Source organism: Nannobrachium achirus (genome assembly GCF_963921795.1).
Source record: "Nannobrachium achirus genome assembly, chromosome: 23".
Lineage (NCBI taxonomy): Eukaryota > Metazoa > Chordata > Actinopteri > Myctophiformes > Myctophidae > Nannobrachium > Nannobrachium achirus.
The window spans coordinates 41652384-41724472 of NC_137830.1; the positions used below are offsets into that span (position 1 = coordinate 41652384).

Genomic DNA, 72089 nt, shown 5'->3' on the forward strand with positions numbered 1-72089 from the left:
TACCGACACTGGTGAGTAGCTAACCTGCCGACGCTGGTGAGTAGCTAACCTGCCAACGCTGGTGAGTAGCTAACCTGCCAACGCTGGTGAGTAGCTAACCTGCCAACGCTGGTGAGTAGCTAACCTGCCGACACTGGTGAGTAGCTAACCTGCCGACACTGGTGAGTAGCTAACCTGCCAACGCTGGTGAGTAGCTAACCTGCCAACGGTGTTCGACCCAACGGGAGTTCGACTTATGGGGCAGTCCCCCGTTTATACCTGTTGTTACCGATACGTATTTTTACATATTAGATTATTATTATTTTTTAAATCTATAGCGGAACACTTAAAAGGGTATTTATCAGTATCATATATACGTGCAAGATGTTCATACAAGAGCAGCTAATCTCAGTATCAGGTGACCTGGAGGAAGATCTTTTGAAGGAAATTGATAAAATTCAGAGAATGTATTTAATAAAACAAGGGCACAGCTAGGTCACTGCTGCAACCAGAGCAAGGACCAGTCACTCACTGTCCAAATATTGAAATAGCACTCCAACTATTTGTGAATTGCCTACAGTACAGTATGTAACTAATGCCTGTAGAGTGGGGAGCGTTCTTTTTCAAAACTGGGACTACAGACTGCTATACTGTAGTTATAAATAGTCTGAGATCCACAATGGTCCAACACAGGAATAGGAATGTTTATTTATGATTGTGCTGTTGTTGCATTATTGCTGTTATGTGCTGCTGCTGCTGTGTTTATTATATTTTCATGGCTTTGTTTTCCAAGTATTGCACAGCAGTTCAAGGATGGTTAAAACAAGTTTTTTTCTGTACTGCTGCAGCTGTTGTACTTGTTGCATTAGAGAGCTAAACGCTGTTGCAAGCTTGTGAATGCGGATGCGTTGTGATTGTGAATGCTTTTGGTCAGTAGTTGTTTATAGTGAAATGGATTTCTCATAGTGTATATGCATATTTTACTGTATAAGCACAGTATGTTCATCATTGTCTAGACCAGGGTTTTTTAAAGTGGGTGACAGGGCACCCTGGGGTGCCGTGATAGCAGTCCAGGGGTGCCGCTAGATAATTTGATTATATTTGTCATTTGTTTGTAAACAACAAAGTTGTTTCCATAGGCAGTTCTTTCTAACCAAAATAGCTATTATCTCAATGTTTCCCTCATAATCATAATCTCAGGGAAATAATGAAGATTATGAATATAATGTAGGGGTGCCTTGGATGAAAAATATATTTATAGGGGTGCCCTGAGCCAAAAACGTTTGGTAAACCCTGGTCTAGACCTTACTCTTTTGCATGAAGCGCTAGGGTACTCTTTGTGTGCTCATAATACTCATAATATTTTACCAGAAAAAAAGGAATTTTGTGGCATGTCTAAAAGCATGCTTGAGGTCGACATTACAGATCCCCACATGGCATTCCAGTCCAAGCAATTCACAACTAATCCGGTGTTGCAAGTGCAGTTGGCCTTCGACGAAACAAAAAGTCCTCCTGAATTAGTGCTCGGAAGTCTATGGGTTTGAATCCACTCCAGTGCTCCTGGCTTGGCCGACTGTCTATAAATTACTGACACAATTGTCCGTGTTCAGGGGACGGCCATCTCTGTTGACTAGATTTGTTGCCCTTCCTACGTTGATTGGGCGACAGGGGACAGGGCTAGCAAGACGACCTTGGGGAAGATATGGTGACCACATCATAATTTACGATGTAACTGTAAATAGCTTAGGTAACAGCCAAAGCAAGACATTACAAAAACCAAACCCATCAATCCTATAGCAGATGTGTACACTAAGTAAGTGTGTACTCGACTTGCATTCCCAATTTAATTTGCAGTTCAGTTGTGTGTGGATTAGTTCCGAAGCTGTAGAGCTGCTGCCCACAGATGCCTCCAATGCATTTCCAACGAGCAGAGGGCATGCACTCACTGTGGAGAAAACACTTGAAACCTGAGAGTTAATGAGAGGATGAAGTGTACTTACTGAGGATATCTGACTATCCACAGCTTCTCCCAGACAGACAGCTAATACTTCTGAGGACATTTATGGCAAAGCCACTACCTATCAACTGTAGTGTACACAGTACACTGTTCATTTATCCTCTGACTTAATTTGTAACTCGGAGGATGTACAGATTGAAACCTTTACACATTTGTACACTCTCAGAGTTAAATGACCTCAAGATTTTCACTCAGTGGTGTAAAGTAACTAGTACTGTACTTATATATATATATATATATATATATATATATATATATATATATATATAGATATAGATATATACTTAAGGTATTTGTACTTTTCTTGAGTATTTCCAATTTCCAGTACTTTTACTTCTACTCCACTACATCTCGGATCCAAATATTGTACTTTTACTCCACTACGTTTATTTGAAAACTTTAGTTACTAATTACTTTGTAAATTTGGAATATTATTACAAAACATACATTGACCACTTCAACCCCATTTTCAAACAATTTTTATACATTTGAAAACTTCAAATAGAACATTCTGCATAACGAGTACTTTCATTTTTAACGGCAATACTTTGGTACTTTTACTCAAGTCAAACATTTGAGTACTTTTTCCAATAAAGGTTTTACTGTGTAAGCTATCGAACGGCCACTGAGCATCCTGCGTGCCAGCAGCAACATCAGCCTCTAGCTCTAGCCTGTGTCTTTGTTGCAATCACGACTTTTTTCCCCCTCATTGGGCCTGGCTGCCTGCCACCACACCAGCACCAGACCCCGGGAATGATGCCTTGTATTGGGCCGGCCCAAACGAGCAGACACAGGCCATTTCATCAGTGCAGGCATTAGAACAGGCATTGATTCAATCAAGTCGCCGTGTTGGGAAGGGTTTGGGGGGCTGGTCCAATAAAATGTCAAAATTCATTTTTAATCTTGGGTAAATGTCAATCTGTGTGTGTGTGTGTATGTTGAGTCAAGTGCTCTAGCCATTGTGCACTATTATTCCATAGTCCTAGCCTTTTCTAAGTGTTTTTCCTGAATTAAGTAGGTTTTCTTTTTGTGGTTTTCTCCTCCCTTCATGAAAATTAAGTGCTTTGGGTATACCACTCCATGAGACGAGAGCGTTGTTGTATAAATTCCGTTGCTCGTGTGTGTGTGTGTGTGTGTGTGTGTGTGTGTGTGTGTGTGTGTGTGTGTGTGTGTGTGTGTGTGTGTGTGTGTGTGTGTGTGTGTGTGTGTGTGTGTGTGTGTGTGTGTGTGTGTGTGTGTGTGTGTGTGTGTGTGTGTGTGTGTGTGTGAGAGTGAGAGTGAGAGAGAGCGCGAGAGGCAGAGAGATGGGGAACGATGGTGTAAGGAAAGAGTCAACAATGTCCCCACTTCACTGGAATAAGTGTGTGCATGCCGTTCACACATTCAACCTTAAATGACTCATCTTATTTTTCACTGATTGATTGAATACTTTACGGTTTCTACGATAAAAAAAAAAAAAAAAAGGATAACACAAAAAGCCCCCGGGGTGCTTGTTTCCATTGTGGTAAATGTTTGTACTCATGTCAAGAGCCCTCATCCATGTTGAGCATTGATTCTGAAAGCATAGCAGAATTTCAGCTGCGTGTGGTTTAGTTATTGTATACAGAATCACAGAGCTCGACATGGAGCATCATAAAACAACTACCTGCCACACAAACACCCACGCACAAGCTAATTGTGTGAAGTGTGTGTGAATCTGTGAGATGAATATATTAATCTGATTTGCGTAGTTGTTGGCTACCTCAAGCACAGTGAAGGTCATAGTTGCAACATTGAATATTCAGGATTTGAATTAAGTGCACCTTTGCCGAACAGAGGTGACAGACGGTTGAGCCCTCAGCCATCATGACAAGTTGCATAAAGTTCCTCCGTACTTTTTGTCATATATTATTCCCTTTTAATTTGTTTATTGAGTTGACAGTTCTTAAACTGTAAGATGCTTATTCTTAATTAACCTCTCAAGACTGTAAAAATCAAACCTCGGTTCGAAGTGGAGCGGTGAATCTGAGCGTGCGTGCGTGCGTGCGTGCGTGCGTGCGTGCGTGCGTGCGTGTGTGTGTGTCTGTGTGAGTGAGTGGTGAGTGTGCCTGGCCTGCACAAAACAGCGCACCTCCTTTAACTAGTGTGTTGTGTGTGGCCACTCAAGGTATTGCCAGGCTACGGACACGGCCAGCCACCCACCCACCCAGGGACATACCCATGGACATACCTGTCTATTGGGAGCGCTTTCACCGCTCCAAAAATCAACACTTGAGGCACTTGAGGTTACAGTGTGCAGTCATCTTCCGCCTCATCTCTTTTCTCCACAGAGACCATCTGGTGAATGCTAGGACCAGCACAAGCTAAGCAAGACAGACTGGACCAAGCCAACAGTGGTGGGGGCATCGCGGGCAGTAGGATGACGTCCATAGCAGACTACTATGCCGGGAAGAACGTGCTGATCACGGGGGCCACAGGCTTCATGGGAAAAGTGCTGGTTGAGAAGCTGCTCCGCTGTTGCCCAGAGGTCAAAGTAATCTACATCCTGGTGCGGCCCAAAGTCGGACAGTCCGTGCAGGAGAGAGTCAGCGACATGATGAAGTGCAAGGTAAGAGACAATATTTTGTGCGTATTTACATTTAGCACAGACGTTCAATAGTTAGTTAGAATAAGTGTTGGTTAACATCATTACATGGTTAACTAGAAAAAGTGCTCCTCGGTCTCTGCCAGGTTAGGTAGGTTATTGTGGGCGAGCAATGTTCGGAAGTCGGCAATCAGGATGGACTATAAAGAATCGAACAGATCCGTCCAGATCACTTGATCAATTTGTGGCAGTAATGAAAAAAATTGGCCTCCTGGTGGCGCTATAATAGGGCAATTGTAAAAGGGTGGCATTTGTTCCTCAACATAGTGCGAATGTGCATGTAAAGGTTTCTCCGCAATCGGACGCTGCGTTCATGGTTTGCGTGATTTTCTTCAAAGCCACTCCTGCAAACTTTAGATTTCAATGTTAGCCAATCAGGATGGAATATGAAAAAGCAAAAAGATCTGTCTTGATCACATTTGCGTGAAATTCGGATACAATCTGAAGGAGTAATGTAAAAACATGTTTTACACAAGTCCTTGGCCTCTAGGGAGTGTGCATACAATTTTCAGTTGTAGTTTTACACTGATCAGTGGAGTTATAGGTAAAAACACTAATCGGCCTGTTATAGCGCCACCATGAGACTGAAGAAAAAAACATCTAGTGGCTAGTGCCTAGTGGGAATGTGTGTGCAAAATTTCACGGAAATGGCACACTGTGTTCATGATGTGAGGCATGTTGTTCAAAACAGAGCACTCCTGCAAACAGCCAATCAGAATGGAATATGAATAGTCTTTAATGACTATAGAGACACTGTGTATCGATTTGTGTGACTTTTTGGACAAAACCTGTAGGACGGACGGACGGACGGACGGACGGACGGACGGACGGACAGACAGACAGACAGGGTGCAAAACATATCTCGGCCATGCCTGTCGGTTTGGCGGAGACAATGAGCCTAAAGCAATCTCTTCCACAGGGATTGTTATTGACTGGATTTAGTATTAATGGTTTAAAATTACTCAAGTACCGTAAGTCTCTGCATGTTAATATTCATTATTTATTTTTGAAAATAAATTAAACTACTTTACTTGATGCTTTGATTGTCAGTAATGTCAATGGCATGCCTGACCGCTGCTGCTGTTTTATAAATCAATCACTGACACACTCTCTTAAAGAGCCTATAGTTGACTTGTAGGATTTGACACAGTTAACTCACCCACCGCTATTTTTAAGACCCTTCTGAGGGTCCACACCGCCAGAATTTTGCCTACCTTTAACGTGGGCGTGCGCGCGAATCCATTGCGCGATGGTTCACCGATTCCATTCACAATAAGATCCAGGCACGGTAAGCTAAAAAACCCCGCAGCCTGCCATTTCCCAAAGCGAAACCAAACGAGTCCAGCGTGGTTGTTGTGTAACATTGAACCGGATGGGATTTCGGCAGACAGGATACAGGCGTCGTTGTCCCGCCCCCCCAGTTCCGTTCTGGAACATCCAGATCCGTTTTTTGTGAATAGGGCGGGTCCACAGAGCGCTATGGACGGCGAATCGGCGATCATACTTTTTTGTTTTATAGTTATTAAAGCTAATTGATAGCTCGTCATATTCGTCATAAGCAGAGTGGACCCATAACTATAGCTCGTCAAACTCGTCCAATGTAGTGGATGAGTTAATGAAGCTTTGTGAAGCTGTCAGTGATAGTCTTATTATTATCAACAAGAAGCTGTGGTTTGCAGAATTGTCAAATCACAGCAACAACGGCATGGTCTTATGCACTGCATACATTTGTTTAGTGAGTCATACATTAAGATTATCTTTCAGAAGAGGCATTCCTTGGATGTCATTTATATTACCAGAGCATATAGCCCTGAATACAGGACGGTCATATACATGACCGTCCTGGTGCCGCCTCAACCTGAGGAGTAGTGGGCAATCGAGCCCTTATAGTCGGGGACCCAGTCCCCAAAATGGGAGGGGACCTGTGATTTTCTGCCGTACTTTTTATTTCTGTTTTATCTATTAGTTTGGTCATTAAGGTCCACAGAATGAGAGGCCTGCTCTGCCGGAAACATTGCGAAAAAAAGTTATGGCCATTTGTATATTCACTGTCCCATTGACTCCACTAGAAATATTAAAAAAATAAAAAACATCTGCTTTAATTAGCATGTGAGGGGTCAGATTAGGGGTTCTTCATGATTCTGAATCCATTGCAAGCATTTGTTTTGCATAAAAAACATTGCTTGGGTTACTTTTCGGCAGCCCAAAACTGTGAAAAGTGGAAAAAAAGTGATGACTCATCACTTTTGACTGTTTTGGGGGGTTGATATATTGCCCAAGGAATGTTTTTCATGCAAAACAAATTCTTGCAATGGATTCAGAATCACGAAGAATCCCTAATTTGACCCCTCACATGCTAATTAAAGCAGACTTTTTTTCTTTTTTTAATATTTCTAGTGGAGTCAATGGGACAGTGAATATACAAATGGCCATAACTTTTTTTCGCAATGTTTCCGGCAGAGCAGGCCTCTCATTCTGTGGACCTTAATGACCAACCTAATAGATAAAACTGAAATAAAAAGTACGGCAGAAAATCACAGGTTTTTGGCCATGTGGGTCCTCGACTATTAACGGTTTGAGCTAGGAACGTCAGATTTCTCTAGTGGACAGTCGCGTCATCGCATCATCTCCGTTCACTACAATGATCAACCGGAGATTACGTGACTGTCCACTAGAGGCGGAAGTCCTATGTTAAGCAAAATAATTTCGGACAAAAATGCTTTTTATTCAACAATCCGGTAGCGGCGTGTAATGAACGTTGTGCGGCGTCAAATTGTTATCAAAGTTGGCTTAGGTAAGCACTTTATTTTTGAAATCTGACGTTCCTATCTCAAACCGTTAAGGGCTCGATTGCCCACTACTCCTCAGGTTGAGGCGGCACCAGGACGGTCATGTATATGACCGTCCTGTATTCAGGGCTACCAGAGCATATAACAACCAAAATGTACTTGTGAGGGTAACAGTATACCATAGTGAAATGATCTTAGTAGTAGTAGCTCCACACTTTGGGAAGCTCCAAAGTGTGGTGTCAGCTATATCAGGCTCAGCAAGAGCAATAGAGCAAGATAAAACAATAATAATAATAACAATACCACATTAAGACTGTTTTGGGCTTAATGAGGGCTGAACGATTGACTTGTCACTACCAGCATTGATGTGCTCAATGATGCGCGCTGCTGTTTCTGAGCTTCCTATTCTGTTATTGGCGTCAACTGTTAGTATGCTGGGAAAAAGAAAACACGCATTGTTCTGTTCTCTCTCTGGGTGAGTCTGTCTGTCTGTCTGTCTGTCTGTCTGTCTGTCTGTCTGTCTGTCTGCCTGTCTGTCTCTCATCTGAGACAATGATTCTTGTTCCCTCATTCCCTTTATTAGACCCCCATTACCAATCCAAAAGTCAGGTCATCTCAAATGTATACTGCACATTTCAATTAATGTGAAATATGATGAGATTCCATTTAAAATGTGATTTAGTGTTTCAATTTACTTAAGCCCCTATTGGTACTCTTGCCAGCGCTTCTATCAATACAATTCCATTCAGAATCGGGTTAGCGTGGCTAACTAGCACGATGGAACATAATTTGTATTTTGTAACAAGCTGGCTCTTCCAATCCCCCCTAACCCCCAATACATTATAGTAAAGCCAGAGATAAACAGCACGTGTTGTTTGCTTGTTTCTTTGTTTCTTTATTTGTTTTGATTCTACAAGCAGAGCTTTTTCTTAGGATGCAAATTGCGAAACGCTTCTCTTGTTTTATGAGAACAAACCTGGAGCAAACACCTCTTATGAGAATAGATCAGGTTCCAGCCAGGCCACCTCATCCTTTTTAGCTGATTACAGTAGTATGGATAATGGCTTAAACATCTTCATAATTCTTGGCTTAATACATTAGGCTTAAAAGCCTATTAACATATACATTACAAGATATAATATAATAAAAGTTTATGGTGCCTATGTTTGCGATTAAAGTTTTATTTTAAGGTAAACTTAGCAATTTAATCATGTCAGCCCTGTCAAGTTTGTTTAAAGGAAAGTATTTCCTCCTCTGTCCATTTAGGGGGGGGGGGGGGTAGCCTCTCTTCTTGTCCTTTTGGCCACAATGCTGTCATTCAGAAGAATCCCTGTTGCTAGGTAACAGGCAACAACCTGTTCCCATCACATTTTCTTTTTATTTTTTTCTTCTTAAGGGTTTTATCAGGGGAGGTGCCCCAAGCTTGGAAAAGACAAGACGGATAGCAATCTGATTGTTCCCATGCATCTCCAATGCAATGACTTTGACATTTAATCCCTGTGTGAGCATTCAAAGGTTTGCCGATTACTTCCGAGTCCAGTGGAATGCTGAAATAGCTGCAGCTCTCTCTCTTGCTGCTGGGCAGTGAATGGCATGCCAAGCATTTGATTGATGCCGGCCTGTGGGCATACAGAGCCTGTCGCCCGCTCTGTGGCGTGCTTCTCCATCCCACCACCTCCGTGCAGTTCTGTTGCAGCAGCTTTTGGTTTAGCCATCAGTTTGTCTGTGCACTTTCTTCCGTTTTATAACAGCGGGTGGTTGTTTATCTTCCTAGGGGGCCAGGTGAGGGCAAATGTTTTTTCTAAGCCATTAGACGGTGGACAGGGTCAATGGCTGATTTAGGACCTGGAACTTGAAACGAACAACCTTATATATGTTGTTATAACAGTTAACCCATTTAGGCCTAGAATTATTGAATGCTTTAACCAGTGAAAAATAGCAGATATACAAGCTCACAGCACGGCACCGAGTGCCGTGCTTACGGTAGAACGATTGATAGAAATGCACGAGGAATTGATAGAAATGCACAAGGAATAAATCAAATGTAACGGCTGCACAAAGACATGCTTGTGTAATTCTTTTTGTGCAGGCCCCATCCTTGAATGTGGCACTTGGAGGATATTTAGTTCAAAAGAACCTTTTTATCTGGAGACAGAGTCATACATTGAGAAACAATGCATAATTTAAGGCATGTTGTGAAACACAGCTTTGTTTTAGTTTTGAGAGAAGTTTTTAATCTAAAAGTCTCAGTGAAAAGTTAACACTCAAAGAATGTAAAAAAAAAAAAGAAATCTACCTGACAACTTTTTCCGGGCCAGATATTATCGCTGACAGACAAGTTCTGGCCCACGGGCCGCCTGTTGCTTACAACTGTGCTATAGCATGATCAGCTCGGATCAAACAATGCACTGGTCTAACAAATACTCTATCGTTGCTTGCCAAAAGTGGAATGTGTATGGAATATGGATGTTTGCTTACAGTGTTTGTTCAAACATGTCATCTAATGGGATCGAGGGGAGCATGCTGAGCATGCTGCCAAGCAGGCCGCCAGTTAAACACATGCCAAGTTGTTCTTGTCTTCGCAAAATGTTCTATTTATGACTGTAATCCCTGTTTTTGTCCCCTTTTCTCTTTGGCCCCTGTTTTCACAGTCAACACTAGAGATAAAGGGGTACTTTGTGTGAGAACTAGTTCAGTGGAGCAAGTGCTCCATGGTCAGTCTTCATATTGTGTGTGTGTGTGCGCGCGAGAGAGAATGCTTGCACACAGAGCGTGTCGAGAAAGTGCTGCTATGATTTTCGATAATCTCTCTCTGTTGGTCCTCAAAGGAGCTGCGTGTCTTCCATTGACTGAGCATGGGCTTAGTCAGCAGCGGACTGAATGAGACCTGCATCATTGTATTTGTGCTGAAGCTTTTCTTTTCTTTTAACCCTTTTATTTATCCATGATACAGTATGTTAGCTAAAACGGGACCGTACCTATGTTCCCCAGGTTCTATGTTCCCCAGGTTCTATGTTCCCCATTTACCCCCCAAAAAAAGGTTCTATGTTCCCCGCTTATCCAAAAAAGGTCCTATGTTCCCCAGGTTCTATGTTGCCCACTTACCCCCACAAAAAAGGTTCTATGTTCCCCGCTCAACTTACAATAGGTTCTATGTTCCCCACTTATCCAAAAATGCAGAAAACATTCCATCATAATTATTAATAACTTATAATAACTCAAAACACCCAATAATGGGGAGAGATTACGAATACTAGTGTGACAGGGGGCACTAGGGACATCTGGACACCATACTTTTGTTATGTCTGGGCATCTGGACGAGTAGGCACCTGGACATCTGGGCAATAGGGACATGTGGGCATTTGGACGAGTGGGCACATAGACGAGTGGGCACTTAAGGGTGGAGACATCTGGGCACTTGGGCAAGATGTCCCACCATTTCCTACATTTGAGTGGGGAACATACATTTTTTTGGTGGGGAACATACAGTAGATCCTGTTTTTGGTTGAGAGGGGAATATCCCTGCAAGGCCCGAATTAATTTCTACTGGCCAATTTTTTTTTTTTTTTAAATCAGATGGTGTTGTAGGAGTCCTAATCACAGGAAAATGTAATGTTAAAAAATTAATAATGTTTTTGTAAGGTTTTATAGCCATAAATCATAAATCATGCTCTAATTTGCATTTTGGGGATATTTTTCACAATATTAACTCTTATACTGCCAGATTATTTATTTATTTATTGGGTCTGGTGCCATCAAAAAGCGGCTTACCTTTGCAACGTTATAGTAGATTGATTTTTTTTTTTTTTTTTGCCTTTCATGCCTGCCTGGTCTGCACTTTCACAGACCAGGCAGCAGAGGGCGGCGTAATGCCATTAATGTGAATTTGGCCGTTCCGTCTTGCCATAGATTGGGAACACACATTGGCCACAAAGCCCCAGGGCCAGAGAAAATCAACACGGAAGAGAATTGGTCTCCGTTGATGTTAACGCATAATGGATTTTTAAGACCATCACTGCTCGCCATGTGATTACAGTACACGGCGGCGCGACCCCTCATCAGCTTAAGGACATCAACAAGGTAAACGAACGAACGGCCGTATTGGCGCGGCTCACTCTCTAGAATTGGGGCGAACAGGAACGTCCAAAGCAGTATAAGAGTTAACATATGCACGTGTTCTAGACATTCTAATGATCACGAAAAAAAATATTACAGGCATTTTACTTATGTTTTAGTGAGGAATAGCTTCAGTTAAAAAGTGAGATGTTGTTCGTCCAGACGCTGGAATTTCAACTTCTCTGGGAAGTGTGAATGTCAGTCTCTGGGGGGGGTATTTATATGCAAATATCATGGCCAATGGCATTGTAATACTAAACAATAGGATTTAATGGTGATGTTAACTCATTTGCTGCCAAGCCCGAAAATCCCGAAAAAATCCCATTGTACCTCCCTGCCAAGCCCGTAAATCCCGGAAAAAAAAAAAAAAAAAAATCAATTAAAAAAAAAAAAAAAAAAGAATTTTGACCCCAAAAAATGTTGTAGGCATGATAGCAATCGTGAAATCGCATGTTTAACCCCTATAGCAACCCCATCTTTCAAGCATGGCAGCCATCTTTGTTTACATTTTAGGAAAACATAATGGCTGTTATCTCATGAATGCCTGAACGGATTTCCATTCGGATTTTTTTGTTTGAAAGCTGTGAGCAATGTGGACATACGTGGTGCATGATCTAGGCATGGGTGTGCATGATCCGTGATTTAAAAAACGTTGCCAAAAATCAACGCTGGGCCTTGCAGGGATATAGAACCTTTTTGTGGGGAGGGTGGGTGGGGAACATAGAACCTGGGGAACATAGAACCTTTTTGGGGGCTAAGTGGGGAACATAGAACCTGGGGAACATAAAACCTGGGGAACATAGGGTGGACCCCGCTAAAACACCCTGCTACACACCAGTACAGTCACAGTCCTACACGCGAGTGCGGGTTTCCCAACTTTTCTGAGCAGCGTGTATCTATTCTGCATCTAGCTTAAGATTTTTTACCCAAATCTTTGCTTCTGGGGGTTCCTGGAACAAAATATTTTGAGATCGGAGTCTTGCTCAAGGACTCTTTGACACTAATTTTGGGGGAGCCCGGGATCGAACTGGGAACCCTTCGGGAACCCCCCGTGTTCTAATGGCAGTTTCTCTACCCCTGAGCCACTGTTGTCCCTAATATGTTGCTGTTTTCTAGTTGCAGATTTTTGCTGGGGACTCGTGATTTGAGGGAGAAATTGACGGAAATTGAATTCAGGCAGAATTAGCATTCTGCCTGAATAGCTTTCATGTACAATACAACAAATGCCAAGCAATCCATTTTGATTATATAATATTCTCACTTCCTTGTGAATGTCAATCGAAACTTTATTTATACTCCACTTTTATTCAACAGATATATAATAGAACATAATGTAAAATAATCAATCAAATCAAGAACGCTGAGATCCAACCAAGGCAAGGACAATGAGGAAACGCCACAGACAGCATAGACAATGCACAGCATAATGTACACAACAAGAAACGACACACACACACACACACACACACACACACACACACACACACACACACACACACACACACACACACACACACACACAAAGGCAAAAGTCATATAAAATTGTATTGAATACGTCTGCAGTTCAGAACAAAAATATATCCAGTGGAATACAATTTAGATAATAGATCAAATAAAATAAAACAAATAAAAAAGAAAGACAAGGTTAAGATAGGCCGAAGATAGACCAAAACAACCTATTCAAATCCAGGCTAAAAAGCTATGTGCTTTAGTTTGTATTTAAAAAAAAGTACATTGTCAGCTACCTGGTCAGCAGAATGTTAAATTGGAAGTTGCTCTGTTAGTTAATTCACTTACTGTGTGGATTTTTTTAGAAGGGTTGCCTTGTTAATTTAACTCAGAGCTAACACTGAGGATATTACTGTGCACCAGCCTCATTTCAGGAGTGAATTATTGATGCTGCTTGGTGGTGACTATTAGATCCTCTGCTAGACACACACACACACACACACACACACACACACACACACACACACACACACACACACACACACACAGTAACAGTATATCACTGTTGTGTCTTTGCAAGGGTCTCTTTCGTATACGATGCACAGTCTCTGCTGTATAAACACAAGTAGAGATGTATGTCCTGTCGTGGAGATATCCGCTGGTGTGAGCCTAGCGTAGCGAGAGGGTGTTGTGACGTATGTTCTCTGTGCGGTGCATTTCAACCCCTCCTCTGCCCGTTGTTTGTGGTTGGCAGTCTTTCTCGGGCCTTCACCGATCCAACATGGCTGTGCACTTGCCGTTCCTGTGCATCGGAGGTTGGTTGGCATGCAGTGTAGGATAGGGCATTCACGAATAGTGATTTTTAGTATTCGAATTATTCAACCTCAAAGTATTCGAATAGTCGAATATTCGACAGGACTGGCCAAACTGTCAAATATTAAGTAAGCAAGAGGCGAACATTGTGAAAATAGCCGAGCATGTAGATCGGCTATTTTCACAATATTTACCTGCGGAACCGAGTCACATTAAATGTAATACCTACAATTCCAAATGCTTGTCAGGGTGGGGGTCCCCAGTTCAAATATGTTTATTTTGGGGGTCAAGGCCTTAAAAGGTTTGAGAAGCCCCGGTATAGAGCATTAACAAATTCATCCACCAGGGACATTGGCAAGTCATTCTTATGACTTCCTATCTAGCCAAGCTTTATAAACTATATATTTTTTAAAGAAAAATAAATACAAAATAAGCGAATATTCGACTTCGGTGAACAACGTCGAATAGTGACTTTGATATTCGAATATTCGAATATTTGGTGAATGCCCTAGTGTAGGACCTGAGCAGGCTGCGAGGCAACTCATACTGTAGGCTCGACACATACAGCAATGTTGATTTCGTAGACGAAAACTATGGCGGAAAATGTTCGTCGACTCCTTTTTTCACTGACGAAAACGGAATAAAAACAAAATAAAAACTAAGCTACGATGACTAAAACTACAAATTATATTGGCAATTTTGACAACAAATAAAAACTAGACTAGAATGTTATGGAGGGACAAGTGGAGAAGAGATCCAGTAGAACTAAAAGACAAGTCGTTTTATGTTTGGTTGTGGTTGTGCTCTGAAAATAGCAGATCTACAACCTCACAACGTGTCGCAGCGGGGCGCGGCAAGTTGTGAGCTTGTAGATCGGCTATTTCCGGCATGTAGCTAAGTGAATATCTGCCATTTCGATGCCATCACGGCCTGCCAAAAATAACTTTTAGTCGACGAGTCAAATGTAGATTTAGTCGACTAAAATCATATTTTATTTAGTCGACCAAAACTAAAACATTTTAGATGACTAAAATACGGCTAAAACTAAATTGTATTCAAAAGAATATGACTAAAAAAAAAATCTAAATTAAATTGACGTCAAAATTGGCATGCAGCCTCCGATGCGGTGTTGATTATGCAGCATAGGATTAGGACCCAAGCAGGCTGCGAGCTGCGAACTCACACCACATACTCACACAGGCCCTCTCTGGAGAGACGGGGAAAGTGTGGATGAGATGCTATTCCATGTAATTAGGCTGCAAATGAACTCCAATTTGTGAGACAAATTAGCACATGCATGGTGAAGGGCTATGTCTTCTTGGCTGCTGTCATTGGCCAGCTCTGTATCCCCACTGAGTGTAGTCCAGGCGGGCCAAATGCGGCCCGACTCGCCCGAGGACAAAATGTATACGGCCCGAGGCTTCATTCCTAAATTGTATTATTAATGGCCCGCCAGCACCGTGAAACAAGAATATTTTATAGTATAATTTGTCAGGATTCCTTGTTTCTCTCATTCTAAAGCAATTTTGTTGATATTTCTTTTACCTTGCACGTCTGGTTATATTTGGTAATGTGAGCTATTTGTGTTGTGTTCAGAGCACACACCTAAAAAAAGACCATAGATATTAAATATTGATGATGATAGTTAGATAAAATATTGTAATTGCGATGCATATCGTCGTTGTCGGGTGGAAACCTCGTATCTCCAAGTTTCAGATGTGTACGTTCTTTCGCAAAGTAAAGCCCTGCTTCATCATACAAGGCCGCCGCACAAAAGTAGTGAAAACAGCTGATCTATAAGCACACAACGCCTCGCATCACGAGGTGTTGTGTGCTTGTAGATCTAGTTTAAATCGTTTTTTAAATGATAAATACAAAACGAACGGTCTTGGACACCCGACAACGACGATATGTGACTTTGTTACGGTCTGACCGAAAGTGCATTTTGTCAGGCGATAATAGTCGGCCCTCGGGTGTTTTAATATTTTCTAAGGTGGCCCCATTGGAAAAAAGTTTGGACACCCCTGCTTTAGACAGTCTGCACAACAGCCTTTTCCCCTTTCCATGTCCATTATTGTGGACGAAGCCTCAGATTTGAGCTGGACGAAATATACAAATATTGAATTATTAATGTCTAGTTATTGTATGGGTTTCTGGTTATCATAATATAGCTCTAATATAGCCTTTTCCTAGTTTTAGAGGCTGCATTACAGTAAAGTGACTAATGTTTCTGAACCCATTAGTCTGTCTAGCATGATGTCTGTACCTGTTAACTACAGTATAATCTCATAGTGGAGTCCAGGGTCTCCCAAGGTTCCTTGAGCGGGCATTTCTTTCTTTTATTCTAAAAAATAACTAAAATAGACAATCTGCAAGCTCACAATCTTGTCCGATGCGACACCACACGTTGTCAGCTTGTACAGGTAGATCTGCTATTTTTGTCATTTTTGTAATTCTTTGCGTGGCATGAAAGGCAAGTTGAAAGTGTAAAAATATGATATTATCGTAACAATATCGATATTGAGGTAATTGGTCAAAAATATTGTGATTTCTTTAGAAATCTAGAACTGAATCAAGTAACGAGACTTGGTGGCTTCATTTTAGTTTGTTTTCAAAAAGCTCCACAATACCGTTAAATGGCCCTTTATTACATCTGGTCTTCCTGTATTGAATTTAGCCTGATGGATGGTGAAAACAGACATACAGCTGGAGGCGAGGCAAAGGAAACCTGCAAATGAAGCTCCGTGAAATATGGAAGTACGGAATCCCAGGGGAACTACCGTGGGGTTGCACATCGATCCGGTCTTGTGCTATTACTCAGCCCTTAGGTATGTGTGTGCGTGCGTGTGCGTGCGTGCGTGTGTGTGTGTGTGTGTGTGTGTGTAATTGTGCTTGCGCGGGTGTTATCGATCCGGTCTAGGAAGAACGAGCGTCATTTCAGTAGTGGTTGGGCGAAGGTTGGTACTTGCAGTGGTGGAAAAAGTACATGTTTTACTTAAGTAAACGTATCAGTACTGCAATATAGAAATACTCTGTTATAAGTTGTGGGCTTGTAGATCGTCTATTTTCAAATAGCCAAGGTATGAAATAGGGCTAAAGTGGTTAATGCATGTTTTATAATATTATAATTTATATCTGCAAAGTAACTATTAAGTAAAGTTTTCAAATAAATGTAGTGGAGTAAAAGTACAATATTTGGATCTGAGTGGAGTTGAAGTAAAAGCATTGGAAATTGGAAATACTCAAGTAAAGTACAAATACCTAAAAAGTGTTCTAGCACAGTGTTTCTCAACCACTGTGCCTGGGGACCTTTGGTGTGCCCCTGAGAAGGGTCAAGTGTGCCCCTTGAAACTGCTTGAAAGCCAGTATTGTATTTATCATTTTAAAAATTATTTAAACTAGTAGTGAAAACAGCCGATCTACAAGCACACAATGCCTCGCAACGCGAGGCGTTGTGTGCTTGTAGATCTGCTGTTTTCACTACTGTTGTGCGACAGCCTTGTATGATGAAGCAGGGCTTTACTTTGCGAAGAAACATACAAATTTGAAACTTTGAGATACAAGGTTTCTTCCCGACAGTGACAATATTTACACCCGCGTATTATGTTGGTGTGCCCATGGATTCTTGGGACATGAAAAGTGTGCCCATGCAGAAAAAACGTTGAGAAACACTGTTCTAGCACAGTACTTGAGTAAACCGACTTAGTTATTTTACACCCCTGGTTGGTACTTGCCCCAGGGTCCGGTGGCAGGACAGATGAGGAGAACAGAGAGGATCGTGTTCATCTAGATAACGGCTGCCCTGCAGTATCCCTCCCCGGGACACAAGCTTTATCCGCTGCACGCAGCCGCTATCAGCCAGCTCCCATGGTGCTGCCTTTCAGCCATAATGTAAATTAATGAGATCCCTTTCCAATTCCACATTCCGTTACGTGTGTGAGTGTGCGGGTACGCGTGCGCCATATTCTGTCATGATGTCATGTGTCAAGCTATGGCCGCTTGAGCGTAAGGCGAGGAACTTTCAGCTTGGCTTCTTCCATAATCTCTGGGATTGATGACAACAGCACTCTGGCATAATGCTTGACCGCGCATTGCAGTACCACTGCTCGGCCTCGGCTGGGGTTTATAATGGGTGCTACTTCTCACTTTTATTTTTGCAAGTGATAGCCCACTCACGCAGTATGTGAAAAACTCAAAGTTCACCTCTCTTACTCTGCTCCCTTATATCAAGGATCTTCAACAGGGGGTCCGGGACCCCTAGGGGGTCCTCAAAGTTACTACAGGGGGTCCTCTAAATCTTTGTGTGATAGAAACTTTTTTCTCCTTTTTTTTTATTAACCACTTGAATCTTAGTGTCCATATTCTGAGAACTTTAGCCAAAAATAGCAGATCTGCAAGCTCGGATCGCCTATTTTCGGTGAAGATGTTTGGTGTAGAGGGAAAAAATGTAAGACTAAGTACAGAGTGATAGCCAAGTGTATTAAGTATTGACGATTCGAGTGGTTAAATATCTGAAAACACAAATTGTCATGAATCCAAAATACACTGATGTCAAACACTGAAACTATGGAATCTATGAAAAGGTTGTGGGGGGTCCCTCTTTCATCTCTCTCTCAACTAAGGGGTCCTTGGCCTGAAAAAATTGGAGACCCCTTATCTAGATAAAGTAAAACCTGGTTGAGCGGTTATCAACTTGCCTGGCATTGCCAGGGTTATTGCGCTGAGAAGTTACCGCAGCAATCAGGTTTTGTTACAACATTGGCCGAGTTATTGCATGGGTGAAATAGGCTCCATCTCTCTCTCGCTGTGTTATTGCATGGGTGAAATAGGCACCATCTCTCCCTCTCTGTGTTATTGCATGCCATGCATGGGTGAAATATTTGCTCTCCCTCTCTATCCAGGTTATTGCATGGGTGAAATGGGCTCTCTTGATTCCCGGCTCTTCCTGGCATTACGTCAAAGTGTCCTCGAGCAGGACGTTGAACCCCCAACTTTGCGTGGCTACTTCCACTGTGTGAATATAACGCATGCAAATTGCGATACCATTTTTTGCAAACAATCATAATGTCGACAGTGTTGGACAAGCGCCGGGCAGCGTGATATCCTCCAGTAAAAGTGTGTAATTTTCTATCCTTTAACAGTAACCCAACCCAATTCCATTATTCAACTCATTTAGACATGAGTGCATGTCAGGAAATGGAGGTCAGCACTGAGGATGCAGCAGTTAATTGCCTCTTGTCTGACACACTTTGGCAGACCCTACCTAGCTACTGTAAATTTTCCACCCTGCTTGCTTGCTGATTGGCTCCATCACGCTGACTCAGCAAGTGGGAGTGTACCAACCATGGCGCAGATCCAGCTAACAGATGTTAACCCAAAGAGCAGGGAGAGGGAAATGTGTAGAATCAGGCCTTCAGAGTACTTAACTACTTAAAAGTGCTGTACCAGGAGCTGCCTCAGACATTCTTTCAAATGGCCAACGAGGCCATTTGATCCTAGCCTGGCCGGGGCCCGGCGTCATACTGCGTTCACTCACTCATTCCTTCCCCAGTATAACGTCTGGCCTTCCGGGTATAGGCAGCGACTATACTGATTATTTTCTGATCGGGGCCAATCAGTGACTGCTGTCCGCACAACAAACGTAGTCATTCTGACAACAAGTGAAAAGCTTTCCCTGATTGGTCCATGTGTAGACGGTGACGTAGATGCATGCTGCAGCATTTTCAAAACAACAATGGCTGCCCTCGCGACGTAACAAGTGTAACAGTTATACGATAAAACAAGCAATAAGTGCAGTTATTTCAGAGTTGGAATCAATTACAACAATTAAAAAGGAACACGGGGGATGCGCTAGCGGAGTTCATCGGCCGAAAAGACATGTTTGTTTGCCGTTCTTCCGACTGGCTGAGAGATGTTTTGCTACGCTGATTTGGTTAGAGGAGTCTGTCTGTCAAGGCAAGTACTCCCGCCCACTTTTCAAGCTGCCAATAGGCCGAAGGCCAGACGTTATACTGGGGGAAGGAATGAGTGAGTGAACGCAGTATGACGTCGGGCCCCGCCAGGCTAATTTGATCCAGCATTTTCACTTGACCATAAAAAATGTGTGTCTGTGGGGCTGCAAAGGAGCCTATTTAGCCATTGAGTGGGAGGTTTCTGGATCTCGGATGTCAGTTTGGATTAACCTGGGCAGGAATTGGCTAACAACCCTGGCCACTAACAATGCAGAGACAGTGGTAGATATGTTATACATAGGCCTACACATTGTATCGACTGTACTTTAGATCCATAACCAGGAAGTAAGTGTGTGTGTGTGTGTGTGTGTGTGTGTGTGTGTGTGTGTGTGTGTGTGTGTGTGTGTGTGTGTGTGTGTGTGTGTGTGTGTGTGTGTGTGTGTGTGTGTGTGTGTGTGTGTGTGTGTGTGTGTGTGTGTGTGTGTGTGTGTGTGTGTGTGTGTGGTCAGTGGAAGCAGCAGGGGGGAAAAGGGGAGGAGAGGGTGCTGCAGCGGAGTCATAAAAGGTAGCATGTCTTTACTTTTCTGAAAACCATGTTGGGGGCCGCTTTGGACCACTTTGGGGGCGCATTTGGCTCCAAAACACGAGTTTGACACCCCTGCCAAATAGACGTTGACAGATGCACTGCGTTGTATTCGAACCCCTAGACTCGGTTGGGCAGGTACTTCACAATTGCGCCACCTGAGCGGCACCAAAAAACACAACTTAAAACTTTGATTTAAAACGAAATATATCTCCTCCTGCTCCCTCTCTGTCATACTGTACTATTTTCTAAATGTGTTGCAGTAACTTTATACAGTTACAAGACAGTACATGGTACAGTAGCTCTGCCTGCCTGCCCTGGGGGACGGTAGCAAAGCCAGAACAACACAACAAACTCCGTCCCATCTCTTTCCACTGACTGTACTTCTTCTGTCATCCCCTTTTTCCTAAGGGCCAGCTTGACGTAAGGGGAGGTAGAGGGCGCATGAATGGACAGAGGCCAGTTTAAAGGGCAGTTTGTGAGAAGCGAGGGCTTTTTGAATGGCATCTCAGGTTTGCGAGCTGAAAGGAAAGCTCCATTAGTGTTGCGTTTCTGTGAAGGTCCACAGAGCATCTGCTTCCAGCGCTCTGGACCCGAGATTTATTGTCCCCAGGGTCCTTAACAATGGTGGTCTCTCTTGTGCGCGGTGACGGGACAACTGGCAACCGCACGTACTCGCCCGGCTCCACTGCAGAGGGGGGGAAGAGCCATTCAGCTGACGTGACATTTTATACATGGCCCAGATTGCACTTGAATGGAGCTGGTGTTCAGTGGTAGGCCCCTCAGATCTGTGCTACTGTGCACTTGCATATTAAGACCTGGAATTGTGTCACTCTAGATTTTAACCAATTTAACCATTATTTTATGCTTTAGCTATTAAAAAAATAGCAGATATACATGTTCTGCGAGCTTGTGGATCTGCGTTTTTTTGTTTTTTTGCAAATCTTTGAATATATATTTTTTAAACCGAACATTTGTAACTCAAATATTTGCTTCTGGGGGCCTGATACATAATATTTTGAGATGGGGGTCGGCGGCCAAATACATATGGTTCTAGGGGTCCTTGACATGAAAAAGTTTGAGAACCACTGACATAGAAACGTGTTTTTCAAGGATTTAGAAGACATTTATCGAATCGGGTCAAAATATTTAAAGATTGCATACATTTTCAAGCAAGGTACCACTTATAGAGCACTGCTTTGGCTTAGATGTCAGACCACGTTGGGAACAGTTGGGGTGAGATTGTTTTTTCTTTCCCTGCTACCGTGAGAAATGCGGTCGGTGGGAAGGGTATTGTCAAGACAGTTAGCTCATTTATGCCAGCGACTCGTGGAGGGAGGTTGTGCGGTAAACAAGAGCAGTGGTAGGCTGGCACAATTAAGACCAGTGATCGCCCGATGAGCCTCTCAACAAAAGAATACCAGTGTCCCACAATGCCTTTCTTTCCTTGCGTCTGTAACAAAGAGTGCTCTGATGCCCACAAGTCAGCAGTGGCCTCAATCACTCCTCTGACCCCGATGCACTTCCATTCCTTTTCCATTCAACACCATTTAAAAGTCATTTTTTCGGGTGCCACAGCTGTGCATACAGCTTTGTTGAGCGTCGGCACAAACACAATTGGCCCATGTTCGGGGGGAGGGAAGCCGGGCAGAGAGGGTGATATTTGTGGTTGCACTTACTCCTACGGGCTGGGGCGGCGCCAGTAAGCAGGGAGCTGGGAGTGTTGAGCAGGCAGAGTAGGACTTAAGGCCCTATCATAGTACAGTCTGGGGTGATAAGCCATCACCGCGGTGTAGTCTTTTAAAGTCAGAAAACTACAACATTACGTCATTCGCCACGGTGAAGGGCTATCTCCGCGAACCTAGACATCCCTCCTCCGTTTTTACCTTCAGACATATCCCCATCACCCCGTTCACTGATTGGTCGATCTATTCTAGACCAATCAGTGTGCCCCCTGGTTTCAGAGACACAGAGGCATCATTGTCACGGTGATTACTCCAGTACCTGGCTTAAAGTCCTGCTCGCAATTTGGTGTTAGGGGAGTTTCTCACCTGAACTGAGTCAGTGGGTCCCTAGACATGAAAAATCACCGAGGTGCTCGTTCGCCATAGTGCCACGAATGGCGCAATGGCCAAATCAAATATGGCTGCCATCGGCTATGATGAAAATCCGACTTTTCTGTTTCTGGGTTTATATGCACATGTAATACCTCTATTTGGACTAATTGGGGTGTGGGGAATTCATTTCTGGCATTGTTTTGACCATTGTGGGTAATTTGGACCTCGGAAAGGTCATGTTCAAGGTCATTTTGCTATTCAGAAGACAGTGGCCATAACTTGGCCATTGTTAGGAGTAAAAACAGATGCAATAGGTCTAAATCAACTAATTCTGACATATATAATTCATTTCTGACATTGTTTTGACCATTAACTTTTTCTCTGCCATTTTAAACATAGCTGTAGTAAGCAGCTGCCAAATTGTCCTTACCTTTTAACGTGGGCACGCGCACGCATCGTGCACAATCTGTGCGCGACTCATCTAGTAGACGTGTAGACTCGGTGACAAGCTTTCGAATACAAAAAACCCCATTGAAAAAGACATATCCGTTGCCACGCTGTATCTCTGCTTATCAGCCAGTGTTTACATGAAAAAGCATTGAAAAAAGCCAACTGTGCGCTATGGTAACACGTGGACACGTTCGCGCACAAAACGCACGATATGTGCGGGGATCATAATCCAGGCGTGTAGAGACTGGATCAAAGTTTCCAAACGCAAAAATCAGATTGAAAAACGAGCGTTCCATCGCCCAGTAGCTTCCACTTCTGTTACACAGTAAACCAATGGAGGCGGGACTATGGCCCAGGCTCAGACTGGATACGGAAAGCTGGATCCGGTCCAGACCGGAAATGACCGGATACAGTTAGGGGGGCGGGCCTAAAGAGCCAGAATCAGCGAAAATCTGCGCTAATACTTTTAATCCTTTCATAATGATTAAAGCTAATTAAACTATGCGGGATCTACGGGCATGGCAGCGCGGTACAGCGGGAAATCTACGGGCTCTACGGGGATCGCGAGGTATGAGTTAAGGATCATCTTGTCTTTGAAATATCAATGTCAATGCCATTTTTCAAAAACGATTTTGTTCATTACTTGCACTTTTATAGTATTTATTCATAAGTTTGTTTTGTTTATAGCAAAATACATACTTTAAAAATGAATAATTTACCGTGAAAAACCCGTCTTTTTCAGCCCACGTGCGCGGGCGAAAATCCGCGGGGGGCCACGTGGAGGGGGGGGCCCAGGTCTTTGATCTTGACCCCTTCCCAAAAATCTGTACGACGGGCCTGTACACCAGGGGTCTTCAACGGGGGTCTGGGACCCCTAGGGGGTCCTCAGATTTACTACAGGGGGTCCTCCAAATCTTTGTGTGATAGAAACTTTTTTCTCCTTTTTTATATATATCTTTCTATCAATCAATCAATTCCAGAAGTCCTGTCTGTCTGTGTTTACGCCCCGTAGCCAATCACAGGCCACGTGCCGTGTATAACCGTAGCCAAACAGAGAGGGGCAAAGGGTGACATCATAATATCAAGGCATATAAGGCTGCATACGGTTATTTATCCAATTTATCTGAGAGACGTGAGCGGCCCAAGATAGGACGGTTAAGCATCCCTTAAGGATGGGTGAGGGGATGGATAAGGATCTAGTTCTTTAAAAAGAAGACTCATGTTACCAGCATCAGGTGGTTGAAGGCTCTACTGCACAGTATGGTTATAGACAGTGTTGGGTAACATTACTTGAAAAGTAACTTGTTTGTACATTTTATGTTACCGACGATTAAAGGAATGACATACGCAATATCCCTTTACAGCTCAATACGATTACATTTGGTAAACATAAAATTAAGACTGCAGCCTGCTGGAGTGGCAACCGGTGTTGTGGAGCTGCGCTGGGCGTCACTAAGGCTAATTTGCATTGATGTTCTTCTCCAAATGAACGTGAATACTTCCACAGCCTTACTAAAGGACAACCTCTCTGTTTTCTCTCAATCTCTGCCATGTTTCACAGGTGCAACAAATTAAAGGGATATTTCAATTAAAAAACAAAAAACAAAACATTTGGTCATTTTATCGTCTAATCAGGTTTTTATAAACACCCTGAACAGTTTTTAATTTGCTTCATTCAATATTTAGATATTTGATGGCCTCCTGGGCCGCTCCCCATACACACCCATTGTAACTTCAAACTCAATTTTAACCATGATAGATTCATTAAAAACACCCATTATTTATTCTGGTGACTCATACTGCCCTCCTAACACGTGAGCTGGCCGTGTTTTTAAAAATAAATGAAAAAAGTTATCCTGGAGGAGGAGAGCTGATAGCATTTACTGTACATCAAATATCTAAATATTGAATGAAGCAAATTAAATTCTGTTCAGGGTGTTCATAAAAGCCTGGTTAGACAATAAAATAACCAAAAGTTTTTTGAAAGTGAAATATCCCTTTAATGTAACTAGAAACAAGCACCCAGCTGGCGTTTGGGTCCCATCCTACGTGAAGTCTCCCCCCCCCCCCCCCCCCCCCCACCCCCCCAATTGGCCCTGGCCCCCCGACATAGCTTCCCCCATAGCCTGTACCAAAGCAAAGTTTTGTGGGGCAGTGGACAGTCACTGTGGCCTGCTGCCGAAATTCAGCGTGGGCCCTCAAAAGAAGTCAGACACTGAGGTCATTGGGTGCCGTCAGAGCTCGGTTCTGTGGACTGCAAGAGGAGAAGGCTATACTGCACTGAAAGGAATGGTTAACTGGGTATTATATATTCATGAGCAAATCCTCATGATGAAGGCAACACTATACACTCACACGTGTGTGTGTGTGTGTGTGTGTGTGTGTGTGTGTGTGTGTGTGTGTGTGTGCGTGTGCGTGTGTGCTTGCGGTGCTGCCCACTGTAGGCCAGGGGCCAATTCTGATATCTTCACAAATTGGTACCACCCAAGGTGACTGTACGTTTTTTACATTTTTGACTCCGTACATGTCTCTAGTTTACATTTTGGTATGATAACCCTTTCTGAGACCCAGCTTAATTGATGTTATCAGCCGCTAGAGTCGGTGTCCCATTAACTTTACATTACAGGGAAAAAAAAGCAAAAAATAATCTGCTTTAAGTTGCATATGAGGGGTCAAACAAGGGAGTTTTCATGATTCTGAATCCATTGCAAGCATGTGTTTTGCACGAAAAACATTAATTGTGCTACAAACGGACCCGCAAGACTATGGTTTATTGATGAAAAGTGATGAGTCATCACTTTTCACACTTTTGTGGGGGCTATTTTAGCCCAAGGAATGTTTTTCGTGCAAAACGAATGCTTGCAATGGATTCTGAATCATGAAAACCCCCTAGTTTGACCCCTCATATGCAACTTAAAGCAGATACATTTTTGCTTTTTGTCCCCTGTAATGTAAATTTAATGGGCCACCGACTCTTGCGGCTGATAACATCAATTAAGCTGGGTCTCAGAAAGGGTTATCATACAAAAATGTAAACTAGAGACATGTACAAAGTCAAAAATGTAAAAAACGTACGGTCACCTTGGGTGGTACCAATTTGTGAAGATATCAGAATTGGCCCCTGGCCTATACTGTACCTCTGTCCAGACAGTCGTTGCATTACATAACCCTTTCTGCATCGCTGTGTGTACTGAATTACAGCCTGCGTGCAAAAAAGTCCCCTCAATACTTTGCTGGGGAGCTACGTGGGGGGGTTGGCGATGATGCGGTAGCTTTTGGCCAGTTGTATAACAACAACATGTGACCCCCCCCCCCTTCTCCCCCACTGCCATTTGTGGAGTTTTGGGTCATGGCCGTGCGTCATTTGCAAGAGGCCTCATTTGTTATTAATCTTGGACAACACTGGCGAGCAGGAGAGAGAGATGGAAATAGAAAATGAGGGAGAGACGCAGAGAGATGAATAAACAGGCAGTGGTGTAAAGTAACTAAGTACATTTACTTAAGTACTGTACTTAAGTACACTTTTGAGTTACCGGTATTTGTACTTTACTCAAGTAATTCCAATTTCCAATACTTTTACTTCTACTCCACCACATCTCGGATCCAAATATTGTACTTTTATTCCACTGCATTTATTTCAAAACTTTAGTTACTAGTTACTTTGTGGATTCTTATTACAAAACAAAACATACATTAACCACTTCAGCCGTATATACATTTTGGCTATTTTCAAATGATTTTTTAAACATTTTGATAACTTGAAATGGGACATTCATGCACAATGAGTACTTTAACTTTTGGTACTTTTAAGTACATTTTGATACCAATACTTTTGTACTTTTACTCAAGTAAATGTTGAATACCAGACTTCTACTTGTAACAGAGTACATCTACATTGCAGTATTGATACTTTTACTTAAAGGTGTATTCAGTGGTAATGAAAGTGGCCGGGGATCATCTTGTCACAGCATGTTTAGTTTTTTATAGATTTTCTACACCATTATAATGTTCTCGTTTTGATCATTAGACCCAATCACTGAATATCGGTAGGCCTACGTCTCCAGCTCCAGGATATGTATGATACTGATTTACTACGAGACTGTGGCATTTTATGAGTTCAGTAGTTTACAATCTTGGCATTTAGCATACGTTCATAACTACGGCCATACTCTACCCTGATTGGTCGAGTATAAGGGCCATGGTGGAAGTCCTTATATGGTCAGTACACATTCTAGTGAGGAGAATGCTTAGAAAATGTACCAATTATATTTTTATTTGAATGAATAAATAACATAAAAATACTATTAATAAAATCATTGAATATACCTTTAACTAAAGAATGTAAGTACTTTTTACACCACTGTAAACAGGGACATTAAACAGTTGTTGGAAGCTGTTATTCGACATCTGTCCCCCCTCAGCGAGAGCATTTTTGCCACCCGGGACAGCTTACACACCGACGCGTAATTCGCAAAACACGTACTTTAAACCAGTGTTTCTCAACCATTTTTCTGCATGGGCACACCAACATACTACGGGGGTGTAAATATCGTCACTGTCGGGAAGAAAACTTGTATCTCCAAGTTTCAAATGTGTACGTTTCTTCGCAAAGTATAGCCCTGCTTCATCATACAAGGCTGTCGCACAACAGTGGCGAAAACAGCAGATCTACAAGCACACAACCTTGTGTGCTTGTAGATCGGCTGTTTTCACTAGTTTAAATCATTTTTTTAAATGATAAATACAATACTGTCTTTCAAGCAGTTTCAAGGGGCACACTTGACCCTTCTCAGGGGCACACCAAAGGCACAGTGGTTGAGAAACACTGCTGTAACCCTAACCCTAACCCTAACAGCACACACATCGGATACAGACACCTGCAGCCACTGAGCCAATTTCATAGAACACACACACACACACACACACACACACACACACACACACACACACACACACACACACAGATACCAAGCTTTGTTTTTTTGTTTTTCTTATGATTTACCAGCAATCCGTAAAATGTCTGTGTGCAGCTGCCAGACTGTAATGTGAGCAGGATCCCACGCAAACGCAACAGAGCCGTGCAGAACATAACTGCATGACCAACGATTGACCTTCTCCGTTGCCTTCAGTCAGTGTCTCACAGCCGCTCGACCAGCAACAAGAGAACAATACAGAGTCCCGTCGACTCATGCTATTTCACATCGGGAGTTCACGTAAAATCTGATTTGTCTAGACAAGGATAACCGATCTACAATCTCACAACGCGTTTGTGGATGTGAGCTTTTAGATGGGATTCCTCCGGGCATGCGTCGCCGCTGTGCAATGTAGCATGACGTCACTGCCGGGCAGAAACCTCGTATCTCCAAGTTTCAAATGTGTATGTTTTTTTGGTAAAGCAAAGCCCTGCTTCCATACAAGACCGTCGCACAAGACTAGTGAAAACAGCCGATCTACAAGCACACAACGCCTCGCGAGGCGTTGTGTGCTTGTAGATCGGCTGTTTTCATTAGTTTAGTAACATTTTTTCGATGATAAATACAAAACGATCTGTTATGGACATACAAGGTTTCCATCCGACAACGACGATGAATAAGGTGTCACTGAAGAGTTCACTTAATCCTCCACCCACCCTGGAATGCCGTCTGCAGCCGTGCACACATGGCCAACAGTAGGGTAACAGGTGGAATGAAAGTACAAGCTGGCCTTTGTCTTTGCTGTGTGTGAGACACAGGGGTGTCGCACCAGATTCTGGGCCCTGGGTGCTAGGATTCACTGCGGGCCCCCCATGAATGTTCTTCAGACTGGGGACGCATTATTACGCATGATTTTGTGCTTTAACTATTGAAAAATAGCAGACATACAAGCTCACAGCGCCACGCTGCGAGCTTGTAGATCTGCTATTTTTGAAAAATCTTGAAAATGAAAATGAAAAAGTCTTGGAATATTCCAAATCCTTCTAAGGTTTTTTGAAAAACCTGTGTTTCTATGTCAGTGGTGCTCAAACCTTTTCACGTGAAGGTCTCCCAAAATGTATTTGGCCACGGACTCCCACAGAAACAAAATCTGAGTTCGCTTAAAAAATATATATGTTCAAAGATTTGCACACATTCTCAAGACTTTTCAAAAATAGCAGATCTCCAAGCTGCGCTGTGAGCTTGTAGATCTGCTTTTTCTCAATAGCTAAAGTATAAAATAATTAAGGCCCCTCCACCTTGGGCCCTAGTAACTCAGTCCCACTTCCCCCCCCTTGTGACGCACCTGGTGAGACGGCGTATAAAAGTAGCACCGTGAAGGGCAGTGGGAGACACCCACATGCCATCGTCAATCAGACAATCGGACTCACTTATGCAATCTTTGGGTCATTGACAAATGGGGTGGATTAATTGTCTTTGGTTGATGCTGAAAACCCACTCTATGGCTACACTGGTTTATTAACTTAATAATGTGTCTTTCAGACAGTATAGGCTTTCTCCTGGCATTCCAACTGAACACAGTAATTTAGTTTTGGTATGTTTGCACACGTGAGTCAGCCAGGGTTTTCCTTTTAATGTAGTGTAGTGGTTTGCTTTCTGGGTTGAGCCACAGGAATGTGTCATTTGTTTCCTAGGTGGGGTGTCCAATAGAAAACACTCCCTAGTGTGAGTCAGGGCCCGACACACACACGCACGCACGCATGGACGCACGCACACACACCTCATGAACTACAGCACCACCACTTTGTTACTCCCAGAGGAATATTGACTACAGAGCTAGGCTTCCTCGTCCCAGTTATTATTGGCATATCTACAAAACCGATGCTTGATCTGTTTATTTTTAGGTGAAACTTTAGGGAAAATACTTAACATTGACCCCAGCAGCTCCAAGCTAAACCGAAGTGCTCTACTGATAATTGTATTATTTTCCAGGATTTTATGGACCTTTTATTAGGCATATTTAAGTGCTTATTACAGTACATTTGCTGTATTTCAATGCCTAACAATGCATATTATGAATTCATATAAATTATTTATCAAACAGCCATGGACATACATTAAGAGTCGATCTACAATGAAGACATGAATACATTGTTTTAAACCTCTTTAACTTTCCTGAACTTTTTTTCCATTGAACTACTGTAAGTTTTGACTAGTTGCATTGATGCGGTCTGGCCTTAAAGGTTTAAACTGTTCCTCATTTTGCTGGGGTGTACACCCCTTGGAACCCCCACTAGGAACCCTTGGGGGACCCCAGGATATTAACAAAGTCCTACATTAACAATCCCACACTCTCTTGTAATTACTACCAAGCCTACCTCTTTCCCTTTTGGTTTATTCTTGAGATGCTGTTTCAGGGTACTGACTACTGTCTGCTGCACAACAGTGACACCTACAGACAAACCATCATGTGGACAATTAACAAGTGGCAGTTATGTGGGCCTACTGTCTGTACACGGTCTGTACATCTCGTGCTGCAGCTGATGCAAACTCCTGTGCGTGTGGGCCTGCGTGCTTGTGTGCAAGCGAACCTTGGGGGACAGAGCCTTCCGTGTGGCAGCCCCCACCCTGTGGAACTCTCTCCCAACGGAGATTCGCCATGCTCCAACACTGGACTCTTTTTAGGCTGCGTTGAAAAGACACCGATTCTCTCAGGCTACCAGCAAATAGTTGTTTTGTTGTTAGGGTTGTTTGTTTGTTGGTTGTTCGTTGTATTGATGTAAAGCAGTGCTTCCCAAACCTTTTAGCACGTGACCCAAAAGAGAAATTACACATTTGCCCGGGAGCCAAACTGTTCACTACTTCTGAAAAAATAATAATAATAAATTAAAAACAAATTGTAGGAAAAAACTAAAACAAAGGGACCCATAAAAATGTGTCGGCAACCCACAAATGGGTCCCGACTCCCGAGTGACCCAATGTTTGGGAACCAATGATGTAAAGAGTCCTTGGGTCCATGAAAGGTGCTATATAAATTCACCCTATTATGTGTGTCACCCCCACCCGCTCACTTAGATCAGCCACCACAGGGATGCTGACAGAACCCTCGCTAAAAACTCCAGGGCAAAAATCCACTCGTCCGAGACAGTTTGCCCTCCTGGCCCCCAAGATGTGGAATAAACTCCCTGCCGCACTTAGAACAACGGACTCACTCGCTAGCTTTCGCCGTGGACTGAAGACTCACCTTTTCAGACTCCACCTAAACCCTTAGCACTACAGAAAAATCAGTGACCATACATGAAGCTAGTTAGCATTAGTTTTTTGTCTTTAGGTTTTTAGAACTTTGATTTTACTGTGTTTTTTCTAGATAGATAACCATTTGCATTTGTTATATTGTTGATGATGTTCTGACATATTATCTTGTTCATTATTGTGATGTTATTTGCTTATTGTAAGTCGCTTTGGATTAAAAGCGTCTGCTAAATGCCTAAACTGTAAACTAAACTGTGTGTCAGGCACATGCACACATAGACACCAGTAAGACTCCCTAATCGGGAGATAAGCGACCGTTGGTCGCTTATCTCCACAAATAGGCCAAAAGTTTGTTTTACCAATTATCAAGACATACGGGCAGTTGACAGTTTGCCATGGTTACTCATTGAAGTTGAATCTCCATATATGGAGACATAAGTTGCTCATACCATAGCAACCATGTTTTTTACAGGGCCTGGGATTGATGACATCAGAAATCTCCATATATGGGCATGAAAGGGATTTTGTTTCTGGAAATATGTCTGTGGGGTGCCACATTTGGAATAAAACACTTACATCACACATCTGGATATCCATACAGCCCATCTAGTTTGCCTGTGTCCATTTATGCCCATATATCTGATGACATTGGGACAATGATCTCCATATATGGGCATAAAACTTATGTTAATTAGTAAAGCCTGGGGATCTCCATATATGGGCATGAGGGGTACCCTAAAAGGGCATCATCTGGGAATAGCAAATATAGTTATCCTAGAAAGTGAAAATCTTACATCAAAGGCCATAACTACCTACCTACCACCATACTGCATTCCTCATTAAACTACCTACCAGTAAGATGCCTATAGGGAGAAAAGCAAAGGGCGAGGTTGCACCATTTCTTGGTCTTCTGGCCAGTGATGTATATCGGACCATTTAACCATATATGGAGACATCTGGTACCCAAAGATATTCACAGATATGGGCTTAATATTGATGACATAAGGGATCTCCATATATGGGCGTAAAAGGGATTTGGTTCCCCTGGCATCACAGGGATCTCCATATATGGGCATAAAATGGATTTGGTTACCCTGGCAACACGGGGATCTCCATATCTCCATATATGGGCATAAAAGGGATTTGGTTCCCCTGGCATCACAGGGATCTCCATATATGGGCATAAAAGGGATTTGGTTCCCCTGACATTACAGTGATGTCAGTGGCTGGTTCTACAGAGGGGATCTCCATTTATGGGCATAAAAGGGAATGTATGTATGATGATGTCAGATATCATAGACGTCATAGGACGTCATATAACGAATAACTGAGTAAGCATGTAAACCCGTAAAATCTATATTTGGGCATGGCTGATTTATGACCTCATCATGATGACACGAGCAAACACAGCTGAATTGTATAAATGATCAGTGCAGAAACCAACAGAAGTATTTGACCAAGACTCTTCGATTTAAACATCAACAAAGGTGTGACGTTTGTTGATGGTCACAAAGGTGTGACGGACGGACGGACGGACGGACGGACGGACGGACGGACGGACGGACGGCCGGCCGGTGGAGGTTTTCATAGTAAACTGCTCCCTGACGGTCGCAATCAAAGGGGACTTTAGCCCCTGCCCTTTTATCCATCTGTAAAAAGTGCCCTCTCCATTGCATGAATGCAGTTTTTACTATGATTAAAGAAATGCAAATGCCCTCTTTCCATGCCATACCTGAAGGCAGCATTCAAGAGAACCTCCTTGTAGAAACTCTCCTGAATTTGAATGCAGCATCTTATGTTGAAAGAATTGCCCTCTCTGTGTAGAAACCCATGCTGTTACGCCACATCTCCAGTATTGACTTGATTATGCTTAGTTCAGTGTGGTATCAAGCACAGAAAATAGCCGACCTCCGAGCTTGGAGGTCTGCTATTTTCGATATTTCCACCAAAGGCCCTTTTAGAAATTTCAGCCCCTGCCTCTCTAACATTCTCTGCACGTGCCTGGTGTCTGTGTGTGTGTGTGTTGGACAGCTGTTTGACCGCGTGCGGGAGGACCAGCCAGACTTCGACCAGAAGATCGTCCCCATCAGCAGTGAGCTGATGCAGCCCGGGCTGGCCATCAGCCCCGGGGACGTGGAGACTCTCACCGCCTGCATCAACATCGTCTTCCACTGCGCTGCCACCATCCGCTTCGATGAGCCACTCAAGTGAGAACGCGCGCCTGTGTCACTTTAGATTTGAACCACTTTAACCATTCGTTTATGCTTTGACTATTGAAAAATAGCAGATCTACAAGCTCTGTGCCGCGCTGCGAGCTTGTAGATCTGAATGTCTTCTAAAATCTTTCTTCTACAGTAAATCAGGGTTCTCAAACCTTTTCATGTCAAGGACCCCCCAAATTTACATGTATTTGGCCACGGACCCCCATCTCAAAATATGTTGTTCCAGGGACCCCCAGAAGCAGAGATTTGAGTTGCAAAAATGTGCTTTGAAAAATATATATTCAAAGATTTGCAAACATTTTCAAGACTTTTCAGAAATAGCAGCTAGATAGATGCCACGCTGTGAGCATATATATCTGCTATTTTCAATAGCTAAAGTATAAAATAATTCCAGGTCTTAATGGGCTTATGCAGTGGTTCTCAACCTGTGGGAGTGCAGAGGGGGGTCCCCACATTACTTTGAGGGGTCCCCAGATGCAGATGACAGTAAAGTGACAATTAAAGGACTTTTAACAATTCCTTAATACATTAAATTTAAAAAGACCATTACTGCATTACTCATAAGTAATTAACTAACTATTCTATAAACACAAACATTGGCCAGATTGTCAAATAATGTAAGAAAGAGGAAAACCTTTTGTAAATGGCTGATCTACATTGTGAGCTTTTAGCTTGTGTGAGCTTGTAGATCGGCTATTTTCACAATATGTATCTACAAACTAAATGTAATGCCTCAACTCCTATACTTCCAAGTGTCTCCCTGTCTCTCTCTCTCTGTGTCTGTCTGTCAGTCTTTCTCTCTCTCTCTCTCTCTCTCTCTCTGTGTTTTTCTTCTATAACTTCTGCCACTCCCATTGCTTGTCCCTATCCCCCTGTTAACCGTTGTTGTAGCATGTTAATCAATCTACACACTAATTCTTAGGTTCAAAGAAAGTTGCACGTAACATTAGCAAGTACAATGATACGCATAGTTATTGTTTCATTGACATTGTTAGGTCGCAGGAAGTGACCCTTATGAGGATGCTCGGGGTTGGCTGGAGTGCATTCATGGTTTAGAGAGCGGACAGGAAGCCAGAGTATTCACAGTTGGAAGTAGGGCTGTCACAATTATTGCATAATCGTCTAATCGCAATTATTTGACATAATTGCAATTATTTTGTCATAATCGTCATAATCGTGAATGTTGAAAAAATGTCATACATTTTCAGAAATAGTGGAAATAGACGATCTACAAGCTCACAACGCGACGCGTTGCGAGCTTGTAGATCGTCTATTTCTACTATCAATGTTATTTTTTTAAGTAGTAAATTGTCAAATCTGTCAGTAATTTCTTTGTGTATTTAGGTTATGTGTCATAATTGCCATGTGCAACTTCAAAGCCTGAAAGCCAAACGGAAATGTAATTTTCAACGACAAAAACACAATTAAATCGTTAATCGCAATTATTTGAGTGGCAATTAATCGCCATGTAAAATGTCATACTCGTGACAGCCCTAGTTGGAAGAGGATATTAACTCATTGCATGCCAGGCCCGATAGTCCCGAGATTATTTCAATGTCTTTCCCTGCCAGGCCCGATAGTCCCGAGAATTTCCGCCATTTTGAAAAAAAAAAAAAAAAAATCAAAAAAGTTTTTTTTTCACATTTTTTTTTGGACCCCAAAAAATGTAGTAGGCATGATAGAAATCGCGAATTTGCATGTTTAACCCCCATAGCAACCCCATCTATCAAACATGGCAGCCATCTTTGTTTACATTTTAGGAAAACATAATGGCTTGTATCTCATGAATGCCTGAACGGATTTCCATTCGGATTTTTTTGTTTGAAAGCTGTGAGCAATGTGGACACACGTGGTGCATTATCTAGGCATGGGTGTGCATGATCAGTGCACTATGAATTACATGGAAGTGTGTTAAGAGAGTAACATTTCCGTCGTATTGGACCTAATGTTGATACTGCCTGTTAAAAAACAGATTAGTTTTTCCTTTATTAAAGACGGTCGGTAGAGTCTGTTCTCCTATATGGCAGTGAATGCTGGACCCTGAAGCCAACTCTGCAGAAGTCTCTAGATGGGTGCTACACCAGAATGTTACGTGTAGTGCTCAACATCAGCAAGGGTACACATGTTACCAACAAGAATCTGTATGCTGGAATATTAAGGGTGAGCGATAAAATGGCAGCCAGGAGAATGAGACTTGCAGGACACTGCCAAAGACACCAGGAGCTGCCAGTCAGCAAACTGGTGCTGTGGGAACCAACACATGGGCACCGGTCACGAGGACATCCCACACTATTATGTGAATGTACTCAAGAAAGACGCAGGAGCGCAAAGCACCAGTGAGCTGGCCGGATGTATGGAGAACCGGGATGACTGGAAGCGACGATGGAAGGCTTGTCTGAGGACGACCTAGAGAGAGAGAGAGAGAGTTCATTATGCTTGAGTTGTCAGCCCGTGATTAAAAAAGGGAACATTTAGGACAAAGTAAAAGTTCTGCGGCTTTAGAGTTAAACGGTAAAACCCTGATCGAAGTAAAAGTGAAACAAATGGTGTGTTGACTGCACACATTCATATATCATTTAGCTCTTAGCCATAACTGCCGTGTATACCACTGGGATGCCAGTGAGTCAGAGTCCATTGATCTGATGAGGACAGTGGACATTCATTCCTCCTCGCTGCTGCTGCTGCTGCTACCCCAGGCTGCCGCACTGTAACTGAATGCCGGTGGGCACAGCACTCTGTCCATATGTTATGCTGGCGTACTTAATGGTCTCTGCTGCAGTTGACTGCCATCCTGCACCACTATGTCTGCTGCTCTGGCACGTTTGCTCTATTCCTGTCCTGCCCGCTGGTCAGCTCTGGAGAATTGTATTTGTAGTGCTCAGACAGTGTCCAATGTGGATTTTGACTCTTAAAGGGGGCCTGTCACCTAAAGGGTTACTGTCACTCATCTTAAAATCATCTTAAAAAAACAAGTTAATATTTGTATGATGTCATTGTGGGGATGCGCAATTATAAGCCAATCAAATTAATTGTCTGTATAGCCTGACTGTATGACTACTTACTGTACTGGTCAGCTGTTGTTGGGGGGCGAGGGGCAGATTACACTGTGACATGAGCTTCAGACTGTTTCAGACCGTTTTCAGAGAAGCTCATGTCACAGTGTAATCTGCCCCTCAACCCCTTAGGTGACAGTACCCCTTTAAGTTGCACATATGAGGGCCAATATTTCCACCACAGTTTATGAATCAGATTTGCATCCCATTTCTGGGATAGGGAAAGACACTCTCTCTGCCTTTTTTTTTTTTTTTTTTTTTTACATTTCTGACATTTTATGCTCCATTTCAAATAGGAGAATGCAGACAGACAGGAAAGCAAGGTCAGAGAGTGCAAAGACTTGCAAGACAAGACAGGAGTCAAACTCAAACCCGGGCCCTTGCGCTCACAAGGAGCACACAAATAATAGCTCAGATTTATATAACATTTTTCAAAGTACCCAAAATCGCTTTACATAAGGGAAAGGAGGAACCAACTTTATTAGGTAAAAAGAAAAAAATGGAAAACAAAGAATTGTTAGAATAAAAATGATAAAAAGTTAGGCAAAGGTTGGGGGAGACAGCCTAACTAGACACGTGGCCCACACACCAACTAAACTGGCTGAGCCACCAGGCACCAGCACAAGCATGCCTGCATGGGGCCTAGATTACATCTGTCTGAGGCTGTGTGGGACAACCATCACAGTGGGGCTTCTTTCAGGCCGTGCGATGCCTATTGCTGTGAGTGACAGCTCGATGTGGGGCGAAGCTGCTAGACAGCACTCACTGCACCCAGCTTCGTATTGATCCACTATTTTCTCCAGCATTATCTTATTAAAGGGTCCACACCATACTTTAAAAAAAATATATTTTATATATAATATTGGTCCATAATACGGTTTTATACAGGTTTTAGCCTAAACAACGACTCGGATATTGAAATGTCATGTTCTGTCTGTCTCTAATTCCAACCTGTTTCAGATGCAATACCAAAATGCCCTTTGTTGACAACAGGGCACTGTCTTTGGGCTAAAATTGGAACGATACAAAACATATTAGAGAACCACGATGAGAACCATGTAGAGTCAATCGTAATCTTATCTGTATCGTTCCAATTTTAGCACCACTTTACCTCATGGTTCCACCTCATATATATAGTCTCAATAGAATATAGCCTCCCAAAAAGTACCGCCCCCTTCTCGAGGGGGCCCAATAGGAAATGAGCCCCCTGTGACATAGAATGGGGGCGATTTCAAAAGAGTACCGTTCAGACACGCCCATTCAGAAAATCACTGAAATGAATGGCAAAGCTTAGAGTTAATGAATGGGTTTTTTGGGGCTGGAAGAGACACTGGGAACTTGGGAAGACCAAAAAAACAAGAAGAAAATGTAAAATTTGAAATTCATGGTGAAGTCCCTTTAAGACAGTGGTTCTCAACCCTTTTCATGCAAAGGACCCCCATCTGAGAATATTTCTGTTAAAGAAATGCAAAATAATTCAACATGTATTAAACACTTTTTTCAAAAATAGCAGTCAGATGTACAAGCTTGTGTATGTGCTATTTTTTAATAGTCAACGTATAAAATATTGATGAAGGGGTTAAAATGTATTCACACATTTTGCTAATTGTCATTACTGTATTTCCCTCTGCAATATTTGTTTCCCAATGTTCACTGCCAAATACACAATAGAATGATTAAGCACAATTGTTTGTATTACAAATTTACAATCCATGGTTAAAGTATCATTTCATGATCGTGAGAGCCATACTCGCACCGCCAGGCTACGTCTGATTCGAAATTCCCAACATGCACTGCTGGGGCAGCAGCATCTCTCAGGCTGACCCAGAGTCAGTCTTATGATACCCCCCTTAGGCAAAATAGATTGTGCTTACTATTCTGTTTAGCGTTGCAAGAGTCATCGCTTATTCTCTGGTACAACAGTTCAGACTGCTGTTCATCCGCTGCCAAATACATTTTGGCGGCCAATTTGGCCCCTGTGACATAGAATGGGGTCGATTTCAAAAGAGTACCGTTCAGACGCGCCCATTCAGAAAAATGTCATAAAAAAAATATCATATTTTCAAAAAGGCTGCATAATCGGTAATCGCATATTTCGGCCCGCATATTTCGGTACTACATATTTCACAACTTTTCGCATATTTCGCAACTTTTCGCATATTCCGCAACTTTCCACAATTTCACAGCATAAAATCACATAAAAGCCTGCATATTTCATCACAAAATCAATGATTTTTGCCCGCATAATCAATGATTTTAGTCTGCAAAATCAAGGATTTTTGCCATTTCATGAAATTATGATAATATAATCAGCCAATTTGGCGGTCCCTGACACGAAAAAGTTGATTTAAACCACTTGACCGCTAGCACTCCTGTTCTGAGGGGGAGAAAAACAGTGCACCAAGAACAGAGCCAAGCCTGCCTGGTCAACCAAGTATGAGTGGTAAGACCTTATATTAAAGTTGGGTCTATAATGAATTACAGCCACATTTAGAATGGTGATATGGATGGACGTTTATGCTGATAGTTGTACTTAGTGCTGAATAAGAGTCAGTTTAAGCAGGGAATAGTAAAAATAATGATGAGACAAACACCTTTTTCAGCAGAATAGCAGGAGTTTGCTCTTTCTTTCTCTCTCTCACTCTCACTCCATCCCTCTCTCTTTCCTTCCTGGCCTGTGTGCGCTCTTTTTTAAGATTTATTTTTGGCATTTTTTTCAGATACTGTAAGTCAGTGTAGACTGAGAGACAGAACCAGTACCACCTAAACCTAACCTTACCCCTAACCTGAGTAAAACTAACGCTGGTGAAAATCGAACCAGCTAACGCTCCGTTCACCCGCGGGGACGCGCTACCTCCCGTCCCCACCGAAGGACACTGATGAAATGCTAACCTGCCGACGCTGGTGAAAGCGAAACTGGTGAAATGCTAACCTCTGTCCCACCGTGGGGACGCGACTCCTGGTCGGGGATGCAAGAAGAGATCGGTCTTGCTGTAAAATCTTTGCAAATCTTTGAATATATATATTTTTAAAGCGAACTTTTGCAACTCAAATATTTGCTTCTGGGGGCTCCCTGGAACAACATATTTTGAGATGGGGGTCAGCTGCCAAACACATATCATTCTGGGAGTCCTTGACGTGAAAGGTTTGAGAACCACTTATAGAAAGGATTAGGATTTAGGAGAAATGTGTAGAATCAACCTCAGGTCTTAATAATTGACCCATCTAGACTAGGAACTTATCTGTGTCACGTAACCACTTTAACCATTATTGTTTATACTTAAAGTTATACCATGTAACTTTTTTTATAAAACAAATCTTAAAATTGTCCTAACTCTTAAATCGCTAAAGTTTTAGAACACCCACTCCGTTATTTTCAGCTTCTGAAGCCTTCTCTTTATATATTTTCTTCTAGCAGTGACAGGGGCGGGATTTCCCGGCAAAATGACGTCATCATACACTACCGGCCAATCACAGCGAGGGTTATACACTGCCGGCCAATCACAGCGCATCTTGAAGTGGGGTCGCTAGCTATCACAATAGGGCGGCCATATTTGTAGGCGCCCGTGTGTCTCTATCTATACTCGGGTGAAACACTCCGTTTCTCCGGAATGCCTGAACGCACAGGAACCAGGGACCCCTCCAAAGATAGATCTCGGCGAGATGGAGGCAGACGCGGGGGTGACGCGGGGGTGTGAGGCCCGGTCCGCGGCGAAAAACGGCCAAAAGACGCGGACGCTACTGACCACTAGTTGAGCAACTTACACAGTATAGCTTTAAGCTATTCAAAAATAGCAGATATACAAGCTCAGAGCGAGCTTGTAGATAAAAATGTAGCAAATCTTTGAATATATATTTGAGCACCACAGATAAAGAAACAAAGGTTTTTCAGAAAACCATTAGGATTTAGAAGACATTTTTAGGTATTTTCCAGGTCTTAATAATTGACCCGTGTCTTGTCTCTCTGGGGTGCAGACACGCCCTGCAGCTCAACGTGATCGCCACGCAGCAGCTGCTGACCCTGGCGCAGCAGATGCAGCACTTGGAGGCCTTCATCCACATCTCCACCGCCTACGCAAACTGCAACCGCAGGCACATCGACGAGGTCATCTACCCGCCGCCCGTCGAGCCCAAGAAGCTCATCGAGTCTCTTGAGTGAGTGGTGGCGTGTTGTCTTTGTTGTTGTTGTTGTTGTTGTTGTTGGGAAGAGACCTGGTTCATATCATCTGTGTTTTTGTTCTTAGTTCACATTAACAGCCTACTTGATCACACTACACACAAAAGCATAACAAATAATGACATGATGAGGTTTCCACCCGACAGAGACAATTTACAATTTAGCAGACACTCTGGTCCCATCCTATTTTACAGTACACATTCTTAATCCAGAGCGATTTACAATAAGCAAGGTAATACATCAGACATCAACATAAATACATCAAATGCATAGATATAGTAATCTAACAAAAAGAACGTTGGTAGACCGAGCACCTATTCAGTAAAAACGTTATATAAAACCTAAGAAATGCTATCTAACTTTCATGTATGGTCATTGAGGGGAGGCGAGTGCTACGGTAAGTGCTATGGGCTAAGGTGGAGTCTGAAGAGGTGAGTCTTCAGACCATGGCGGAAGCTAGGGAGTGAGTCTGTCGTTTTAAGTGCGACAGGGAGTTTATTCCACAGTTTGGGGGCCAGGAGGGCGAAGAGTCTAGGACGAGTCGGTAAGACGATAATGTCTTGTAAACCTCTTTGACTGCCAGATGTAAAACATCGTCTGCTCTTCCCGTGTTTTAACGTACCTTTGAAAAATCATAGTATATTAGGGAGGTGTTAAAAGACGCACGCGGGTCTTCTAGTGTCGGGGGAGAAAACGAGCCCCCAAAATCAGCACAAAGCAGAGAAAATTTGACTTTTTTGGGAAAGTAAACCATCTTAGTTTCGTTCAGATCACGTGACTTCTGGCTGCACTCTACTTTTCGGTGTTGCTTGGAAAGTTTTTGTTTATAAAACCCACAGACACATTTAAGCACTTTCCCTTCTCTTTCAAAATGTTTCAGAAATACCTGAAAACAGTGTGCTCGTACTTGCAATAATCTTGTAGGCCAAATTAGGGCATTCCAGACACGGAGAGACACATAAAAAGTATTGAAATATTGGGAATTTGGGATTACAAGTGTAAGCGGCGACAATATGCGATTTCACTCTGGATATTGATCAGCTTCTGGTTCTTCTGCTTTGGCGGTTCTACGTTACAAAATGCATCAGATCTTCATGGTGTGTAAACGTGTTTCCACCTTTCATTCTTGTGCCTCCAGGTGGATGGATGACAGCATTGTGCGTGACATCACCCCGCGGCTCATCGGCGACCGGCCCAACACCTACACCTACACCAAGGCCCTGGCGGAGAGCGTGGTGCAGAAGGAGCAGAGCAAGCTCAACATTGGCATCATCAGGCCTTCCATAGTGGGAGCAAGCTGGCAGGAGCCCTTCCCTGTGAGTCCCTCATTTTGAGGTTGTTTTATTTCCATTTTAGATCATTTATACCAGGAGTCTTCAATGTTTTCAGGCCAAGGACCCCTTAGTTGACAGAGAGATGAAGCAGGGAGGGACCCCCACAACCTTTTCATAGATTCCATATAGTTTAATTGTTTGACAGCACGATCGTCAGTGTATTTTGGATTCATGTCAATTTGTGTTTTCAGATGTTTAACCACTTGAGCCGTCACTACCTAATAAACTTGACCTTTCACTCTGTACTTGGTCTGCTCTTTTTCCCCTCTACACCAAACCTCTTTGCCGAAAATAGCCGATCTACAAGCTCACAACGCCTCGCAGCGCGAGGCGTTGTGAGCTTGTAGTTCTGCAATTTTTGGCTACAATTCTCAGAATATGGACACTAGGGTTCAGGTTGTTAATATAAAAAGTATTGGGGGGAGATTTGGAGGACCCCCTGTAGTAACTCTGAGGACCCCCTAGAGGTCCCGGACCCCCTGTTGAAGACCCCTGTTTATACTTCTACTCCACTGCATCTCACAGGCAAATATTGTACTATTTGACGCTAATACAGTTCTTTGTCAGCTTTAGTTCCTACTTACTTTGCAGATCGAGATTGTCGTTAACAAACATCCAGTAACCACGTTAGCCCCATTTTATACTTTGGCTCAGAACCGTCACATCTTGGCCGTATCTGTCTGTCTGTATGGGTAACGCTTGTCTTTTTTCTTGATTGACTCTCACACTCCGACATCATGCTCTGACATCACTGTGATGTCAGGGGAACCAAATCCCTTTTATTGCCATATATGGAGTAATGGAGATCCCTGTGATGCCAGGGGAACCAAATCCCTTTTATGCCCATATATAGAGATCCCTGATGCCACATTTGGAACCAAACCACTTCCACCACCCATCTGTGTCTCTCTCTCTCTCTCTCTCTCTCTCTCTCTCTCTCTCTCTCTCTCTCTCTCTCTCTCAATATAGCCGGTTTTCCATACCACTTTTTAGCCCGACACTACACGACACGGCACGACACCGCACCACACCGCATTTTTTATGTAGGTTTTCCACTACAGTACCCCCCACCCTCCTCCCCTCTCCCCCTCCTCCCCTCCGCTCCCGAATGAAATCGACGCCCCTTTCAACATATGGATACTTGGATAGGATCTTCTCAGTCTGTAAACACAACGGAGATGCTAACTTGCGCTAATTATTTTTAGAGATGTGGTGGACAATGTTTTAGATGCCGCACACTCACACAGGTCTTCATCGAGTCTTTACAACTATAGCGACGACTAACGTCAGGGTGAACATAGTCAAATAATAACTTTATTGGCCAAACTACACAAAGAAGAGTAGAGGCTAGTTGCGCTAGCATACATGCTAAGCTACAGTACAGTACATGTAGGCTACTGTAGATTATTTTCCCCATTCAACACGGAGATGTGGTGGACAATGTTTTAGATGCCACACACTCACACAGGTCTTCATCAAGTCTTTACAACTATAGCGACGACTAACGTCGGGATGTTCATGGTCAAATAATAACTTTATTGGCCAAACTACACAAAGAAGTAAGCTAATGTAGAGGCTATGCTAGCGCAGCAACATTACAGTACAGTACATGTAGGCTACTGTAGATTCGTTCCCCCATTCAACACATGCAGTTACAAATACAAACAGGAGACATCTCACTGAGATCTATATAAAATAACGGATTGCCGACGCATTTGCCGTTGATAATTGCGACTCGCGACGATATAGCCTATGTCCACTGTTTGTGTTGGTTAATGTCCTTGGTGCTTTGTGGTATCTCAACTGCAGCGCTGGGGAACACAATTCTGCCTAATCGTCCTCTTTATAAACAGATATATAAAACAAACTGGCTTTGCTTTTATATTTGATTTGCAGCCGTGACTGCATACTAAAATCTGTCTCAAGTTGTTGTGTTGAAAGACACAGCTCAGCCGTGAGACTCTGACCAATCAGTATCAGCAGCGTGTATACGTCACTGATTTGGCCTCACTTGGCATATAGGTACTAAAACGGCTCCACTCGAGAGTGGAGCCGTTTTGGTACCACGTTAAGTACCACTTTCACACCACTCTACCCAGTTCCTTGTAGTGGAAAACCTGACACAAGTGGGCGGTGTGGTGTGGAGTGGTGTGGAGTTGGGCCTGTGGAAAACCGGCTTAAGTGGAGCTGATTACCATCACCTGGATCTCCATATATGTAAAGGTCCATATATGGGTATTCCCCAGAATCTCTTTATGCCCATACAGGAATATGGAGATCCCTGATGTCATCAATATTAAGCCCATATCTAACAGGACTTCATATGGGAATGCCCATACTGTATATGGAGGCCACATCGGCCACATACCACACTAACAGAATCCGATGGCCAAGATAGCCCATATCTGTGTGGCTGGTACTACAGACAGGGATCTCCATATATGGGCATAAAAGGGATTGTATGTACAGTATGATGTCAGATGTCATAGACGTCATAGGACTTTCACATAACGAATAACTGAGTAAGCATGTTTGGGGTCTCACAGCATAGCCCATATCTGTGTGGCTGGTACTACAGACAGGGATCTCCATATATGGGCATAAAAGGGATTGTATGTATGATGTCAGATGTCATAGACGTCATAGGACTTTCACATAACGAATAACTGAGTAAGCATGTTTGGGGTCTCACAGCATACTGTACATGGATCTCCATATATGGGTACCAGGGGTCTCCATATATGGGTAAATGGTCCGATATACATCACTGGCCAGATGTCCAGACATGGCGTGACCTCGCCTTTCGCCCTTAGGCGTCTTACTGGTACCTATCATCACTGTTGGTGTGACTGTGGTGTCTGTAGATATTGGCTAACATGTTAAACATTTAGAGAAAATCTATTTACTACTTTGACTAAATTGACTAAACAACCCAACCCAGTCGTGGCTGCCAGATCCCACACACACACATTCACAATAAAATGAAAGGAACTAAGATAGTGATTGATTGAAATCCGCACCGGTCAATAGCTCTCCCCTGGGGATTTATCTTAAATGGGTTAGGATTGGAAAAAATGTGTTGCCTAAGCAGAGGATTATAGGGCATAGCAGTGGGCGTCGTTATCCTTTTAGCATCCTTTTGTATAAATCTGTACCACTGCATTCTCTTTTTTTTTTCTTGCAAAAGTGTTCACGATTTTTAAAACATTGCCAAAGTATAAAATAGTTGTCAAAGTGGTTAAAATGATTGTGTCGCTATATTAACGACTTTTCCCAGGGACCCGCTTTAGATTTAACAGCACACCTACAATACAGTAGTTTTGACTTTGTTTCATAAGGATCACAATTCAATTCTAAGCCCTGTGCATGTTCTTCAGGGCTGGATCGACAACTTCAACGGGCCCAGTGGAGTCTTCATCGCTGTGAGTAAAAGCATTACTATTTAATCGGTGATTAGCCCAGCAGTGTTTAGCTTTGTTGTCATGCCTTTTATAGCGATTGCCACCATGGATCTCATTAATGAATGAATACATACCTGATGTTGTATTTTGAAGGCGTTTTGCATACACAGTCAGCCTTTTGGGGACCTGACCTTATTTCCTGTGTCAGGCTGGCAAGGGCATCTTGCGCACCATGAGGGCCAACAATGATGCTGTGGCTGACCTGATCCCTGTGGACATGGTCATCAACTTGACCCTGGCTGCTGGATGGTACACTGCAGTACACAGGTTAGGCCTCCAGGGCCTCCCCATCTCACCACACACATGCATCCTTCTGTTTTCCTGACCCTTCACACAAGGATCATATAAAAGACGGATAGGCCAGAAACATCACAGAAAGATCTACAAGCTCACACTGAGTCACATTGTGAGCTCGTAGATGATGGGCGAGATTTGGTGTAGAGGGAAAAAGAAGGGGACCAACCAATATACCCCTCAGTGAAGTGTTTAATAGGTTTAAGTCGTTAACCAATTTGAACATGGAACCGGGAACACATATTTAGGGATGTCAGGCTGTCAACAATTTTCAAAACATTTCTACATTTAAAAACAATAATAGCGTAAATAGCAGATTTACAATCTCACAACACCATGGTGCAACACATTTGCTTGTAGATCGGCTATTTCCCCGCTATTTGTCTTACAACAAATTATGTCTACAGTATGTACAGTATACAATACATATAGTAGTTATCCAAGTGGTTAAAGGAGAGAGTGGAAAATTAAACTTACTCTGACCAAAATGTGAATGATGGACACTGGCATTGTGGCCAGATTCAGTTTACTACTGTATAATTGTATATACCGTAGTCTCATTCATTCTCATCTCATACTGACAGTTGTTGTTCTGCCCTCCTTCTGTCTTGCAGACCTAAGACTGCGCTGGTGTACAACTGCACAACTGGCGGCATCAACCCCTTCCACTGGGGGGAAATCGGTGCGTACAGTAGTTGTGTTTTGCTTGAGGATAATAGTTGCCCATTACTATGGTGGATTATTGGACCACTGCCATATCCTTGCCTGCTGGCATCCTACACTAATGCTTATGCTGCGTTCAGATGGGCTCAGGCAAGCGGTAGACGGCAAACGGCACCACCTGCTGGACGGTACGGCAAGGTAGAACAAAATATGCCCGACGGAACGGTACGGCAACATTAATTAATTATTTAAAGCGCTCGCGCAAAATGAAAACGCGCGCTGCGGTGGTTGAGGTGGCTCCATGCTGCTCTCTCTGCTACTGCTGGCTGATGTGTGTTCTGTGTGTGTTGGCGCTCTGCTCGAATTTGTCCCGTGAGATGGAGCTACGTAACATCCGGTTCCAGATTCCGTCCTGTACCACGGTAAAAAGATAAATTAATTTAACTTTGAACGGCACGTCTGCCGTTTACCGTCACCGGTTTCGACTGCCGGACTACTGTACCGTTTGCCGTTCTACTCCCGTCCACTAAAATGACTTCCGGTTTGCCGTCTACCGCTTGCCTGAGCCCATCTGAACGCAGCATTAGTAATTTGACTAATTACGAAAATAACAGACTAATAAGCTCACAACACATCACATTGCCATGCATTGTGAGCTTGTAGATCTGCTATATTTAGACCTATGTATATATAGAAGTACACTATCTTCATGGTTTTCTGCGCTGTGCTGTCATCACAAATCAATACTCCTGCATCTTCTTGGCACATGTTGTGTAGATGAACATGTGGTTGTGAGTGCCACAGTGTCGGTCTGCCACCTGGTGGAAGGACCTGGAAAATTGCATTTCCAGATGTAGGAAATCGATGGGACTTTAACCTTACAATTCAAAGCAAATGGATTTGACACCGATTATATTGGAGATTTTATAGATTTGGTTTATATCATCTCAGATGCCTCATGTCATTTGTTCTCGTGTAAAAAAAACTAAAAACTCAAACAAATAATGCTGAATTCATTTGGTGTTGTTGAATTAGCGGTCAGTCCCCGTTGCAGCTGTCGTCATTTGAGCTTGTACGGAGACACGTGGGGAGAATATGCATGAGAGATGAAATGAACCACAGTTTCCATCCCAGCGGTCAGTTGGACCTTCTAATGAAGGTCACGGGTGTTAAGCAGGCACAGTGTAGATTTAATCACATCAGGGTGATGAGGGGCGCTCGCTCTCCTGCCCTCTCCCAGATTATCAAATGTACTCCCCTCACCATGGAAATTGTTACCAGATGGCGGTGGGATTTGGCCTCGTCACTGCGACCCGCTTGTTTATGAAAGAGGGATGGCGTCAGAAGTGTTATCTCGCTGGCCCAAATAAGAGCGAGGCACCAAGCTAATCAAACACCAGAGGATCAGTGGGGAGTGGGGACCTGCGGGGGAAAGAGACGTTCACGGAAATTAGAAACAACCGGCTTGCTAATATTATGGTCATGTTTGCATATGTTTCCCACTTGGTGTGGGGGTCAACAAAGATGACAGAGGCCTGTCTGTTTGGAGGTAGTCTTAACATTTTAAACATGTTGCACAAAATCATAACGTGATTTCATCCACTTTCAACCTGGCATCTCTGTTTTGGTTATGACATTATATTGTCAAATATATGTCAACTGTATTTGATTGATTGATTGATTGACTTTATTAACAAGAGTATTAACAGTACAGGTATTGCAGTCAAAAGTTATGCTAAAAGGATATGGCAAAAAAGCGCCAGGGGCTTGTTTCCAATGTGTCCATCGTACTCAATTCATCAGTAAGATACATGAATTACTTACAATATAATGCATATCAGTAAACGCACAGTAGCAGCAAAAGTTATATTTACAGAAGAAGTAAAGCATTGGTGTGTTTAGTAGCTCATTGTCACTCATTGTGACAATGAGTGATTGCCACTGTCATTGTCACTGGCATCTCTAACAACGTGGGACACCCAACACAGCCATAATATTGTCAGGTGGAAACCTTGTATGTAAAAACAAAAACGTTTGTTTTGTATTTATCATTTTAAAAATGATTATAGCCGATGTAGATCTGCTTTTTTCACTAGTTTTGTACAACAGTCTTATATGATGAGGCAGGGCTTTAATTTACAGAAAAACGAGCACATCTGAAACTTGTACATACAAGGTTTCCCTGACAGTGATGATATGCTGGTATCTCCAGATTCTCCACAGCAAAGTCTCGTAGGTGAGGCTGAGGCTGAGCCAGGGCACCACAGCAGTGGCTATCGCCCCCATGTGGTCAAACGACACACAGGCCTGGATGTGATGCAGTGTTGGAAATGACAGGGTCACAGGGCTACTGTGCACTCTTAAAAATGTTGGGTCAAATGTTCAACCCTTTTGCTGGGTTGACACTGTTGGGTCAAAGGTTGGGTCAGTTTGACCAAACATTGGATTAAAAATACTTAAAATTAGTAAACCATCTGTTGGGCTATGGATGGCCCGCCCACATCATCAGATAAAATGCATTGAGTTCATAACCCAAGTGTTGGTATAGGCTTTTGAATTCGAGTTTACCCAACACATGGTTCACTGCATTGCACCAACTTGGGTTAAAATAGACCCGCCCTCTCAGTCTATCAACAAATTGGTTTGTGAATAATAATAATTTACTCCGCATGCATTCTTCCTTGAGTAGATTAAGCATGAAAAATGTCATTGAAGAAAATGTTGTAAAAAAATGAATAGATTTAATGTGAATGAGCGTACAATCCCAACAACAAGGTCACTTTTAAGCCATTTTTGGGTATTAGATTCCAACCCATCAGCAGTATCACATTAACCCAACAGCAAAGTCACTTTTAACCCATTACTTGGTTGTACAATCCCAACCCAACATGCTGGGTCACAGCCTTAACCCAACCCTATTGGTCTGCAATAACCCATGTTGGGCTGGTCCAAAACAGTGTTACGTGTTGGGTTACATAAATAACCAACTTGGGTTGTTTTTGACCCAACAATTTTAAGAGTGTGTGTGTTCAGATTCAGAATCAACTTTATTGTTACATCACAAGTTTGCAGGCATAAAGAAGTGGAATAGTGGATGAAGTTGTTTTTTTGTGCAAACGCCATCATTTTGTAGTTTTCAGAAAAGGGAGGAAGGGTAGAAAGTAAACATGTTAAAAAGACAAGGGAATCAAAGCTGTACATAACAGCATGTATGTATATATGATAAGAGAAGCAATCCGCACTCACGTTATAAGAGTCTTTTTTAATAAATTAACAGCAGCAGCAGTTGTCAGGACAGCAGACGCATTTCGGCCCTCAGGCCATCATCAGTGTAACACTATGATGGCCTGAGGGCCGAAACGCGTCTGCTCTCTTATAACGTGAGTGCGGATTGCTTCTCTTCATACTTTACCTCGAATTCCGCACCCAAGATACCCTGAAACACGACAATTCTACAAATGAGTTGAGCGAACCAGTTCTTTGAAGTGTATATATGATAATACAGGGTGAACAGCAAAACACTTGGTCTAAAAGGATTACACAAAGAGTATCCTGTTTACATGTATTCAATTCATCAACAGAACATAGATAGGGTATGAGCACATTAATGCATGTCATTAACAAAGCCAGAAAAGCTATATTTACAGAAAAGAAAAGGGAAAACAGCAGCATTTCAAGGTCTCTACTTGTAGGTGTAGTCTTAGACCGATTACTTTTTCAGGACAGTTTCGAAAGAAGCCAGTGGTTGACATCTTTTTATTTATTATGATATCAGGGCATTCCACATGGTGGCAGAGTAGTAGAATGCAATTTTCCCCATGTTTGTGCTAAATGTGCGGGGTACCAGATCGGGGGCTCTTGGTGTTGTGGCTGTGGGTGTCAGTAGTTAGACAGGTATGTGGACACTGACCCTCTATGAGTATCTTGTAGTATCTGCTCAGACCAAATATGCTTGCTAATTCGTCATAATATCGATTATTCTCATTCAGGCATATGATCTTGAAATTTGACCAGTCAGACCAACAAATGGCATCCCTCCTTTAAGATGTTAAGTGTATTTACGTTTCACACTGTATTCAAATTTTGTCCTCTGTTTGAGTGGTCTCCTGTATTTGCCAGACCAAATGGACCATTCAAGTCTTTGATGCACGGATAGGTGCCAACACTGATTCTAATAGTCTTTGTTAACCTAGAGACAACCTAGAGAGGAGCTCTGAGCCGGTCAGTTCTCCTACACGTGCTTATTTCTCAACCTACCTAGAATCCCAGGTCTGTCTTATTTTAAACTGTAAGATGTACACAGACTACACACATATGTTTTTAAAGGTTTAGAGAATATCATTTGCCATGCTTAGATTTGAAATACAACTTGGGTTTGGAACTAAGTCACAATTAAGGCCAGCCTGCTTTTCTCAGCAGAACTGGTTTGATCAGATTACCATTTGGCTGAAATGATTGTCATTGGAGCAGCTTTAAGGCCACCTCTTTTCTTTTGTTCACCTGTGTGTTCTGTTTTGTATATCATTGCTGTAGAATGGGAAATACCTCACTGCTTCTCATTTGGGCCAGGGAGCAGTCAGGATGCTCTTTTCAATAAAGACAAACTTTTATTTTAAAAGCCTTTGTTCAGAAGACTTCTTAACTCTACTAAAACCTGCCGTTGCTGCGGACCTCACCTCTCCAAATATACCACAATCTTGAATACCAATCCCTGTAGGAGCCATGAATTGGGTTAATGATGTTTATTGTATTCGGTCAATGAAGTCACTGTGTGTGTGTGATTGAGTGACGGGCATAGGGGTGGACCTGGTTACATCAAAGGCACCACCTATTCACCTGAGCACGGAGAGAGAGAGAGAGGGAGGGGAAAGGGGGGGGGGGGGGTGACTGGGAAGCCAGTTTTGTTGACCGCTTTATTTACGCTTTATTTGCTAGTTAATTTGCTTTATTTGATTTCCCGTTATTATGAGTTCAAGTACCTTTAAGTTCCCTTATATTTCTTTAATAAAACCCCTTAAAACGTATGCTTTTGGATCCAGCCCTTTGTTTTGTTTGTAAAGCGCGTCTGACAATAGGCCCACCTCACCGCCTCTCAACGACTTTTAATTTAGTTCTCCTGCAGTCGCCAACAATGAAATCCCATTGATATATGCATAAGGTGCACCATTAGAAACAGTGACAGGTGTGGCACACAGCAAAAAAAGGTCTCGGGTGACATAATCCTCATGGGGGGTAAATCCACATGTGTGAAGTGGACGGTGGTGTGTTTGTCTAATCCAGGGGTCTTCGACAGGGGGTCCGGGATCCCTAGGCCTAGGGGGTCCTCAGAGTTACTACAGGGGGTCCTCAAAATCTTTGAGTGATTTTTATATATTAACCACTTGAAGCCTAGTGTCCTTAAAAATAGCTGATCTACAAGCTCACAACGCCTCGCAGCGCGAGGCGTTGCGAGCTTGTAGATCGGCTATTTTCCACAAAGAGCTTTGGTGTAGAGGGGAAAAAGAGCAGACTAAAGTACAGAGTGAAAGGTCAAGTTTTTTAAGTATTGACGGTCCAAGCGGTTAAATATCTGAAAACACAAATTGACATGAATCCAAAATACACTGATGATTGTGTCAAACGATGAAACTATGGAATCTACGAAAAGGTTGTGGGGGTCCCTGCTTCATCTCTCTATCAACTAAGGGGTCCTTGGCCTAAAAACGTTGAAGACCCCTGGTCTAATCCATTCACTCCCAAAAGCTAAAGGTTACACGTTATCACAGCAGCTCAGGCGATGATTTCTGGAAGTCCACGAATCCTGTAATCTGTTTGATGCAGTAAATACAGTATATTTCACTGCTTTAGAATGCCCGGACGTTTCGTTTTTAGCGTTTTCCAACCCATTTCTCCCAACATGTGCTCCTTTGCAGAGCACCATGTGATGTCGACCTTCAAGAGGAACCCTCTGGAGCAGGCCTTCCGCAGGCCCAACGCTGGCATCACCTCCAACTACCTGGTCTATCAGTACTGGATCCTGGTCAGCCACAAGTTCCCCGCCCTCATCTATGACCTCTACCTGCGCCTTTCTGGACAGCAGCCTCAGTAAGATACCACATTTTTGTGAGTTTTGTACTTAATAATGACATGCCCAAAATAGGGATGCCAGTTCAAAGTCATTTCCAGGAAACAATTAAACAAAAGGTGTTTTTGATAATCTTTTGTGGGTATATTTTCCACACTAAATGTTTTTTTTTCTCTCTCTAAACACTATTCAACTCTATTTTCATTTGCGAGTGTCTGTGGCTGACACAGACTAAATACTGTTATTGACAACTTGCTGTAACGACAACAGAGCTACAGTACTCAAGAGGCGTCATCAAACATCAAAGCTGTACATACAGTATACTATGTACTAAAAGGAATCTTACACTGTAAAAGTGTTAGATTAACCTTGACTGTCACACTTGAAATAAAAAATGGCACATATATACCCTCTCCCTCTCTCCTTACTTAGGATGATGCGCATCTTTAACCGTCTGCACAAAGCCATTGGTCTGCTGGAGTATTTTAGCAACCAGGACTGGGAGTGGAACTCTGACAACATAACCATGCTGATGAGCCAGCTCACCCCGGAAGACAGAAAGGTAGAGCTACTCATACGCACACTTCCAAAACCTTAGACCAGGGGTCTTCAACGTTTTCAGGCCAAGGACCCCTTAGTTGAGAGAGAGATGAAGCAGGGACCCACATATTCCATATAGTTTCATCGTTTGACAGCAGAATCATCTGTGTATTTTGGATTCATGTCAATTTGTGTTATCAGATATGTAACCACTTGAACCGTCAATACGTAATAAACTTGACCTTTCACTCTGTACTTAGTCTGCTCTTTTTCCCCTCTACACCAAACCACTTTGCCGAAAATAGCCCATCTACAAGCTCACAACGACTCGCAGTGCGAGGCGTTGTGAGCTTGTAGATCTGCTATTTTTGTCTAAAGTTCTCCGTAATATGGATGTTAGGGTTCAAGTGGTTAATATAAAAAAGGAGAAAAAAGGTTTCTATCACACAAGGATTTGAAGGACCCCCTGTAGTAACTTTGAGGACCCCCTGTTGAAGACCCCTGCCTTAGGCACTGGAAGCGTGATTAATAAATGATCCAAAAATGCGCTGGGGAATGTGTCACATTCAACTATTAATTTGGTGATGCTTCATTTGCGGTGGAAAAATGTGCCCTGTTTAGAAGATTTTGTCATTTTACATCAGTTGTGTGGATGTACTCATAACTCGAAAAGCAGTTTAAATTCATGCGAAATAATAATAATGATAAAACTAAATAAATACAATAGAAAAAGTAAAATAAATGAATAAATATTTGAAAAAACATGGCCCCTCACTCATTAGAATGACAATATCAGTCACCAGAACCAAGGACGGGTGTTTTTGATGAATCCAACATGGTTAAAATAGAGTTTGAAGTTAGTTTGAAGTTACTATGGGTTTGTATAGTAAGATAAAATTAATATTAAATATCTAAATACCGAATCGAGCAACTTAAAAACTGTCTGGGGAACTCACAAAAGCCTAAGTAGACGATAAAATGACCAGAATTTTTCAGAAAGTGAAATATCCCTTTAAAGGACAACTTTAGTTTTTTACAACAAGGGTTCATATTTTAGATTGTAATTAAAGAATATAAAAGATGAGTGTTAAACTTATTTCATTTACTCCTTTCTATTGTTTTAGAGATGCTTATTTCAGTGGTTGGGGGCATGCGTACAAGTGGCAAAATATGTAATTTTACACAGAATAAGCCAATTCCCGAGATACAACTGTTACTGTAAATAGCAATAAAGAAACTGCTGGCTTATTGTGTCTAAAAAGACATATTTAGCCACTTATACGCATGCCCCCATGCGTACGCATGCCCCACATTTTAACACGGTAAACGTGATAAAACAATAGAACGAAGCAAATGAAAACATTTTAACACTCACTTTTTCTTTTCTCTAATTACAATCTAAAATATGAACCCTTGTTGTAAAAAAACAAAGTTGTCCTTTAAGCCAGCAGTATTAGGTTGAATAAAAAACACATTATGTTAGGCTTTGCTGTAACATCCTTCCCTCTATTCTTTCTGTCTTTCAGACATTCAACTTTGATGTGCGCCAGCTGAATTGGCCAGAGTATATTGAGAATTACTGCCTTGGTACCAAGAAGTATGTTCTGAATGAAGACATGTCAGACATCCCTGCTGCCAGGCAGCATCTGAGGAAGTAAGTACCAAAACAATGGAACGACTAGCACACCAACAAATGCTGTGGAAATATCTGAATACTGGTATATTCAAGGTCTGGGGTTTAAATTTATTTTTTATTTTTCAACTTTTCCTTTTTTTTGAAAGTTGAAATAAAGCATATTTGAGACTTGAGAATATTTATTAGAACATTCAATAGCCTGTATCTGTTGCCAGTACCTTTAAAAAAAGAAAGAAAATGCATTCACTGGCTATGCTTTTAAAAAGTCAAAGTCAAACGTAGGAGCGGTTAGCACCGCTCCAACAGAAAGAAAAAAGAGGACTTGATGGGAAGGATTCATTTACATTTTTTCAGTTATCAGAAAAAGACCCCACTTGGAGTCCCAACCATAGACCGCTAGGGTGGGCCTTCACTCGGTAGAACCAGTAGAAACCCTAGAAACATATCGTACTTTATCATTAATTTTAAAATTAATGGGACCCATAATTTACTAAACGCATATAACGAATTACTTTAAAAAAGGCTTTAAACTAACGATTGAAAACATAAAAGTTCTATTGAGATTATAATGTGTTGCAAACAGTAGAAGGTGAAATAGCGACATCTGCTGGGCCATAATAGGAACAGCAGGCTGAACAAGAATCTGGAAGGGAGCTTCAATTCCAGAAAACAGGGTTTTACCTGGGCCTCAAGACTTGAGGTCAGAGTCCAGTAGTACACCCAGATTCCTTGCTACTGGTGTGACATTGGTTGACATGGAGTCAAGACAGTTGTGTAGGTGGGATCTAGTAGTCTGAGAACCACTGTTCTAGGTGTAGCAGTGATATTATAACATGACTTCTGTCTCACTCTTTCCATTATGTTTGTTTACCTGCCTTCCTCCCCCTTTCCCAGGCTGAGGAATATCCGCTATACCTTCAACACGCTGCTGTTGGTCTTCATCTGGAGGGTGTTCATTGCCCGCTCCCAGATGGCCAGAAACATCTGGTACTTTGTGGTCAGCCTCTGCTTCAAGTTTCTCTCCTACTTCCGGGCATCCAGCACCTTGACCAACTGACCGCAAACACCGCCTCTCCCAGAGACGATGGCCGGCGCCCACCTCCTCCTCAGCCCTGGGCAGCACATGACCCTCCAGAACGAACAGTTTGGATTATTTTTAGTCTGGGAAGGTCATTTTAGATCATGGCTGTGGTGGAGTGAGGGATGGATCAAGGAGCTTGGCAGAGAGAACATCTATTAGCCACAAAGTGTATTCATTTAATCTCCTTTCAGAATCTGCACTGTTAAAGTCATCCAAGTTTTATACCTACGGTTTTCTTCTTAAAATGACAGAGTATATATATGCAACAATAAGCCTTTTGTGTACTCTATCGATATTTTTTCATCCTGGATTCAGACACATTGCCTTTAAAATGTGATGTTTTTTGTTTGTTTTAATTTCTTTTGGCATATCACATACCTTAAAGACTGTTTTAGTGTGTGTTTAATTTTAAATATAAGTGAACTGGACATCTACATGCCTATAAGGCTAATTTATTCTCTATGTTACAGTAAATATTTACGTACTGAGACAGATGTTGCAGAAAAGGGCAGAACATTTTGAAGTGAGGTTGTGCTAGTTGATGAGAACTTTTAAACATACATGTAATTTAGTAGTTCCAACCAAGGGGCAAAGGGACAGTTATTACAGAAGAGCTGTGAGGAGATTGTACATCATTACAACCATCTCCATGTTGTCAGATCAGGCGGCAGGGGAGGGCTCTTGAAATGGAAGCTCACATGGAAGAACAAAATTACCTGCCGTGGTAAGTTCCCATAGTGGCCCAGCAGATGTCGCTATTTCACCTCCTGCGGGCTGCAGAAGCAATTTCACTCTATTCAAGTGAACAAGGTTTTGGCCTCAGACTTTACACTTGATTTTAATATCTTAGTAAACATTTTCATAAATATCGTATGTTTTCAATCGCAGCAGTCGTTTCAGGGACCGGAAGTTCCAAAATTGTAGATTTTATTCCAAACTTAAACAGTGGGTCACGTGACGATTTGCTTCGTCCATATTTTTGTCCATGTCAGATGTCAGAAAACGTTTTACTCTGAACTGTGCTCTAGTGGATGAATTGCTTAACATCCCTCCCAACGTAAATTGCTTATTTATTTTTGAATGTACAGTTAAGGGAGCATAAATTAGCCTTACACAGCAACATGTAAGATGATACCCAAAATGTATGGTTATGATTTGAGGCCAGTCCAGAGAGAACATTTAAAGAATACTTGTTATTTCAGTAGCGCTAAATCTAATGCAGACATATCACCTTTCTTACTGTCGAGCTCCTCCCCATTAAATTGGGTGCATCTCTCCACTCCGACATGTCTCCTTTCCGACATGTCTCCATTCCGACACTAACCCTATCTCTACCCCTAACCCTAAACCTTAGGCCCATGGGAGTGACGCCACTCCGACAATAAGAAGTCCATTTCGGAGTGGCGACATGTCGGAATGGAGAGAGCCTCCCCATTAAATTATATCATTATGTTTTTGAACATGTTTATTTTAATGCTCATCCACTTGCCTGTTTATACAAATGTTTGTACTGAGACTAAGTTTACTACTTTTACATCTTTATTAAATAATATGGCTATGCTAGTCTATGTATACGTGGAGAACCTTGGCAGTGTATTATATACATACAGAGTTTGGAAGTAAATATTGTAAATATTTGAACTTATATATTATTCTTATAGACTACCAAAAAAGAAAGGAGAAGAAAAAAAGATTGTATTTGATTGTTGATTTTTCTTCGTGAGTGTGTTGATTCTATCACAGAGCTTCCCATTGAATCTATCAAAAGTGTTAAGTCTGATTTTTACGGAGGAGAACTCTGTACAGTATTGTCGTGTTACTTTGTTCTGAAAGGAATATACTGTAGATTCATACAATAAAGAGCCTTCACGTGAATTAAATGGCAAAAAGGGACAAACCTGATTAAATGTGTATATGCAAAGCCTTTATCTTTGGTGTCACCCGTGTGACTCCTGATTTCAGAATGGGGCAAAGAACCACATTTTGTGCAAGTATAAATATGATTTCATCTCATTCTACTTTATAGCATTATTTGCAAAATGTTTGACCAACTTCTTTTCCAGCTCTGACAACACTTAATTGAAGTCTGCTTGACAAAACTGAAATAAACTAAAATAGAGCAATTGTGTTGTTGTGAATTGAAATGTATTGCCTGCTATCTCACACTGTATCATTGTATCATTGACTTTTATATTCAGACTCACACCCTGTTTAATTGGCCGATTTTTAAGCTCGCTTTCTTAAACGTGCTTTATGGACCATTTTCCTGAGTGCTCCCCTGTAGAGACCGCCGACCCCGTTGCCGCGGTGTTAACCGCAGCCAGTGGTGGAGTAGAAGTAAAATGATAGAAAATGGGAAATACTCAAGTAAAGTACAAATACTCAAAGTTGTACTTAAGTACAGTAATTATAGGCTACAAGTTACTTTACGTGCTGTTTACACCGCAGCTAATGGCAAATCAGGAAATCGTCTATAGTCGGGGTATGGGGTTATTTTTGTGCCAGAATTAATTCGTATTCGTACGTTGCCTTTTTTTACTCGTAAACATTTTTACAAAAAAAAAATTACACGTAAACAGATTAATTTGAAAAAAATATCCGTAAAAAAAAAAAAAGTACGAATGTTTTTTTTGGAAGCTGCAGTGATTATTATGCCAAATCTAAAAAAAACAAGCCAAAATACGAATATTTTCTTACTGTGTACTTCATCACGAATGCTTTCATCATCTGCAGGACTACGAATCTCAGTCAGCAGTTAGGAAACTGCCAAAAATCACATGATCGGCAGAGAGCCAATGATGTGAGGCCTGTCCCACTAGCCAATCAAAAGGCTCCGGAGTTGGCATGGCAACCAGCTGTTGCCATGTCTTGTAAAAGTGAGTACTCTGGGCTTTCTTATATCCATAATTTTAGCTAATTCCATCACCAGTCCCTATGGAAGTCTAAATGCTCAAAAGATAATACATAAATACTACAATGAAATGAATTAAAATAAATAACAAAATGATATAAATAAAAAATACATAGTTCTATAGATCTAGGGAGTCATCCATATGTTTTCAGATCTATATGCCAATCCCCATGTTAAGAGAAGTACTCTTTGTATTGTACTTCTTTTAAATAAAGGGGCCTCAGCATCGGCCGAGGGACCCCCCGGGGACCCCTGGAGCTCCGGGGACCCCCGCGGACCCCCTGGCGCCGCCGCAAAGGGGCTCCGAAGGGGCCCAAAAATAGGAGTGGCACTTTCATGGGAAATTTGGGACTTTGACCGTGCAGACCCCCTCCATGGGTGACGGGACCGGGGCAAACGTGACAGCCCCCCGGTACTGCAGCGCACATAAAAACCCATAACTCGGGCTAGGAGCGACCGTACGAGACGGGACTGGTACCCACGCGTCTGGCTCGGTGCCCCGGAGCCGGCCGTGGCAGAGCGCCACCCAGCGGCCGAACGCCGGTACTGCAGGCGGGTAAAAAAAGGCTGTAACTCTGCCCCCAAGCCACCGGGAGAGACGGGGCCGGCTGCGGGGGGGTCCCCGAGGGGTCCCCCACCCCAGGGACCCCCTGGAGCTCCGGGGACCCCGCGGAGTACGAATACGAATTAATTCTGGCACAAAAATAACCCCATATATATCTCACTAAAGTGAGTAGGCCTACACCCCTCTCATTTTTGCAAATATTTAATTATATATTTCCATGGGACGACGCTGAAGAAATGACACTTTGATACAATGTAAAGCTTGGATAATAACAGTGTAATTGTTATTGACCTCTCAGAATAACTCAACACACAGCTTTGGGTTTGGCCACATACAAAGAAATAAAAATCACACCCAATGTGAAGTGAGCGGTGGTCGTTGGTGATGGTAATTGGTGATGTAATACAGGCTACAGACACACACATATTGCTATGGCAAAACGCTGAGGAAAACACATTGCTATGGAAAAACGCTGAGGAGAAGTGGCTACAGGTAGGTCTAGGATGTAACTGGTGATGTAATGTGATTTAATATGGCTACACACACACACACACACACACACACACACACACACACACACACACACACACACACATATTGCTATGGCAAAACGCTGAGGAAAACACATTGCTATGGCAAAACGCTGAGGAAAAGTGGCTACAGACACACGACGCACAGCCACTCTATGGAGTGGTTTACCACCGCTCAAAAATAATTCCTCCAAGTGTAATCATACCTGATGATTATGTTGTAGGCCTGTTGTAGGGGGAAAGAAATCATGGTATTTAAGGTTCTTTCATTAGCTTTGAAATCTTTGAACTTGGGGCGCCCGCTGGCCTACTGGTCCAGGCGCAAACCACATACCACACAGCTTGTTGCGAGTGCCAATCCCGACTACCTTTGATGCGTGTGACTCTCCATCTCCTGAGAGCATACACCCCAGGGTCGTGCTGGGCCCCTGATTCAGCCCGGGAAAAAGAGTTGGAGAGGCCCTCATTGCAGCGCGATAGAGAGAGATCTCTCTCTATAGCGCTGCTGCTACTCAAAGATTTGCCATTTCAGATCACGACAAGTGACAAGCCAGTGGGCCAATTACATGAGTTATATTTCGTCGTTGTCGGGTAGAAACCTTGTATCTCCAAAACCGTTTGTTTTGTATTTATCATTACCTTTTAAAAAGGATTTAAACTAGTGAAAACAGCCGATCTACAAGCACACAACGCCTCCCGTTCCAGGCCGGCCATTACGGCCGGGAATGAACCGGCCGTTCGGGAGTTGTCACGCTTTTCCCAATGGCCAGCACGTCCCTGACCCCAGCCATGGCTCTGAGGTCTGCCGATCAGTCCTTACTGGTCGTTCCAAAGACTAGCAAAAAGACAAGGTATGCCAGTCAATCTAAGCTAAAAAGGGGTATGACCCGAAAGAAATTGCAATAGTAATCATTCAGGTTTTTTATTTTTATTTTATTTTTTATTTTTTTATGATCCTTAGGGCCATCCAAAACACAAGTTAAAAATTGTTCAAAATATTCTTAGTGGATCAAGGTAAATTCAGGGGGTTCAAGTTTGCGTCCCTTCACTTACTATACAGGAAAAAAGACCCCCCAAAGAATCTTCTTTAAGTAGCATGTGAGGGGTCTAACTATCATTCTGAATCCATTGCAACAAAAAAAAAACATTCCTCTGCCCAAAAACGGACCCCAAACACTATAGTCCGGGAGCCAAATGGTGATTTTTGGCTGAACGTGGATTCGCCTGTAAAAGTTTTTTTCTCAACTGATTCTTGTAGCTTGGGGTCACCTCTTAAGGATTCAAGATGATGACCAGTGATATCCATTGAGCATTTTTCATTATTAATAATAAAAAAATGTTCAATGGATATCACTGGTCATCATCTTGAATCCTTAAGAGGTGACCCCAAGCTACAAGAATCAGTTGAGAAAAAAACTTTTACAGGCGAATCCACGTTCACCCCCACGGCTCCCGGACTACTATGGTATAGTGATGGTTTAGTGATGAGTCATCACTTCTCCCACTGAGCATGCCGTCTAATAGTGGTATAGATTTGAATGATTTCGACTATATTTTATACCTTGGCTATTTGAAAATATCTGGTCTACCAGCTCACAACGCATTACGACAAGTTGAGCTTGTAGATCTGACATTTTCAAACATTTTGTACCTTGACTTTTATTAGTTGAAGTACATTATCAACACTTTCATACTTTTACTATATTTTGTATATTTTATATTTTGAATTCCAAACTTAACAGTAATTCTATATTGCAGTATTGATATTTTTACTTAAAGTAAAAGCTGCTGAGGGTCTGTATATATATTTCAAACTGTGGTAAAGACAGACATGCTCATGCATTTTTCAGCCTCACTTGTTTGATTATGTTGTTTTTCCTGATTGCATATGTATTATTTTCTGATTATTTGATACGTTCTCTCACCATTTTGTTCATCACCATGATGTTGTGTTTGCATTATGTTCACCATGACAGCGATTTCAGGTAGCAAAATAATACTGGTCAAAATACAGAATAAAAGCAAAAAATAAATAAATACTTAGGCAAACAAAACCCAACCGAAGAAGAGCTCTCTTCAGGCTACACCTTGATCATTGCAAGGCCCTGTAGCTCCCCCTCAGGGACGTTATCTGTATTCTTGCCCACATCCAGCTATTACTAATCGGTCTGCAGGGGTGTCGCACCAAATTCTGGGCCCTGGGTACAAGGATTCACTGCGGGGCCCCTGTGCTTTAACTATTGAAAAATAGCAGGTACACAAGCTCACAGCTGCGAGCTTGTAGATCTGCTATTTTTGAAAAATCATGAAAATCTTTGAATATTTCAAATCGTTCTGAGGTTTTTTGAAAAACCTATGTTTCTATGTCAGTGGAGCTCAAACCTTTTCATGTGAAGGACCCCCAAAATGGTATGTATTTGGCCACGGAACCCCATCTCAAAATATTGAGTTCCAGGGACCCCCAGAAGCAAAATTTGAGTAACAAATGTTCACAGCTTAAAAATACATATATTCAAAGATTTGCACACATTTTCACGACTTTTCAAAAATAGCAGATCTACAGGCTCGCAGCGCGGCACCCGGTGCCGCGCTGTGAGCTTGTATATCTGCTATTTTTCAATAGCTAAGGTATAAAATAATTAAGGCCCCTCCACCACCTTGGGCCCTAGTAACTCAGTCCCACTATCCTCCCCCTTGTGACACCCCCGTCGGTCTGTGGTAGAGATGGGACGTTCGCGAACGAATCAAGTCTTTTGAGCGGCTCTTTGAAATGAACAATGGGATCCGGTTCGCAGTAGGGAGCCGTCTCCTTTTTGAGGAGAGTAAAAGTATCAATGTGATGTAGAAATAATCTGTAGAATTAAAATGTACTTTAGTAAAAGTGCTTAAGTATTGGTATCAAAATGTACTTAAAAAGTACTAATAGTAGAAAGCACTCATTATGCATAATGTCCCATTTCAAGTTTTCCAATGAATAAAATGTAGAAAAAAATAGACAGATAAAAAAATAGCAGATCTACAAGCTTGCAGCGCGGCACTTGGTGCCGTGTTGTGAGCTTGTAGATCTTTTTCAAAGATTAAAGCACAAAATAATTGTGCGGGGCCTGCAGTGAATCCTTGTACCCAGGGCCCAGAATTTGGTGTGACACCCCTGGATAGTACCACAGGACACAGCACCAATTAGTAACAATACTTCCTATACTTTCGTATAAATACTTCCAAAATAACCCCTTGCCTAAAAGTAACCTAAACATTCTAAAAGATGCTTTACTGTTTAAACAAATATAACTTGGGTGGAAATTGGCAATTTAAATAAACATTACTCAAAACACCTATAGTAAACACATCTCTCCTTCACAGCACTTGGCACCTTAAGGAACCACCCCCAGCAGTGCAGGAGAGACACAGGAGAAGTGGCCACACCCATTACTGCCAACACCCCAATCATTCAATTCAGATCCTTACTTAAAACCAGCTGTGGAAAGTAACTAAAAACATTTCCTCAAGTAGGCTACAGTACTATAAGTACAGTTTTGAGGTATTTGTACTTGAGTATTTCCAATACTTTTACCTCTACGAAGTCACCACACCCATTACTACCACCACCCCAAACATTCAATGAACAGGCAAACATTAAAATACAGATAAAGTAGATAGCAGGGGCGCTACTGATATCCCTAAAACCACCGGTGCTCATGAAAGGGAATACAATGAGCAAAAGACAAAATGTGCCATAGAGGCACAACATTCCAGGCACTCAGGTGGATTTAGAAATAAAAGGCCTTTATTCAACGGGCTCGAACATTAAAATACACCAACGCATTAAAATACATTGGATTGTAGTTAGGTGTGTGTACATTGTCCTACTCGGTGTGTATAGGGCACAGGCTGCACCGTGACCACCACTTCCCTTTGTTACATGGTCTCCAAACATTTGAATGCTATTAAAAAGTTGGTATCAATTGGCATTATGTATAATATTTCATTCTCCATACCTTTAACATCAATTCAAGTTACAAATAACACGCAGATACAATTTGGTTGGTTTAAAGCATACATATTTATTGGTTTATGCAAGTCCAAGGCTCATCATTGTGACACAAACACATTCTTACATTACCACTTCCTGTTTCTGGTCATCTGAAAAAGTCACACAGGCCTGCACTGCTCCTTTTATAGGTGGGAAAGGTAATTGGAACGTACCATGTAGTAGGGTAGTTGCATTGTGACTGAACATGTCTCTTGTATATAATAAAGAGTGGTGTTGCTAAAAACATGAAAATATTTACCTTTTGGAAGATAATTTACTCGTGTGGTTTTGAAATTATTGTTCTTGGCTTATGATCACTTGAGGTATAGGTGAAGTTACTTGTTGTTCCTTCAAGGACAATTGGTTTGGACCAAGGAGTAAAGGCCTAGGCTAGTCTATGATTCATTTCATTCTGTGGTGAGACACTGGGGAGTGCAATGCTGCTGTGAGCTCTCCCCAAATACAGCATTGTTGAGTTTGAAAACTCTATGCTGCTTGCTTGACTTAGTAAGTTTGTTTTCCTTTTTTGAAATATAGGCCTATATTTTTTATCGTTCTATTTGAACATGCATGAAGAGAAAATAAATCTGCAATATTGCGGTTTGACATTTTCTGTACACCTAGCCCTCAATCAAAGGAACAATTTTACACAAAGTACTATATTACAAATATAAAACTGCTTTAATTAATTAATCCATACTTAAAAACCATATAATCTGTCTTTTAGACACCTGACCTGATCAGATCAAGGATCAAACCTACTGGTTGTGTGACAGAGTGACTTTGTGAAATATTGGTAAGTGACCCATTTGGTTCAGATTGATTTAAAATGTATGCTTGTTTGTTTTGTTTTTTGGGTTTAAATCTAAAATATTTACTTTGAATGTAATAGACCTTATTCACACTGTGGCCATCTTGGATCACATGACCACATGGGGTGGCAGCCTGCATTACAAACCATTGTAAACAATGGAGCGATGATCCCAAAATATGCGTTCTGTTCAACCAATTTCTGTTGACCAAATTGTCAAATGGGCAGATAACTTCAACATCCCCAAAAGGATTAAATAGAAGCACTACAGTAACTGGATTGATTACATCCACGGTACCGATATTCAAGTTCCATTGCAACCTTAATGTGTACAAATACTTGCTATCTGTGCAGTGCTTGCTCCGCCATCATATTAACTATTTGTTGTTAGATTGTTCCTGATTACGGCAATATGCAAAATCACGATACAGTAAGTTAATATGATGGCAGAGCAAGCACTAGTCTTCACAGATACTGTAGCAAGTCTTTGCACAGAGTAACATTGCAACCTAACTTCCATGAATATTGTGGATGTAGGCCTACACTCCTTTTGGGGATGTTGATCATCTTCCCATTTGTCGATTTGGTCAAAACAAATTGGTTGAACAGAACTCATATTTTGGGACCATCGCTCCATTACATTGTTTACAATGGTTTGTAATGCAGGCTGCCACCCCATGTGGTCATGTGATCCAAGATGGCCGCGATGTGAATAAGGTCTGTCACAGGGCATCCTGTGCCCTATACACAGATGCGCTCTGGCTAAAGACTAATGCACGCACGCACGCACACGCACACACAGGCACACAGCTGCGCCCAATTCAAATTAAGACCACCAGCCAGTTTAGGGAAGCAACTGTGAAGTGTGTGTGATAGCTTGTTATGGTCAAACTGATGTCAATATTGTTCTAATTCATAAATGATTAGGTGGAGGAGACCTATCTGGATAGAGTGGGGGTTAATTTTTTGTATTGATTTGGCCTTTTCTCTACCCAGGCTAGGTTTTTTGCTCATGGCGATGATGATGATGGCGAGCCAGAGGGAAGTCCATAGCAGTCCTGCTTTGTCCTGCCAGGGTGGGCACTGGGTAAGCAAAATGCTGCAGCAACAATAATAATATTATACATTTTAGGCCTAGAATTATTGAATGCTTTAACCAGTGAAAAATGGCAGATATACAAGCAATGTAGATCTGCTATTTTTGAAAAAAGTCATGAAAATGTGTGCAAATCTTGGAATATGTATTTTCAAAGCGAACGTTGGGTGGTCCCTGGAACTAAATATTTGTGGTCCCTGGAACTAAATATTTGAGATGCAGGTCCGTGGCCAAATAAATATAATTTTGGGGGTCTGTCACATGAAAAGGTTTGAAAACCACTGGCATAGTAGTCTCTCAAGACAGACTAACTGAGCTCCATTTAAGTGAAAAGGACCGATGGCTGGCCAGATTGCTGCCATAGAAACATGGGTTTTTCAAAAAACCTCAGAAGGATTCAAAAGACACTTATAGAATCGGGTCAAATTTTCACGATTTTTCAAAAATAGCAGATCTACAAGCTCGCAGTGCGGCACTCGGTGCCGCGCTGTGAGCTTGTATATCTGCTATTTTTTTATAGTTAATAATACACAATACTGTGTACCCGTTCTGAAGGGGTACCACTGTGGTAAAGAGAGAGACCGTCATTCCCACTAATATATTTTCAGCCACACTTTTGTTTTGTAGTTCCTGATTACATTTATTTTCTGATTACATTTTCCCATTTTACTGTTGCAGTATGGTCACCATGATATTGCGTTACAGATTTCACATGGTCACCAAACAATCATTTGAATGCCAAGTATGTGCACTACCTATGGATTCAAATGTTTGTATCAGTTTGCATTATTCATATTTCATTCTACATAACTTTATTCATTCAAGTTACAAACAACACACAGTTACAATTGTTTGGTCCTAATAAACACCTATTATTAATGTCAGCAATGTGGCCCATTCCCTGGGCCAGACCGGTGGCCAGCCTAATAAGCGCTCTCTGCCAGCTCTCTCGAATGTGCCTCTCTCCACGCTTTGGGTTGTTTTAGTCGGTTTTGGGTCAGTTTGGGTGGCTCATTAACTGTCGGCGGCACCCCCCTTGAGATTGCGCTCTAGGCGGTCGCTTATACCGCTTATACCTAGCCACGGCACTGCACTGGGCCAGATAACAGATAAAAAATCTCTTTCTCCAGATAAAAGAAATCTTTTTCCATTCAAGTGGATGGTAACTTACAGATAAAAAAATATATATCTGTCACAGATAATTGTGACATGTTTTTTATGTGACAGATATATGTTTTAATTTTTATTTGTATCCACTTGAATGAGAGAGATTTTTTTTATCTGGAGAAAGATTTTTTTTTTTTTATCTGGCCCAAGCACATCCTTACCACTTCCTGTTAATGGTCTGGTTAAGAGTCATGCCTGCACTGCTCTTTATATAATTAGAGAAAGTTAGCCGAGTCTTTGTAGTCCAGTCATTATATGAAAAAACCTAAAACAAATTGCAATAGTAGCAAACTCAACTGATTCTGTATCCTCATTATGTCCTTAGTGAGGGAAAAAAAGGCCCAAAGAATCCCATCGGGGCAAAGTTTTGAAAACGACCTACCTACCTTCACTTACTATACACTACACTATAAAGGAAAAATGACTCCCAAAAAAATCTGCTTCAAGTGGGATGTGAGGGGTCAAACTAGGGGTTTTTAATTATTCTGAATCCATTGCAAGCATTTGTTTTGCATGAAAAACATTCCTTGGGCTAAAAACGGACCCAAAAGACTGTGAAAATTGATGACTCGTCACTAAACCATCATTTTGAGGGGCCATTTCTTGCCCAAGGAATGTTTTTCATGCAAAACAAATGCTTGCAATGGATTCAGAATAATTAAAAACCCCTAGTTTGACCCCTCACATCCCAACATCGGCCTCTCATCTGTGAGGCCCTACTAATAGAGTGGGTATCCATTGGGCCATACCACTTGCCAGGTGTGTGTGTGCCTTTTTTCAGTCTAATATATATTATTGACAAAATGAGTTGTGTGCCTAAGAAACATGATTAATACTTGTGGATGATTGTTTTCTTTGTTTTTCACAACCTGGCTAAGACAGTTGGTAGTTATGTAGGTGAGTGTATTGAGTAAACCTGGCTAAGACGGTTGGTAGTTATGTAGGTGAGTGTATTGAGTAAACCTGGCTAAGACGGTTGGTAGTTATGTAGGTGAGTGTATTGAGTAAACCTGGCTAAGACAGTTGGTAGTTGCCACTAAGGAGAGATTTGTTTGATTATTTGAAGTCGTTCTGTTCTGAGACAGGAGAGTGAGGTGGGCACAATGCTATGAGCTCTGCCCTAACTGCAGTGGGTTGTCTGATCATCTCTAGACTGTGTGCTTGCTTTAAAGCATATAAGTTTGTCTTAATTTTTTGTGACTTTTATATATTTTTGGATTTTTTTTTTTTTTTTTTTTTTTTTTTTACAGTGCCCCTCCTGTTGACCACAGAGAAAAGCAGCTTTCCACGGCAGCTGGTTCCTGTTGACCTCAAAGGAAGGCAGCGTTTAGGGCGGCTGGTTCTCTTGAAGCCCCGGTTGACCTCGGGAGGAAGGCAGCCCTCTAGGGCAGCTGGTTCTCTTGGGGTCCCTGTCGAGCTCAGAGGAAGGCAGCCCGCTGCGGCGGCTGGTACGACAGAGTCCTCATCCGTAAGCTTATCCCACGGTGGACCTTGGGCCAGACGAGAGTGCTCATCCGTAAACTGACCCCACGGTAGACCTTGAGCCAGATGAGAGCCCTCATCCCGTAAGCTGACCCCAAGAGGTGGGCCTGGGAAAATCCTGTGGTATCGGGAAAGCCAGAGAGGTACAGCATCTCAGATTGTCATGTAACCCCGGAAAACTGATACTTTTCGGCTTTGTAAATGAAAGCTGCAGATATGATACAGATATATATTGTAGATGCAGATGTATTGTATAATTCTTACTTTATACTAAAAGAAACTTGAATAATGATGGAAATAGGCGATCTTGTAAGGGGAAATCTCTAGGGCTGGGGCGGTATGGACTTGTAGTTGATGCGTGATACGTCACTGTTTGCCGACGGTATGGCGGTATCTCCCAAAGAAGTTGTTTTGAATGAAAAGAAAAATGAATACATTTAAATACATTTTGTTCAAAGTTTCTTTATTGGTATTTTCACAATACACTCACAAAAACATACAAAACGGGTATATTTTACCCCTCCACCGCAAATTTAAATGCTTTTTAATAATAAAAAAATAACGGTATAATAATCACCGTTATGAACTCGACATTGCGGTATGCATTACACAACCGCGGTATTGCGGTTATTGCACCCAGCCCTGGAAATCTCTCTCTTTCGATGCGTCATTTCTTTCGGCAACCGGTGTCGCCGACGGCGGTTGTCGAAAGGTTAGCTACTCACCCGCGTCACGGTTACTGAGGTTTGGGTTAGGTTTAGGCATGGAGGTTAACATTCACCCGCGTCGGCAGGTTAGCTACTCACTAACTCACCCGCATCGGCAGGTTAGCCGCGTCGAAAAAGAATGGGCCTTTGTAAAGCTCATTACAGATTTTATTTAATCGGATTGAATTCAGTTGGTGTTTTGTAAATGCTGATGATGTGCTCCGATGGGTGTGCAACGAATGTGTGTGTGAGCGATGGAACTGTGGATCTCAGGTAGTGTTGAAGAGGAGCCTCAGGTATGTATTAGACTGTAGTGGACTAGTTAGTGGATGTGTTGAAAGTGAGGGATTGGTTAGGCGCACTACACCGCACTACATTGTATGATATCATAAATCACCGCTGGCCATAGAGGGTGCCAGTTCCCAGTACCAGGCCAGATGCGTGGTCTGTGAGGCATATCGTGCAAATCACAAGTCGTGGGGGTGGGATTGTAGGGAACACTGATCTGGTTTCTTTGTTATGTCTGCGGTCTCATGAACGGTTCCCCAATTCCGTACCCCGGGAGTGAGCATCGTGGGCATATCATGGCGATGCGTAAGTACTGTCTATTCAGGGCGTGGAAGTCCTGAGGATGCAGCCAATACAGTAGCTAGGAGCAGCTTGGGGTGGTATATAGGTGGCGGCAGTTAGATAGGTTGGCACTCTATAAGCCCAGGCATACTTATCAGCATTCACGGACACCCAACTGAATTAAATCGTATTAAGTATAAATCTGTCGTATTTTTGCCTTTCATTGAGGCATACACGCCGACGAATCGAAATGTAGAAATTGCTGTTACTGACATTTAACCTTGTTTATTATTGTGATGTTTTATCTACTTATTGTATGTCGCTTTGGATTAAAAGCGTCTGCTAAATGCCTAAACTGTAAACTGTAGAACGCCATAGAGATGAAGAAGCCTTGTGATAATTCAAACAATTGGTTTCAATAAAAAAACGGGGTAATTAGAAAATAGATAATGCTGATTTTGTACAAATCTGTATATAACATGGTCACAACATACATTTCTACACATAGCATATTCATCCATTTATTTAACATTTATGTACATGACATTCCAAGAAGGGTGAATGAGCACAGCAGTTGGCATACGTTCCTAGACATTGGTGCAAGAAGAGTACCAGTGCATGCACATGAAGATCAAGGTGCAGGGTATCGGCAAGTGTCAAAGTTCAATCATTAGTCCTCAAAGGTTGCTTTACTGTAATGCTTTACTATAATCCACAGTTTTCTATGTAGGTCTGTAGTCTTATCTAATCGTTGAACCCTAAAAATAAATTATTAGATGATAATCCACAGGTCCATGAGGAAAGCCAATCTGATGACAGGCTCTCCATGCTGAGGATCAGGGTGCCAGATGTCAGACTAAAACCTTGGAGCTGGTGCCTAGTTTTGTACTCCTTCTGTTTCGTATGTGTCTATGGAGTTAACATTCCTCTAATAGACCCCCAGGTGTGGTTATAATATGCAAATATGTCTTCCCTGTGTATTTTTGGTTACTTTGTGAAAGCTGAAGGCCTCAGAGTCTAAAGGCCCGATTGAAATGAACAGATAATGACGTCATATCATCCCCTCCCATTTTTACCGTTAAACAACACTGTGGGTGTGGCTAACTTCAGCTGGGTCACCACCAGAGTTGGGGTCCGTTACTCAAAAAAGTAATACATTACACATTACCTTTGAAAATAATGCCTTGCTTTACTTGATTACTCTCTGGAGAAAGTAATTAGTTGGACTACTTAAATTGCTTTTGCCTTACTCTATAAACGCGCCTGAGAATGAGATGCATTGTCATGTAATTTGCCACTTATGAGCAGTAGCTAGCTACAAGTAGCTAAACTACATGGCTTAACTACATTTCTAAGTATAGCGTTATGGAAATTTGCATTTTTTTTTTCTGGAGAAAGCTTGTGTAGTTTATCTTAATCAGATTAACTAGTAATGTAGCTTACTACATTTTCCAAATGGCTTGCCCATCACGGTTGGAAAAATAAAGACCAGTGAATTGCAATAGTGTCCCCAATATTGAGGGGACATTCAAGACGTCTGACCCCTCCCCCCTCCCCCTCCCCAGGGGGATCCCTAGATGACAGTGAAGTGACAATTTAAGGACTTAAGACTTTTTAATACAGAAGGAAAACAAGTGTTGATTTGGCAAGATACTCTTGCCATGTAACTTGTAGCTTACGTAATTACATTTATTTCGGGATAGCTTCGCTGTAGCTTTAGCTATATCTATATTTAATTGAGTGTAACTTGTAGCTTGGATAACTACATTTTCCAAGTAGCTTGCTCATCACTGAATATAACCTTATGTATGCCGATATATTGGCACAAATCTTTGTCCTAATAAGGATGTCCTGTAGATAAAGGAAATAAGTGTTGGATTTGAGGCTACAACCTCCCACTGTATAAAAAAATATCCACAATGCCACAAAATAAAAAGAAAACTAGGGCTGTTTGTATACTAATTTAATCACAATTAACTCACAGTTGTTAATCGTGATTAATTATTTTAATTGCATATTTATATATATTGTAGTCATTTGGCCTACCCGTAGTTTAGGACATTGTTTTCTCAACATTATTATCTCAACAATTACATTATTATCTCATCTTAGCTTAATGTGCAATATTTTTTCACTCAACAGTAAACAAACCAACATACAGAATACAGGGTATCTGCACATTTCTAAAGTGACAATTTAATTATTTTATGAATACCTCTACTGTAGGCTAATTGTCCAAAAGGAAAATGGCCAAACATTGGCTACAATATCAGCTATATTGGCTACAAGGTCCATCCCAAAATATAATTAAAGCATAAAGGTGGACACAACAGTAATCATTAAGAACATTTAGCAGATCCTTATACCCATCAGCTGTAGTCTGTTCAGTACAATACCGTTATGATTTATTTGTTTGAATAGTTCTTTCAAATAATTAACATACGTTCGCATAAAGCCAGCATATTTTTCCACTCCCAAGTTAATGGGGCCACGAAAGACTTGAAAGATATCCCTCTAGGTTACTTGTGAACTGAAAGAAGCTGATGACTTATTAGCGTTTTTTCCCGAAAACATTTAGTGCATTTAATTGCTAAATCGTGTGATTAAAATGTTTAATCGTTGAACAGCACTAAATAACAAAGCATGTCACAAAATACATGTTGTGAAATACATTCTAAAAGTTCCACAAGTTACCAAAAATTA

At 42.1% G+C, this 72089-nt stretch overlaps 1 protein-coding gene across 1 annotated transcript; it reads left to right on the forward strand.

The window, feature by feature from the left end:
• Positions 1–4379: 4379 nt before the first annotated feature.
• Positions 4380–55493, forward strand: LOC308308666 (fatty acyl-CoA reductase 1; the record flags this gene model as incomplete). The annotated part of the gene is made up of 11 exons (XM_080754109.1): positions 4380–4583; positions 33024–33199; positions 40243–40422; positions 41583–41760; positions 45156–45200; positions 45388–45506; positions 46148–46215; positions 52109–52280; positions 52693–52822; positions 54327–54454; positions 55331–55493. Exons 1-11 carry the CDS (start codon positions 4395–4397, stop codon positions 55491–55493), a joined length of 1548 nt encoding a protein of 515 aa, XP_080610235.1. The 5' UTR covers positions 4380–4394.
• Between the last annotated feature and the right edge of the window lie 16596 nt (positions 55494–72089).